Source organism: Solanum dulcamara, chromosome 3 (genome assembly GCF_947179165.1).
Source record: "Solanum dulcamara chromosome 3, daSolDulc1.2, whole genome shotgun sequence".
Lineage (NCBI taxonomy): Eukaryota > Viridiplantae > Streptophyta > Magnoliopsida > Solanales > Solanaceae > Solanum > Solanum dulcamara.
In genome coordinates, this window is record NC_077239.1 from 3,447,420 (window position 1) to 3,519,508 (window position 72,089).

The window sequence follows — 72,089 nt, forward strand, 5'->3', positions numbered from 1 at the left end:
AATTTCAAACGTTAAAGTTTAGTATTTGTAAATAGTCACAATTAAACTACTACTTGCAATTATTGAAAAGACCCCAAGAAAAATGGCTTCACCAAATTTCATGCATTGGACCAATTTTTTCTTTTTTTTCCTTCCTTTTTGGTGTATGCACTCTGCATAGTTTCCATATTATATATATATATATATATATATATATATATATATATATATATATATATATATATATATTGCCTAGCAGGATGTCACGGGTTCAAGTCTTGAAAACAGCCTCTGACAGAAATGCAAGATAAGGCTGCGTACAATAGACCATTGTGATCGGGCCCTTCCCCGAACCCTGTGCATAACAGGAGCTTTAGTGCATCAGGCTGCCCTTTGCCCTTTTATATTGCCTAGCAATTTTAAATTCGTTTATCTTAGAGGCCTTTAAATTTCTTTAGCATATATATTTCAGATTTTATGCATCAAATTTAAGTAGTGAGATGCTTTTTAACCTTTGGTCATTGAGAGTGAAAAGCAAAAAAAATAATTATTACACTCTGCGTTTCATATTAGTTGTCACGGTTACTAAAAATATTTGTTTTAATTTAATTTTCATTTTATAAAATCAAGATGAAATTAATTATTTTTATCTCATTTTATCCTTAGTATTAAATGTTCTTGAAATAAGATTAGCTTAGTCTTGATCTTAAATAAAATACAGTTTATTGGAAAGAGTGTCGAATAAGCCTTGAGTCTAACTCAATACAGCCCAAAATCTAGTTCAAAGGGAATAGAATTGTCAACCATTATAAGAATTTCAGGATTCTCGTTCTGATCCGATGTAGGATCATTCTCATCAACACTCCCCTCATGCCCGAATCCAGACATTCTTTATATGGGATATCACTATTCGGTCCGAAGCATGACATTGAAGGACTGAGAATATATTCACATGCTGGATCCCCACGTCAAACCTGGCTGTGATTTCATGTCAAATTAGGCCTTGACCGTAACTCAAACCCCAAATGTTAGTTCAAAGGAAGGAGAATTGTGCAAACCTTATAATGAGTTAGGATTCTTATCCTGGTCCGATGTGGGATCATTCTCATTATCATGGTGCTCGTTATAAGGAGCCTAATGTTCTAATCCCGATCAAATGTGAGATCATTCTCATCAACACTCCCTCACATCCGGATTCAGACATTCTTTATTCGGAGTTCTACTGTTCGGATCGCTACATTCAAGGACCGAGAGTATATTCATAACCTCTCACACGGCCTGAGGCCTCACATCATATCAAATGGGTCTGAGTTTGAAATCATGTCAAATTAAAATGACTTAACTCTCACCCAAAAACTAGTTCAAAAAGAAGAGGATTGTCCAAGGCCTATAAGGACCCTAGGATTCTTGTCTCGGTTTGATGTGAGATTACTCACATCAACACCGATCTCACATTCAATCGAGACAATCCTCATCTCTTTGAGCTAATTTTTGAGGTGTGAGTTACGCCTAAAATCTAATTTGACAGAGAGATAAGAATAAAGTAGAAAAAATACTTCATCCGTCCCAATTTATGTGACACTTTTTGAATTTTGAGATTCAAACAAGTTTATTTTGGTCGTGATTTTTTCTTATATTTTTTAAATATTTTGAATTATCAATTATTGTGACTTATAATACTTTTTACGTAGTTTCTAAATATGTAAATCTTATTTCAAAAAAAAATTAATGATTTCATGCCCAAATTAACAATCCAAATTTAATCCTCAAAATTCAAATTATGCCACATAAATTATCCGAACAGAAAAAGTTTATTCTTTTTAATTAATTTATGATTTCAAGAAATGTGTAAAAAGAAAATGTGAGTACTTTGTCACTTGTGAATAAGTAGATATTTGACCATAGAGCAAATGAAGTGAACCAGCAGTGAATGCTCAATAGTATGGAACATAGATAGAATAAAAAACCAAATATAATATAAATAAAGTCAAGTCAAATAAACTTTTCCTTTTTTTTTTGGTGAAAGGGAGTGGGACATTGTTGTACTTGGATGTATATCAGATTCAGAGGCATTCAAAAGTTCTCTCTTTTTCCCTCTAATTTTAAAGAAGAGAAAATTTATGTCATCTTTATTTAAGAGCTTATAAACAATCTTAGCTAGTCAAGTTATTTGATAAGTAGTTGTATTAGTGAGAGATAACAAATCCCTAATAAAATAATTGATATGCTCAAAAAAATGATCCAGAAACTACAAGTTATTAAAAGATATAATACAAAAAATCAACAACTAAACATGTTTTCATATGGCAAATAACTACTCCAATTTTGAATATGCGCATCTAATTAAACATCTTAACTTGTCTTTATCGTGGTAATCAAATACTTCGACTTACAAAATGATCATTTAAATATTTTTATATTTATGTGTCACGTCAACATTGTTGTTTATGAGATATAATAAAAATGAGTTGGAGTGTTTAGTAGCTAGTTAGAATATGTGTATTAGGTAGTCTCAAGTTTGAATGTATGTTAATTGTATTGTTACTTACTAAAAAGATAGAAAAAAGTTTCCTGACATTTGCTACAAATTTTTATATGCTTTTCTGTCTTGGCATCATCCCTCACTTTAAAGTACCTCTGCTCTTCCCTCTCACATTTGCTCAGCTCCCCATAAGCATCTTCACACTCCCACACACACACACACACACAAACTCAGAAAACAGTGCAAAGACTCCTGTCTTTTGCTCACATTAAATGGACACAAAAACTCCTCCACCTTCATCTAAAATCAAGAATTCAAATGAAGAAGAAGAAGAAGAAGACTACATAGATATGGAAGTTACCTCTTCTTCTTCTTGTTCCTCACCACAAATAAGCAGAGAATTTGAGTTCCAAATGGCTTCTGTTTCCATTAATGACAAAGACACAATAACAACAACAACAACTTCACCAGCTGATGAACTTTTCTATAGAGGCAAACTCCTACCTCTTCATCTCCCTCCAAGGTTAGAAATGGTCCAAAAACTTCTTACAACCTCAAAGATTGAATCTTTTCAACTAGGACAAAAACAACAAGATGATGAAAGATTCAGCATTAGTACCAACAACTTCACTAATACTAGAACCCCTTTTAATTCTTGCAACATTTCCTCATCACAAATGGTCCAAAAAGTTCTTCAAACTTCAAAGATTCAATCTTTTCAAGAAGAAAAAGAAGAAAGATTTAGCATTAGTACCAAGAACTTGATGAATACTAGAACCCCTTTTGATTCTTGCAACATTTCCTCATCACAAATGGTCCAAAAACTTCTACAAACCTCAAAGATTGAATCTTTTCAAGAACAACAAGAAGAAAGATTTAGCATTAGTACCAAAAACTTGATTAGTACTAATACTAGCACCCCATTTGAGTCTTGCAATATTTCCCCATCAGAGTCTTGTAGAGTGAGTTGTGAACTCAATCCAGATGAGTATTTCTTTGAATGGTCCACTGAATTCAGCACTTTTTTCAAAGATAATCATCCAAAGATGAAATCTTGGTCCAAGAAGCTTAAGTTAGTGAAACAATCTTTAATCAGCCAAAAGTTAAAGGCTTCAACTTCAAAGGCATATCTAAATCTCAGGTCTTTATTCAACAAGTCTGCTTGTTCAGATCATCAACAAGAAGTTTCTAATGGTACTAAAGAATGTTCAAATAAGTACATTAAGGTATCTAAAAGAACCCCTTTTGGTCATATTGGAAAATGTACACATTCACCAACATTAGCAAGTGTGATAAGAGACAATGAGGGAGATCAAGGGGTTCATCATGAGGACAATGTCAATAGTCATAGAAGATCATTTTCAGCAGCAATCAAGAAACATTCACCAACAAAATGTTTGTCATCATCTTCTTCATCTAATGGTTCATCATCTTCTTCTTCATCTTCATCATCTTTTTCATTGAATTCTAATGGATTTTATGAGTTGAATATTCTTAAGAGGAGTAGTAGTGCAACTACAGAGATTGAGGGGTCAATTGAAGCAGCAATTGCTCATTGTAAGAAGTCACAAGTGCTTTGTAATCCAAAAAGGAAATTCATTGAAGCTGAAGGGATTAATTCATTGTCTATTTCCAAGATTGCAGCTACTGAGATTCAAGAAAGATCAGATCTTTGCAGATTTTGAATAAAGTTTTTTTAAAAAAAATTCCCTAAAAAAAAACAGATTTAGTTTCTTGCTTGAATTTGCAGATTATATGTAATTAAGTCATTGTTTTAGTGTGTATAATTCCATGAGTTAATGTAATTTTTTTACTTTCCTTACTCTCCCTAATTCTAAATTATGTTGAATTGTGTTACTCCCCCGTCCCATTTTAATTGTTATGGTTTCATTGTTGAGAGTCAAACTATATGAACTTTGACTAACATTTTAAAGAATATTTTTTTATCATATTGATATGAAAAAATTATAAGAAAATAATTGTTATGGTTTCATTGTTGAGAGTCAAACTATATGAACTTTGACTAACATTTTAAAGAATATTTTTTTATCATATTGATATGAAAAAATTATAACTTATAATACTTTTCATATAATTTTTGAATATCTAATTTTTTACTTTATAATATTGAGTTAAAATAATATAATTTAATTTTAAAAATTTATCAAATTGACTTTCGAGAAACACAACATGACAACTAAAATGAAACGGGACAGGGAGTATAAAACACAAACCTTTTTAATTATGTCTTATAAAGAATGGGTAGTTTCATTAAATTTTGTTGTTAGTTATTCATTAACATCCATGCTTTATGGCTTAATGAGAATTTTGCCTGTTTGGACATGCAAAAATTTGCTTTTTTCTAATTTTTTCTTTTCAAATAATTGTACTCCAACTTGAAACATGAGCGGAGCTAGGTATCGCAAGGGGTTTATTGGAATTTTTTCATTAAAAACTTACGTTATATAATAGATATTGAATTTCCTATATTTGCATCTTTATATTATGAATTTCTTTAATAAAAATCTTTGCGCTATCACTGGTTTGAAACTGAGTTTTTCAAAATACAAAAACTGATTCTAACCACTTTTTAAAGTAAACAAATTTTATCCCTCATAAAACGTCTAACATTTTTTCAAGTAAAATGCATATACAAACACAACTTCAATTTTCAACTGAAGTTCAAATATCACTTCTTTTTTTTAAATATCACCAAATTCATATCCAAACACCTACTTAGACATGAAAAAAGAGAGGGGTAAATGGACCTTTTTTGCACTCACTTAGATGATGGAAACCTTTATAAGAAGTGATAAACTTTGTACTAAGAAAAAAAGGGTACTATAGAAACAACTTTTTTTAAGACATTGGCTTTTTAACAACAGCCTTTTTCATCAACTAGATTCTGCTTTCACTTTTTCTCACTTGTTCATTAATCATTCAAGTGCTATGGACTCTGCCAATAGTAAATATGTACTATTGTTCAAATTTTATTTTATTTTTAGTAGTATAGAAGTGAGGAATCTCTCAACTTTTACTAAAGAAAAAGTGAAAGCTGTTATATTTCTTTTTACAATATAAAAAAGTTTTGGTCAGAGTATTTTCAAAAAGTATTCAGGTTCTTTACAGAAAATTTTGAAAATGACTTGAGTCGAAAAATAATAATGTAAAAGGTTACAAAACTAAGAGACCATTGGAAGTGGTGTGTTACTAACTTACTATGAATCTAATAACTTATACAAAAATAAATAATTTTTATATTGTCCTTGTTTGGATGATTGTTACCTTCTTTTAATATTAACTCTACCCAAAATTGTATCTTTTTAATAATATAATAAGTTTTTTCTTCGATTGCTAATGTATGATATTATATTATGAAAAGAAACAATTTAATCAATCTAAAAATATTGTATTCATTAAGACAATATAATATACTATATTATGAAACGATATGTAACAATCATAACGAAGTCAAGATATAAAGAATTATAGCTTTTCCCTTGATGTAATGTATTTTAGCATGTTGTAACACACTATATGTCTTATTTTTTTAGTTACTAGTCTCATTTATTATGAATACTTGCGTGTAGTTATCTTTTAGCTGACTTGATATTTTAAAATTTTATTTACATTATTGACTTATAAAACTCTATAAAAATAATGTAGTAAATAAACCAAAAGAAGAGGGGTGGATGGTGACCACTTGATAATTACATACATAATACAAAGATCTTTCATTATATCATGCAATACTCTTAATAGGTAAGATTGGTTGTCTTGCAAGCCTATTGACATATGCACATTTTAAGATAATCATCATTACTAAGTGCCCCCACCCCCACCCCCACACACAAAACCCTCTTTAACAATCTTATGTTAAATGACCTAGACTAGACAATCACCTTTGGACATCATCATTTCCTATGAGAGCATGACTAAATTAAACATTAACTAAAGAAAGTTTATTTTAACATTTGAATGGTTACATGACCTAATAACAATAATTACTATGCCTCAATTTCAAGTAAATTTAAGTAAGTTATATAAATTTATATTGTTCGTGTAGCTTCATTTAAACTCATCTTAATTCATGAACATGTCCCAAAGTACTCTATGATGTTTTTGAAGGCATTTTCCATTATTGTTTATTGAATCACCTCTGGGTATCATCATTTCCTATGGGAGCATCCCCAACAAATACTATCTTAAGCAAGTTTTTTAAATTTGAATTTGAATGGTTACAGAACCAACTGCATCAATAATAATTATTACGCCTCAATCTCAAGCAATTTAGATAAATTATATAAATTATTATCATTGTTGTAACTTCATATTTAAACTCATTTCAAATGGAGACAAAATCTTTATTAAATAACTTCAAATATAAAGAAGTAAAACATAACGAGATTCAATATTCACTAAAATTAATTCTGACATTACATAGACAATGTAATTTTCTGACAAATGATTGGATGAACTCCTTGACAACCCTAGTTCTGCTCCTATTTTTTTTTATAAATTGACTAGACCTTGATACTTATCCGAATTTAGAGCCGATAATGTAATCAAACTCACACAGACAGAATTATTAGAAAATCCAAACTAAAAAATAAAAAGAAAAAGTATGAGAAACAAAAGATTGAAAGGTATTGATCAAATGTCCATTGAGATGTCTTCATTAACTTATTGAAAGAACTTCATATGAACTTTCATGCACAAACAAATTAAATTCACATTACATGTGACATGTTCCATTTTTTGATATTGACAAATCAATACTTTAGTAAAGCTTGGATTCCATGAATTTCTAAAAGGTCTTAGAATAACAAGTATATCAGAGAGAAGCAACCAATAAGTATTTCAGATAATAATAATTGTCAACAATAATAACTATGCTTTATTTTCAAACACATTGAGATTGGCTATTAAATGATCATGATCCATATCGCTTTATTTAAACTCGTCTCAATTTTAATAATACAAAAAAATGAGATTTTTTTTAATGATTAGCCTCAAATGAAATATTTACTCGCCTGTACCTATTTTACAAAATTATCCTCTTAAAAATCACACTGCAAAAATTATGTACATTGTATACTTTGGAGTATACAATTCACATTTTGCATATCTTAATGGTATGTGATAGTAAGAAAGTTGAATCATACTTAAAATATACAACATGTGAATTTTATATAAATCCAAGATATACAACATACATATATGTTGGGTATTTTGAAAATATTCTTCCTAAATAGATTATTTTTCTAAATGAGCATTTTCGTGTAATATATTCGACGTTTACTCCTTCATATTCTAAAATCCTCTTGATGTAAATTATGACTCTGCCACTATCTATGTGAAGTACATGACCACCATTCCTAAAAGTCTGATTTACAACAACATACCTTGTAGTTACACAATGGAGTATGGAAAGGGTAGAGACTAGAGTGGACACGATCTTACCCCTACCTTGGGAGGTAAAAGGGTTGTTTCCGATAGACCCTTAGCTCAAGAAAAAAATATTTCAAGTAGGTCGGAAAAAAAATAACGGGAGTTAAAAGTCATGACAAAATACTATAAAAAAACATGTCAAAGCATCTTTTAAAAAGAAGAAGAAAAGGAAACATAAAGAAACTAATACGATAATTAAAGTGCAAGAAACCGCAGATAGTACCAAACATCTGAGAACAAGAAACTACAGGATCAATACTAAAAAAATGTGATTTAAAGAACATAATAAGCCAAATAGGAACAATCAAATCAACTGGTAAGACAATGTCTACATTCATATTATCATTCTCAAGATAGAAAAAGTAAACATTAAGAACCATTTTGTGGTTTATTATTAATGTTCATTCTCTTTCAAAACAATAGATATGCATGTACTTCTGAACTGGGAAAAAAAAGGATATCTGCAGCAACAATAGGACCATTTCAGTAGTGGAGTATGTGGTGTAATGTCTAGATTTTGGGAGATATAAAGCAAGAAATATTTTCTTGAAGATAATATATCTGCACCAACATTATCCAAACACACTAAATATTCATGATTTTGTAGTATTTCATTATAACATGGGACAAATAGTGTTATACAATTTAATGTTTTAGTACATACTATACAGTTGAATAAGATTTACTTTTCCAACAGAAAACCTTTAAAACTTATACAAGAATATCTTACTTGTGACTCTCCATCTCAGATTTTGTTAGGAGTACTTCTTTTGGTATTTTTAAAAAATTATTTTTTACTGGAGCGACCAAGGACTGAATCTTAGAGGATCGCAGCAATAAGTTCTCTTATCAATACTACATCACATATTTAAACTAGTTGAAATGACCAAGGCTGAATTTCAATGGATCGTGGTAGCAAAACCACTCTGTCACAATACCTTGCGGTGTATTTAAATATTTTTGCCTCCCACCCAGTGTTCAATACCCACATTGGGATTCCAACTAATCTGGATTCGCACATCATAAACATTTACGGGGGAATGGCTCCTTAACAGGATTTTATTTCATACCCCAGGGTTCAAACTTGGGAATTTTGATTAAGGATGGATGGATCTTATGCATCCCACCACCAACCTTGTTATATACATATACTAATCCATATTCAATTCTAAAGGATGATATAACTAGATTGTTCTCAAAGTAAAAAAAGCTATCAATCTTGAAAGTAGAAGTTTGGTGTAGAAAAATGTCAATCACAAATTTTATGTCATATCAATGTTTCATCTCATGCTCCTAAGCCCCAAGCAATGCAAACCAAAACTGGAGACAAAGGGAAAAGAAGTTAGTATATGAGACAACATATAAAGATTGGTTGTGATTGTAGACCATGTGGCAATAGCTTTTGGATTTGTCTTGGAGCTTTTGGCTCTTTTAGTTGACCTCATTTCAATTTCATCTATCCACCAAAATTCAAATTTTCATAAAAATAAAGGTTTTTTGGATGACCGAGAAATTCGTCTGGGCTAACTTTTAGGACCAACTGCAACTCTCAAAACTCGGGGATACTGGGCATGCCCCTCTACCATTCTCCACTTAAATACTAGACCTAGTTCTTATGGAGCTGGACTTGAACCCGTGACCTAAGTCACAACTCCATCAACCTTAGTCTCTTGAACTAAGTCGGCGGCTTGAATCTAAGCATCAACAAATTCATGTGGCTAACAACTTAAATTGAATTACAATATAGCAGGGGTAACAGAACATTTGTTTATCCTTTTTCGAACAAATGGTAATAATATTAACCATCAAAATGCATAGCAATCAGTTTTTCCTATAAGAAGCTCATCATTGTATGCAAAGTTAGAAGCTATAACAGTTTTAGTATGTCATTAAGGAGTCGTTTGGTTGGGAACAAGTTATCCCGATATAAGTTATTCCACCATGCATATGGGATAACTTATCCCATTACTAAGGTATAAATGGTGGAATAAATAATCCCAAAATTGCCTAATACCTCCAACCAAACGCATGATAAATAGTCCTGCATTTTATCCTTTGGATTATTATAACTTATACCTCACACCAAATGACCCCTAATAGATAGGTATCAGCAAATGTGCCATATGTATTATGATTCTTTTGAAGTTATACGGACTTTCTACAAAAAAATGTCACGCGATGTCACAAGATATGTAGCTCCCAAGGGTTTGATCGTTCAACAATTCAAGTGGTACATGAGTTGAGTTTAGGAAAGTTCGGTCCCTACCTATCTCTCTGTCATGCTCTCCTTCCTTTTAGGACTATGAAGGGAAGTAGAAGCTTCCTTTTTCCTTTATCTACACTTTGACCGAAGACGGATCACAAGGAACTGTCCGTTTGATCTATGTCCTGATCTTCTTCTGAATTACCTTTGCTATTCAAAACTATGCTTAAATATAAAAGCTGCAAATACACAAAGTCCGAGGGGTAGGGACGTGGGTGTACAAAGGGTGTATCACTTTAGACCTACACCTAAAAAGATGAACCATTGCACACAGGAGCAGAGAGAATGTTTCAATGAACACTAAAGGTTAAGCCAGTTGCTGTCAAAACTCTGATTCTCATGCCAGATATGGCAAATGATTATTGATGCAAAAAATTCTAAGACATTTCACTTTAAACACTATTGAGTCTAACTTTCAAGAGACTCAAACCAATGATAACAACATGACTAGGACTTAAACTTTTACACTCCCTCCATTCCAGTTTATGTAACAAACTTTCCTTTTAGTCAGTTTCAAAAAGAACAACACACTTCTAAATTGTGGAAACAATTAGCTTTATAACCACGCAAATGTTATGGCATGTTTAAAGCCACAACTTCAAAAGTTTTATAACCACGCAAATGCTATGCCATGTTTTAGACCACAAGTTTCAAAAGTCTTCATTTCTTCAATAAACTCTATACCGATTCAAACCATGTCATATAAAATTTTGCACACATTCATTGATGTATCCTGTAACATGATCTTAAGAAAACATCAACACGACAATGCTTCTAGTGCTATTTTCGTGAAAAAGATTGCTGGTATGGTTGTTGCCAGAAAAAGCAAGTAGACCGTGTACAGTCAACAACAACAACAACAACAAAAATAGTGTAACCCTACTTGTGGGGTCTGGGGAGAGTATGATGTACGCAAACCTTGGCCGAACCTTTGTGCAGAGTCATGAAAGAAAATAACAAAAAGTTAACATTCTGGGCAACACACATATCAAATGAAAAATGGAGGGGCCAATAATGAGGTTCAAAGTAATGATAAAAGCAGCACAATATTAAAGAAACATGGACAAGAAACCCGGAAGTGATTTATTCTTTTTTTCCTTCATCAATGACCTCTATATTGAGTGTACACAAATAATTACAAGCATCCAATGTCGTAAAAATAATTACTGTCATTTATTCACTAAATATCCCAAAATTTCTCAACTGAAACCCCATTCCTTGGGGTTAGTACAAGACATAAAATCTACGACAACAAAATTCATTGTATAACCTCAGTAAACCAACTATATATCCCTTCATTTTCTAAATTCGTTTAATAGTATAATCGTAACTGAAATTCAACAAAACTCCATCATTTCGGGGAAAAAATCAATTAGAATTTTTACCATACTCTATAAAATGGCTGAGCCTTATGCCCTTGCTGTTGCTGGAGGTGCTGCATCATCACCCTCTTCCTCATTCCCTTCCATCTGACTAAGCAACTGTTTATTCTTCTCAAGTGCAGCTGCAACTTCAGGAGGCATATACTTCTCGTCGTGTTTAGCCAACACTTCAATAGCTGCAAAATAACAATCCCCACTTCTTGCCTTCTCAGTTACCTGTAACTTTTTCTCACTCAATATTTCATTCTCTTTCTTCTTCATCTCCTCAGTAAATGGCTTTATAAACCCTTCTGCTACAACGGAATGCCCTTCCCGAAAAAGATCCGGTAACGACCCGTCATACTTGACCAAAATATCAGTAATCAAATCAGTTATCACAAATTCCATTTCTGGGGAATTGGGTATTGGTGTTACACTATTTTCTAGTACTAATCCACCAAGTCGAAATTTGGATCTTGTAGGGTTTTCAGCATGCTTTGCTAGAGCATCTGTAGGGGTTAAATAGAAGACAAGTTGGTCTTGGAATTGGTTAAGGACTATTACTATGAATCCTGCTATGCAACTGAATGTAATGGCATAGGTCCACAGACGGCGGGTTTGGAGTTGCCGAGCTCTGGCTCCGATATCAGGCCGGGCTGAACGGTGGGATCGGGCCGGCTGGGAGAGTGTGGAGAAGGATCTGAGTGTGAAAACAGTTTGGTTGGTATTGAAATGGGGAAATACTGAGGGCTGCAACTGGTGGTGGAAAACTGAAATCAAAGGGTGAGATTTGGGGAGAGGGGCAGTTGTAGTGGCAGCCAGACCGTTGACGGTAGAACGAAGGAAATGGGAAGCTAGACGAGAAGCTAAACGAGAAGAGAGTTTCGAAGCCATTGAGAGTTTGTGGGATTAATCAGCTCGTGGATGGAGATATTAAGGAGGGAATCAGGGTTAGGGGTGGGCGTTTGGTATTTCCAAAGTTAGGTTTTGGTAGTTCTGGAATTGGTAAATGAAAGTAGATACCAAATACCGAACTTCCAATAATTAAAGTGCAAGCGTAAACTTTATTTATTATTGGCGTATATAAGTTGAATAGGCTAAGAAATAATATGGAGAGTTGCTAATACCATTCCTGGAAACTTCAATAAGTACAAGTCAACCCAAGCCACTATAATTCACAACTGCAAGACATGAAATATAATAATTAGATAGGTAATTTCCCTAGTAATAACCACATATATTCTTGAAATTTTAGCGAATAAAAATTATTTGCAACCTTAATTATTATCAACTTCACAATTTTGTTCCCTTTTAATCTATTTGCTAGGATAAGGTTTTAATAATCTCTCTAAAAGTATCTTTCTACTCTCTTTTCTTTTCTAATTCTTAGCTAATCTACTTCTCATTCTCTACTAGAATTATCTTCGATTAACTCGAGCTGATTGGTGCAAATCGATAGAATCTAATTATTCTTAGCTGTTGTAAATCCAATTGAGGATATTAGCTCCATTTTACTGTTCAATTCTAGAATTCTGTTAAGTAATTGATGAATTCATTACAAGATCTTTTTCAACCAAAAAAAAAATGGAAAAGTATAGATCTTCAAATACTTGCATACATTTCTTCGAGAGATAATTCAAGTAATTGGTGAAATTTGGTACAAAAACAATTGAAAAAATTCCAAATCATCAAAACAAGTAGAATTAGAGAGCTAAAACAGATTAACTAATAGATTACAAACCTTAATGATGCGATTAGGATTTGAGATAATCGGACTCAGATTAGAATCGATATTCAATTTTCTTCTAGGGAAAAATGGTGAGCTCTTTTGCCCTAAATTCTCTATTTGCTTCTTCTTCTTTTTCCTTTTTAGTCTACAGTTTTGAAATATTCTACTGATGGGCCTAGGTCACATTATGGGTGATGGCCTTTATAATAATAGTATTTTTTTCATTGAACACTTATAATACAATTTTAATATATATTTGTGAAAATAATTTATAAAACTCATATAATACAAGTTTTATTCATTGATAATATATTTATCACATACTTTAGTAGACTTATAATACATTGCGTCAATTTCTTATCAAACAAGTATAATATATTTTAAAACACTTATAATACATTTATATTGCATGCATAATTCATTTTTAATACATGACAGATATATCATAATATTGCTATAAATGATAATAAATAAAAAGAATCGTTAAAATCAATAATTATTTATTAAAAAGTATTTTCCCTAGTAATTTTTCCCTAAAATAATGTAGTAAGGAATACCAAACAGTACTAATGTCTCGTATAGATTATCGGATTTATGATATTTTACTCTCTAATAATGTATCAAAATTCCATGTTCTGCTTCGTAATGTCTCGTATCAATTATCGGATTTATGAACTTTTACTCTCCAATAATGAATCAAAATTTCATGTTCTGCTTCGCAATGTCTGGTATCGATTATCAAATTTATGAAATTTTACTCTCCAATAATGTATCAAAATTGCATGTTCGGCTTTGTAATTTAGTTTTCGATAATATTTATTCATCCATGATTTCAGTTCGGTAGTATTAAATATTGAACAGTACTAATGTCTCGTATCGATTATCGAATTTATGAAATCTTACTCTTCAATACTGTGTAGAAATTCCATGTTAGGCTTGGTAATTTGGTTTTCGATGATATATATTTATCCCTAATTTCAATTTGGTAGTATTAAATATTGAAAGGTACTAATGTCTCGTACCGACTACTGCAATTGTTTATCGTATTTATGAAATTTTACTTCCGAATACAGAATTACCAAAATTTGCGGTTTGGCTTGGTAATTCGAGTTTCAGTGATTTATGCCCGGCCCTAATTTCACATACTTTACTATTTTAATCCCCGTTGTTCGAATTTATGTGACATACTTTCTTTTTTAGTTTGTTTTAAAAAGAATGGCAAGCTTCTAAATTTGGAAAGGATTAACTTTTACAACTCCATATATGTTTATACGTTAAGGCCACAAGTTTCAAAAGTTTTATAGTCACACAAATGTCATAACATGTTTTTACCAGAAGTTTCAAGAATATTCATTTCTTTCTTAAACTCCATGCCGACTCAAACTATGTCACATGAATTGGAACGGCGTAAAGTGAATGAATGAATGAACATGAGGAAACAGAAGCATATAACAGAGTTACAAATTTTGTGCGGGCTGCCATATTACTTATCTTGCTCACTACACTTCAATTATCTTGCTCATATACAACACAAAACTAGAGCTATTGCATTGAATCTTGGAAGTGCAAAGATCATTTTTTTATAACACAAGTATGTACATTGTCTAACAACTAGAACTATATAGCATATAGTTTCTTATACTGATCTTCAGGGATCTCTGATTCTGACATGACTGACATGGATCGTGACAATGACTTACTACTCCGAGCTGATTTCCGTTGACTTCTCAAATTCGAAGACTCAATCCGATGCATAACTATCCAGTAACACAGTGTCCCTAGTGTTGCGACCATGATGAAAGTTCCCATAAAAGTTACTGCACTTGCCATCCATCTTTCCTCTTTACCTATAATGATATATGACAGTGCAAGAAACGCTACAGAGACGAATACACAAGCCAACCACATTAGCTTGTTGATAATTGCCATCATTTGCTTTTTGGCTCGTCTTTCAACAACCACGATTGATGTTTGAACGACTACGACAGCTAATGATATGAAGAGTGCAAGAGAGTCAAATATGAAGAAAATTGCAAAAGGGGGTTGAGGAGCAATCTTTCCTTCTCCTATTGAGTATCCCGGTGGAACATCCTTAGGGTTATCGGTATATTGGCCTGGTAGATTAAATATGGCAGCAAAAGTAACAGTGGCAATAAGAACAGCAACGACCGTGGTGGAATTTATTGCATTGTTGAGACCTTCTGAGTGCATTTTGTTCAGACGTTTGGCTATGTTCTTCACTCTTTTTTGTGTTTGGAAAGTGTGCTCTAACTGGTTGTGAACATCGTGTTTTATGTCACTAACAGTCTGTTTCAGTTCTTTGGCTGAACGCGTTGGTAACGCTAACTTCATGTTCTTTGCAGTCAGGACGCCATGTTCCTTTAGAATCGCTGCTATCACTGAATTTCGTGCTTTCTCAGCAACGTCAAGAGCAGTTTCACCAGATTTATTGATGGCATCCCACTTCATTCGTTTGTCCTTTACGAGTGCTTGAACGATCTGCACAAAATTATTCAGATAGTTAGTCAAAGACTTGGAACTATCTTTGAGCATTTTTCGTTTAGAATGGAAAAACTACATGCTCAACCAAATGTGTGCACAATCAAGCATTTCTATATATATCCAATCAAAAGTTTCATTCAGAATCCGTAGAAGCTTCGTGTTTTAAATTTGAGGCACATCGACATATTTTATTGAGTTTCAAGTGTTGAATCACTACATGAAGTCATCTCTTTCTCATAAATCTAAATGCCCTTTAATTCATTAGTATTCGAGGTTCTAAAAGAAGACAAGACGCCAAACTGAGACATTCTTTCGAGTCATCAAATGCTGTTAACTGATAACGGTAGGGGGTAAAACAATACAAAACTTAGGTTTTGCAGATTGCAGAGTTCTAACATTCATTTATGGACATGAAAGAAAGATGATAACATTATACAAGCACAAGGAATTTCTTCTTTTTCTGTAAGAGAGACTATGACGGACGTGCAGATTAAATCATCTATATTTAGCTTTTGACAAGAAGATTGTTCTGTGTTTTCATTTGAACATCAAAAATCGCGCAAATATTTGACTCTCTGTAAGGTACAACAGAAGATTAGCCTATAGAGAAACATATGGAACTATAAAACATAGATGTGACAAAAAAGTTGTGAGAACTAAACAAAGCCAGGCCAGACATGTTTAGTTTATGCGTCAAAAGTCTTTTTTTCTTTCTTAAATTCGGTGTCAATCAAACACCATATATAAAAAGGAAGCGTGAGTATAACATACATATGAGAAATTACCTCTACACGACCTTTCCGCGTTGCAATATGCAAGGCAGTATTACCCTTTCCATCAATGATTGTAGCCAAAGAAGGATCCGATTGAATAAGCTCGTTAACCACATCAACACTTTGGCCTTTGACTGCCATATGAAGAGCTGTTTGTCCCTTTTTATCTATCCAATTTAGAATCCCTTCTTCTTTGCTTAAAAGTGCTTTCACAACTGCAACATGACCATTTCTTGCTGAAGAATGAAGCGCCGTCTTCCCATTGTTCTTCGGTATGGTGGCTAAACTGCTATTAGTCTCCAAGAGGAAATTGACAACCTCAATGTGACCTTGTGCAGATGCAGTGTGCAATGCTGTGGAATTTGACTGATCAAATGTAACTGATAGCTGAGGAAAAGCCTCCAATAGTACTTTCACCATTTCTGCAACAAAAAATCCAACTTTTTAGTAAAAAGACATTTTGATGCACAAAACATCCCGTGTTAGCAGTCCGGTGCAAATCCAACCTTTTAGTATCTTGATCAAATTGTCATTACTAGTTGAAGTAGAACTACATCTAAAGTATAGAAGGAAAATCAAATTTATAAGATTTAACACTGAGGGGACTTCCATAAGGGAGGTGCCCAGCCAACTTGCGTGCACCTTTACTGTTTTGTTGATACCTGCTACCTCCCACCAACCAGGGGTGGAGCTAGCTTGGGGTTAGAGGTTCGGAACTCCTTTTGGCGAAAAATTACACTATCTATATATGATTAAAATTATCTTTTATGTATATATATTAGATGTCGAAACCCCTTCGATTAATTCATGTGTTTTACTTCTTTATATTTTGAATTCTTTAGTGAAAATTTTGGCACCGACACTAGCACCAGCTCAGCACCGGATAACTCTACTCACAAAGAATTAAGCAGATAGAAAGAAATCACCTAGTGTTTTTTTTCACTCCATTGGAATTTGAACCCTCGTTTCTAACTATTTTCGATTACTTCATTGATTGTTCGGCCACACTGTTACTCATAACTAGTCTTACCGACAGAATAATGAGAAAACCACAACAACTACTACTAAGCCTCAATCCCAAACAAGTTAGGATCCAAGAAGGATGATGAAAAGTACTATGGTTTCCTCTCTTTTTTTCATTTCGCTTATTTTATTGACTGTTAGACCACACAGTTGGATGCTTATGAGAAATTCCACAAGTTCATAGATGTCAACATAATGGAAAACCATCACAACAACCACTACTACATACAAAGCCTCAATTCCAAACAAGTTGAAATCTGCAAAATATAATGGAAAAACAACTAAGATAAACAAATACTTACCAAAATCACCTTGTTTAGCAGCAACATGAAATCCATCATATCCATTTCTAGCCTTAATACTAGCTGAACCAATATCATAAAACTTGATCAACTCTTTCACTAAAACTAAATCACCAGATTCAGCAGCAACATAAAGAGCATTTTCACCAGACTGGTTCTGTTTTGACAATAATTCAACCAATTCTCCTTCAACACAAGAAGTAATAATCTCTAAAGCCAATTCAAGACTCCCACTTCTTACAACTGAATGGATTTGTGTGTCTCCCCTTTTTCCTGTTAACTGTTTAGTCATCTTTTTCATAGAAACATTTTGCTGCACAACAGAGGAATCCATATTACTCTTTCAGCTGAAATTTCAAACAGTTCTTTAAAAGCTTCCCCTTTTATTTATGGTTATTATCAAAGTCTTTGAAGTCAACATGTGAGATAAATGTATCTAACCAACCAAGGTTGTGGTGGTGGGGCCGTGGGGTAGTAAAAACTCATTTGTTTATGTAATTGCCTTTTTTAGAGGTCGGTTTATCTTAATGTGGGAATTTCACGCATAATTATAAATTAGTATTGCTCCAATATGGTATTAAACATCGAGTGAGAAACTAAAAAAGTAAATGCTCTAATATTTGTTTTGGATCAAAAATTTGAAAGACATTTTTTTGTCGTACTTCGTATAATTAAACAATATCAAATAAATTGAAACGAAGAAAGTACTTATCTATGACATGACGCTTAAAAATCAAAGCTTTCGAGCTTGAGTTTTGAGTATGGAATCTCTTTTTTCAGAGAACTATCTACCTCTATTATAAAATATTTCGACATCAAAATGAATTTAGTTGACCTCCAATGTGATTTAAGGCGGAAAACTGAAAAGTATCAGCTCCCGATAACAGGATTAACATTTCAAAGGCATTTATGATCCAAAACATAGACAACGGAATAATTTTAATACCAAAAATAAATAAAAAGTAAAAATAAATTATTTCAAATAGTTTAAAAATAATTTTTACTTCTTTCAATTTTTCTTTTTCCACTAATATAGTGGATTTTAGATGATGATTAATACAAGGACTTTTCAACTAGGAAAGATAAAGAAAGTCAACTCAATTCTAGAAACCAATCAGTGGTTTGATTTTATTAAATGAAAAACATAATGGTAGGGTCTCTTCTTGAAAATGAAGAAAATAATAACCAGGATGTGCTTCTTTTTCTTTATATTATTGACAAATTCTGTCAGATCTTAGGTGGTTTGAATGGGGGATAAATAATTATAATGTTTGTGATAAAATTATGAGATTTTTTAATTATATATTTGGTATAACTTTTCATGTAAATTTATCACTTTTAGGATTATTTACGGACCGATTAATAGTGGAGATAATACATAAATATGATTTATAATTTAGCTTCAGTCGATAATTATGAATTCTAATTTTATTAATGCGTAAATAAATATTTTAATTATCCAAAATTTGAAGAATTACCTTCTCTAGATCTCAGTAGTAGAATGACACTGAATCTGTTGTTGATCAAAAAAAATATATCATATATATGGTACATGACAATGAGCTAACAAACTTCTGAAAATGAGGTGCATATGACATTTTAGATGAATTTCACGTTAAAATAAAAAAGATATTAAATTTTATTAAACATAACTCAAATTCACATGGTACCCGCATAACTTGAGTTGCAATAGATGTGGTCGGAGGGAATAAATCTTTTGTTTATCAAAATAAACCAAATTAACCAATCCTTAGGAAAAGATGGGGCAAGTTTACTTTAAAAGTCTTTTAATTTCCAAGTGTGAACAAGTTTTTGACTAATTTATGTTGGAAAGGGACTTCCAAATATAGAAAAGGTTTATGTGGCATTTTGGATGGTGAAAATGGTTTGTATGATTGGCTAATTGAAAAGGACAGCAAACACTATTGGTCATAACATTTTTTTTTTTTTGGTTTCTCACTCGGTGTCCAAAGCCTACATTGAAGTTTCAACTAAATCTGAATCGCGCACTACAAGGCTCATTTGATGGTAATGCTCCCAACAAGATTTTATCTATATTAAAAGCTCAAACCCAATATCTTTAATTAAAAATGAATCAATTTCATCAATGCGCCACAATCCATGATTATTGGTCATAACATTTATTAATGCATGTAACAGCGAGTCAAGCCCGCCATTGTTTAAGGCCACTCATGGGTTCTTTTCTATATTTTACTCAAACTATACCACAAATTAAGTATAATTACAGCGGATGCAGGTAGAATCAATGGGTTTTTATCTGAATTTTTTTTGTTGAAATTTATATTATATACACTGTTAAAGTTATTTTAATATGTATATTAGTAGATGTTGAATTTTTTTTGACCTTTTTATTTGTTTATTTTTTTATATTTTAAATTTTTTTAATAAAAATTCTGACTTAGTTACTGATTAAATGAAGGGTTGAATACCTCTCAAAGAAAAAAGACGTAATAGTGCACAAGTAGGTGCTTTAACTATCTCAAGCTTAAACAAAAAAACACTCGACACCTGCAGCCTAAATGCGTATAAGGCAAACGCTGTGACGTAGATTTATTAGCCATTCAATGGCTGTCAACTAATTTACATGTAGATTTTAAAATTTCAAAATAAAATAGCCAACTAATTCACCTTTTCACTCACTATTTTCTCAAAATCGTAAACCCTAGTTATAATTTCTTCGCAAATCAAAGGAAAATTTGTTCAAGATTTGTGCTTTCAATTGATATTCTTGGATGTTTGCCTTTTCTTCTTTATCAATTTAGTCCAAGTTTAATTAATTTTTTCCTTTTGAAAGTTTATTATTGATAGATTGCAGAATCTTTATGTGACCATGATTATAAATTTGTTACTTTTTACAACTTTGGTCATATGGGTTGTCTTCATTATAGCTCTTTTTCTACAATGACAAAAAAAAAAATTGAAGCCATTTCCATTAAAAAAGAACAGAAATAGTTTTAAAAAAAAACGAGCAAAAAAGGCTTGAGTATAGAATTGAAAAGAAGAGGAAAAAATGGGATTTTGATTTGAATAAATAAAGGATATATATATAAATGATTCATTAAGGGCATAAGTGTCATTTTCATTATTATTTTTTTACTGTTGTTGGCCTCAAATGTTACTCTGAATGCGCCTGAATTGCGTCCCGATCACGCGTTATGCCAGATCGGATTCACGTGTTTTTTTTATTAAGAGTGGATAGTTAAAGTGCCTACTTATGCAATATGAAAGTTGAAGGTCCAACTTAAAATTTGAAGCCAAATTTAAAATTTTATTTATGTATTATGCCAAAAAAAAAAGTAACATCGAAAGGAAGGCGTATTAGGATTCAGGGGGTAGCTAGTGCTTCTTTTACATATTCGATCAATCTAATAATTTTAGTTAAATATTCTATTTGTATTAAAAAAAATTATAGAATATATATAAATTATTAATTTAAAATAATAACTTGAAGAATTAGAATCTCGAACTATAAGTTTCGAATTGTGACTTTGTTAACCAGGAATTTTTCACTAATTTGAAGGGACATGTTTTTTTTTGTTGCTTGAGAAGACATATTTTATATAGTCATAATATATAAATAGGATACTAAACTTGACTTCAAATTTTAAGTCTATCCTTTAACTTTCATAGTTCACGTAGAAGTGTGCACTCGAGTGTTTTTTTTAAGTATTGGCTAATTAAAGTGTCTACTTGTGTATAATGAAAATTAAAAATCAAACTTAAAATTTAAAGCCAAGTTTAGAATCATTTTTATATATTATGCCTTTTATATATTAATGAGTTGTTATAAAATGTGGTTCTTCTTCTCAATGTCTCATTTGAAGGGTCATTAATACAATATATAGTCATATATATAAATAAAGATGATGAACTAAAAGTATGTCGGTGTAATATATTATAAATATAATAAATTATAGTTAAAAATAAAATGAACAAATATGAGTGAAAAAGTATTCAGGCTGAGGCGCTGATATTTCGCTCTCTTTAAGGAGATTCAAGCTCACTGCGGCATAATCTACATTGATCTAACAATATATCTCTTGACTTGTCCCCTCCAGGATACAACAACACAACAATGTCGTATAACTCAAACAAATCTGGATTCGTTGAAGAGTTCAAAACTCCATAAACGAACACCTTCCTTCAACATATAAATACTCTCTTTTGTATAGTGAATATAGTTGAAGACTTAGAATATTTTCTTTGTCTCAATTCTCTCTTTCACTATTACATACTACAATATTTTATCACACTTCACATATTTTATCTCATCTTTTTCATCCTCCTCACAAAGGAAGAAACACCAATATTTATAGGTGAAGAAGTCTTTCATATAATTTATAGGTGAAGAAGTCTTCCATGTAATCAATGGATAAAATAAGGGATAATAACGTGAGTAGATGAATGTGATAAATGTTACATAGGTTACAAGAACCAATAGTCATCTTCTACTACAATTTATAGTCACTAATATATACACTTAATATTTTATTTTAATAATAAAATACATATACACCAAAAAATACTTGGTTAGTAGGATTAGTTGCAATCACAATAATGACAATGTTGGCTTCTCTGAAAATGTATGTGAGTATTTATGTCATATTTAAGCATTAATTTATATATATTTATCTTGTATATCTGCTATATAAAATATACGAAAAATGTAGCAATGTCATATAACTTTTTGAAGCTACGTCACTACACAATATCATTGTTTTAAGACTTGTTAAAAAGAAAATAGTGTGGTGAAAATGGACAGTATCAAAATTATGGTTTAATCAATTCCAAAATTATTTTTATCAAAATAAAAAATTCATCCAACCACAAAATTAAATTCTCTAACATTCTACAAGGAATAATTCGATTATCCGCATTATTGGTGTTCACGGTTTGGATAAAAATCGATCCAAATTGAAAAATCAAATCAAACAAATCAACTAAATCGATTTTTATTTGGTTTGGTTTGATTTTGTTTTACATTCTTAAAATACGATAATATTTGATTTGGCTTTGATTTGTTTAAAAAATCAAAGAAATAACCGAATCGAACAGATAAACTATATACATATTTTTTTATAATTATATATACTTAGTATTTTTTTTATGGACATTTTTTTATGCAAACAATACAACACACTAATTTTAAAAAGTAAGGTATGATACGTCTTTAATTTGTGCAAAAATATCATTAGCTTATGCATTATTCAGTAAGATTATATTATTTAGTACATTGAATTAGCTAACAATATTAGTTGGAACATAATTGATGTTCAAGTATAAAAATTATAAAATTCAAAAATGACACGAAGATAATTTATTTCTTTTATTTGTGAGTATGGTTAATAACCAAATAATCAAACTAAATTAAATTAAAATCGATAACAATTAAATCGATGAATATATATATATTATTTGATTTGATTTTAATAATTTAAAAATTAATTAAATTGATTTGATTTTTTGATGAATAACAGACGTAAACCCACATGTGAACACCCCTAGTTTTTCCATACTATTTGCAAAATTTGATTAACCAAAGCAGTAAGTTTGGAATATCCACTACTAATTTGTGCTAAAATAGTGTCGGCAGGTTTCAGTTTCAAGAATCATAAAGAGACAAGAAAGAAATTGACAATTTAATGCATAAAAGTTTCAGTTTTTTTAGCGTTAAACATCATAAAAACCCAATATCAGTTACTACTAATAGTGCAATTAATCAAGAAAGTGTCTTTCTTGATTAAATGGGGAACCACCATGGCCGTTTCTTTCACAGGAAACATCATCATCATCATCAACAAGGTCCTACAGAACAAACCCAGAATACCCAGATGGGTTTGGCTTTGCCTTATGCTCATATTGATTCCACCTTGCGTGGTCTTGCTGGTAAAGCTGAGGGCTTTGGGGGTTCCTCCATTGGAGGCCTTGATGGTCCTATTTATCAAGTTGTTAATCTCAATGGTAATTTTGCTTGTCTTTGTGTATGGCTTGATAAGTTATTTTTGTGTTGAAATTCTTTGTGGTTAGCTTATTTGTTGTAAATGATACCTGTTGCTAGTGGGAGGTTTCAAGTATTCCCGTGGAATCGTGGAATTAGTCAAGGTGCTCAAAAGCTGGCCCGGACGACACGGTCATTGCTTGACCTTAAATGGAATAGTTACAAGTTGGAATTGCCTTATGCTTCTTGTCTTACGTTGATATTACTTTGTTTCTATGTAATATCAAATTGGAGGGCTGAGGCATAGTTAGCTTATTTGTTGTAATGATACCAGTTAAATGGAATGTTGGACCCAATTTGTTTGGGATTGGGGCATATTTGTTGTTATTGTAAGTTACTTTATGTGTGAACTTAAATGGAATAACAAGGATTCATATAGCAGACTCCACTTGTTTGAGACATACGTGTAGTTGTTGTTGTGGCAAGTTACACTATGCTTTGAGCTTAAATGGAATAGTGAAATATTTATATAGTTGATCCCAATTTGTTTGAGACTGAGGCATAATTGTTGGTGTTGTAATAAGTTACGCTATGCTTTGAACTTAATGGAATAGTGAGGATTCATATAGTTGATCCCGACTTGTTTGATACTGAGGCATAATTTTTGTTGTTGTTGTTGTAAGTTACACCATGCTTTGAACTTAAATGGAATAGTGAGGATTCATATAATTGATCTCAACTTGTTTGGGACTGAAGTGTAGTTGTTGTTGTTGATATAGTTTACATTCATATAGCTGACTCCAACTTGTTTGGAATTGAGGCTTAATTGTTGTTGTTGTTGTAAATTACTTATGATATCTTAAGTTGGGAGGGACAGTTTTTTTTTTTTTGCTTAATCAAAAAATGCACCAGAAAGTGTTTGGTTTTGGATTTTGATGTTGTTCTTAAGTAGTTTGGTTGGTTGACAGAAATCTTTTGAATTGGTTTGACACAGCATGGACTAGCTTTCCATTTCTTTTAAGTTATTCTACCTTAATAAAAACGTCAATTGATCGATCAATTATATATGTCTCAATCCTAAATTAGTTGTGATTAGCTATTAGAATGCTCTCTATCACCATTTGTCTCTATTCATGTCCGCTTCAATAATGCTAAATAATTTTCCTTTTAAGGAAAATCAGTCTACTCTGTATCTCACACTTTTCTCGGAAAGTTGTTTAATCCGAACTTGTTCGTATGGTCGCCATTGTCTTTTATTGGGTTCTTTTCTTAGCTAAATATGCATTTATTTTTGAAGAAGTAGCTAAGCTTGCATTGAACCAATAAATTCATTTGAGGCAACTTCCCATTTTAGATTTTTCTTATCCCTTTTTTCACCGTCAATCATCATATATTATCACGCTTCCTGACTGGTGAATATGCACAAATTCATATAAAGTCTTCTGAGACAACTTTAATTACTTATGCCTCATTATTGGACAAAATTTATATACTTCGTTTTCGTTTGCTAACTTGGGACTGTGACTTTTGAGCCGATGGTCTTTCGGAAACATCCTCTCTATCTCCATGAGGTAGTGGTAAGGTCTGCGTACATCGTACCCTCCCCAGACCCCACTTGTGGGATTTCACTGGGTATGTTGTTGTTGTTGTTTGTTGTTGTTTTCGTTTGCTACATAAGTTTTCCAATCTGTGGTACTGTCTGAATAAGTTGTACTCTAGGTTGGATGTTTGCAGAGCTGAACTCACTATCATCGTCAAGCATTAGTGAAAAAACAATTAGAAGATCATTGCAAGTTGGAATCACTCCATAAAGAAAGTTTTTTGGGCAAGACTAAAAAAGGGAACTCGCCCTTTGACACCAAGGGATAAGACTTAAGAGCTAATTGCTGGCTATGACTTGGTGAGGGGAATCTATACAAAGCTGACCAGCTTTCTTAAATGGGTACATTAGGATCAATTGAGTTAGCAGATCTAATGTACGTACACGCATCTTAGTACTTTCATTTCTGAACTTTCGAGAAAAAGATTCATTCTTTTCATAAAGAATAGGAGGTAGAACCAATAAAGATTAATTTTTCGATTCATCCCTAGCCTCATTCGAAGTATCACTATCCTTGCACATGTGCAGTCAAAGTCATTTAAATTACTTACTTGTCATTCTATACCAGTTTTAGAAAAAATAGATAATGGATATGTATGAAAGCATTTGGCTTTCCCTTTGTTAGTATGGTGTGTATTGGGATGGTAGTTCTTTTCTGCAAATCCAGCTAACAGCATTATTGCCTGCTTATGAACATGAACAACTTCCTCTGCTTTTGCTCTTGGCTTTCTTATCTTTCATGTTTTCCATTCCACATCTTCCCTTGAGCCAAGGGTCTACCGGAAACAAACAACCTCTCTACCTCCCAAGGTAGGGGTAAGGTATGTGTACACTCTCCCTCCCTGGACCCCATTTGTGTGTTTATCTTGGGTTGTTCAGTGTCCCTCATAATACTATTGGACTTAACTTTCTCATATTACTGTAGATGATGGGCCAGGATCACTTCGAGATGGATGTCGTAAACAAGAACCTCTGTGGATCGTCTTTGAAGTTTCAGGGACCATTGAGCTCCGTTCTTATTTGAGTGTGTCGTCTTACAAAACTATCGATGGCCGAGGCCAAAAAGTCAAGCTCACAGGGAAAGGTTTGAGGTTGAAAGAATGTGAACATGTTATCATCTGCAATCTAGAGTTTGAGGGAGGTAGAGGACCTGATGTTGATGGCATTCAGATTAAACCAAAGTCAAGACATATTTGGATAGATCGTTGTAGCCTTAGCGACTACGACGATGGTTTAATTGACATCACAAGAGAAAGCACAGATATTACTATTTCTAGGTCAGTTGAATCAATTTTATCTGATATTTTTGTAATGACATCCATTTTTCAACTTGAACGTTGTTTTTGCAACCAGGTGTCACTTTTCAAAGCATGATAAAACAATACTTATTGGAGGAGATTCTTCTAATTGTGGTGACAGATGTATGAGGGTCACCATTCACCATTGTTTTTTTGATGGAACTAGACAGCGGCATCCTCGTGTTAGGTTTGCCAAAGTACATTTGTACAATAACTACACCAGGAACTGGGGAATTTATGCTGTTTGCGCAAGTGTAGAATCACAGGTAGTACTGCTTTTAGCAACATTTTCCTCTCTCTCTCTCCCTGCTCGTCTTTTTGAAGGGTGGGGAAATAGGGTTGTGTCAATTCAGTAATATTTGTCCATGCTGCTGCTGTTGATGACTTAACTCTCTCTCGTGTCAGATATATTCACAATGCAACGTATATGAAGCTGGACAAAAAAAGGTGGCCTTCAAATATCTCACAGAGAAGGTAAATCTACTAACTAATACTTAGGAGTAGTTTATTTTGCTACCAAAAACCAAGTGATAATCATCTATTCTTTTCTTTAATGCAAAAAATACCAATTTTCGTTCTCTTAAGCAGCAACTTGAATTGCACAGTAGATTTATCAGTCTTTAACCTTTAAACTTGACGTGCCCCAAAAGGTTAGAAGAAGAATTTAAGACAATCCTTCTTTCCTGAAGTCCTAACTGTCGTACTGCAGTAGTACCATCTTAGGCGTGCTACATTTTTGCCTAAATACGAGAGCTTGGGTCCGGAAAAAGGGAAATGAGGATGAAAATCAGAAGGGGAAAGTCATCGTTCATTGCTGTCATGGGGAAACTCCAGGACAAAGCATAACCTTTAAGTCTTTTTTCCTGTTATTTAGTCATTTCTTGTAAGACTGTCTGTTCTTGCTTCCCCTAACTTATTTGGGAGATTGCAATGCCCTTGATAGGGAGAAGTGATGTATAAACCCTCTGATTGGGTGCAATGCCTCTTAGAGTGAAAAGGAGAGGGGCTTTGTATAGACACTGTTGAGCCATATTCGTGCCCTAAGACTTACCATTATATCATTTATATAGGTTGGATTCATAGAGATAATTAGGTACCCTTTGGAATTAGTCGAGGTGCGCACAAGCTGGCTCAGACACCACAGTTATCAAATAAAAAATAAATAGAATAATCATATATGCAAAGCATACAATAATGTATTATATCAGGAAAAAAACATTATTAAATCATCAGATTTGGTAGTATTTCTTCTTATATCTTCTTCTTCTACTTATATTTTATATTAGTTTTTGGAAGAGCTCAGAACAAACTTGTCCCCCTTTCTTCTTCTTCATCTCTGCTTCTTTTCCAGTGGAATTCTATGCGTATGGTTGCTCATCAAATTTGAAAAAAAAAAGAACTTGATGTAAGTTGAGCAAATTCAACGTCGAGCTCATTCCACACACACTTTCTTGTCAGCCCTAACAAGTGAACCAACAGCCTAATTGAAGGGTGAATTACATGTCCTTGTGAAACAAAATTTCTGCTGGTTTTTCCATTTGAGAGGATTAGTGATCAAGCTCCTACAAAGTTATCTTTGTTTGAGCTAAAAGCTTCATGTTCCATATCAATCTCCCTTTGAATTTGTCTTTCGTAATTCCATATATGCATTTGGTTATACGTGCGTTTCCCTTCGTTTCAATGCCTCCCTCCAAAATGTCAAAGTGGGACTGTCAGGACTCAGGACCAACCATCCTCCTTCCCCTACCCGCCTCACCAAAAAAAAAATGAATTAGAGAAAGAGGCATTTCATTCTCTCATACATGGCTTTTTGGTGGTTATTCAGTCTCTATCAGCCAGTTGTATAGAACACCCATTAGGTCCTAGATGCTTCATATTTGTCTCAACATTATTAATGGAAGTGGAAGTCATGTGACAAAACTCACGGAACTTTTAAGGCGTTCTTTTTTTTGGATAACCGTGGTGTCCGGACCAACTTGCACGCACCGCGACTAATTCCACAGATACCTGTCACCTCCCACCAGCAATAGGTACTAGATAACTTTATCCATCAAAGCTAGGACAAATGGGAAGAAATCACCTAGTATTTAATTGTTTTTGGTCTCTGCTCAGATTTAAACCTAAGATCTCATGGTTCTCATCTACTTGATTGGCAACTAGGCCACACCCTTGGGTTCACTTTTAAGGCGTCTTTGTTGCATATTCTATACGACAACTTATTGATATTTGAAATTTTCTTTTGGTTATGTACTACCAATTCTTAAATTGCTATCTTTAAATATCTCTGGAGCTGAAATAGTCTCTTTCACTACCTAACTGGCTCTTTATGTCATCTTACAGGCAGCTGACAAGGAGGAACCATGTACTGGTAGCATTAAATCTGAAGATGACTTGTTTGTTTGTGGAACTCAGGCTGGTTTATTGTCTACTTGCAGCGAAAATAACGTCTTCAATCCATCCGAGTTCTACCAAACCTGGACTGTTGAGCGTCCCAGCGATGCTCTCAAACACTACCTTCAACATTGTACAGGATGGCAGTGTATCTCGCGTCCAAATTGATCAGCCTTTCTCCAGCTGTTTAGAATTTCGTAAATGAACGAGACGATTACTGAAATATGTGTTCATATACTACTACAACATCATTTATCGTCGATTTGTTGTTGCTATTTGTAGTCTATTGTCGTTGCCATTATATCTATGTATTATGTTAACATAAACTACAATTGAATAAAGTAAGAAATTCCTAGAATTTATCATGCTTCCAGCCTCTTTTGGTATGAATTATTGCATATAAACCAATTTGTTTACTCAATGAATGTGGTGATAAGACCAAAGTTCAACTCCCACAACTCCCACGGGATGATTTCTTTTCATCAGTTTAAGCCTTGATGTTACTCGTTACCCTTGCCGGTAAGAGGCAATAGTTGGAAAGAATATACTAATTTTGTCTTGAATTCCTAAAATGATACTTATTTTGGGACATTTTTTTTTATGCTAAGGTGATACTTATTTCGGGGCAGAGGGAGTAATAGGTTTTGGACCCAGTACATCAAACGAGATGTGGCATAATCTGTGTGCGGTGATGGGAGGTACATGTATCATAGTATCTTACATAATAATCAAGATGTGAGTAAGATGGTTCAGACATCGCCATTTTTGCCAGATTGACACTCTACATATTCAAGTTTATTGATACTTGCATGACTAAAAGAGAAAAGTTAATTACCTAGAGTTTTGATTTTTTTTTTTTTTTTGTTTCCCACCCAGTGTTCGGAGCCCGTGGATCCCCAACTAAATTCTGATTGCGCATTGCAAGGCCCATTTGAGAGTGGCGCTCCCAACGAAATCTTTTTCATGCTCAGGGCTCGAATTCGAGACCTCTGGTTAAGGATGAAGCAGTCTCACTACTGCACCACAACCTATGTTGGGAGAGTTTTGATTGTTGGTCAATGGTTACATAATATTTTGAGCATTTCATGCTTTGTATGTTGCACCATGCATTGCAATGCTTGTATATTACATTATTCATGATTCTCATGATTAAATGGTTGACAACTTCACATTGCGTGTGCACAACTTACCTTGGTAAGGTCTTTTGAAGGAAGAGTTCAAATAATTGAACAAATCTTATCAAATGACTTTTATCAAAAAAACATGAAGCAGGGACTTTGAAGTTTACTGAACTTTTCAATATAATCTCCAAGTGGTGTAGGAATTAATTGAGTTATAGAAATAATGCATTAAATGGTTTACTGACTTGTTCTTGAATTCTTCCATAGGTAGGGTACTCTTTAAAATGAGTTATGACACTTTATGTGAAGTGTTATTGATGAATAAATAAAGTAGAGCAACCTATAAAATGATCATAATTAAATGCTAGGGAAAGTTATTTTTTAATTTTAGAAACTGTCGTAAAATTAGCTCATAAAAATATGATCGCGCGTGTTAGCTCATTCATTTGTTAGCTTTAAACTCATTGTGAGACTACCTAATGGGGCAAGTGCTTGAATACTCGATTTTGGGATTATCATATGGTTGTAGCATAGTGCGTAAAAATATATATGCACATTTAGCATTTGCTAGTGCAAGCAAACTTTGGACGGCGATTTTTGTCTAAAGTTTGGCTTGAGAGTCTCAAACGTCAAATTAAATTAAATTCGACTTGAAATATAGTTGCAATTATTGAGAAAGTGTGTTTAAATTTCGAAGTCGATTTTTGTTATAAATTTGAAGTGAGTTTAATAGCCTAAGAAGATTGTTTACAAAAGTTGAAGTGAGTACATTATTTCACTTACTTGTTTGACCGGCACTACTAACAAAAAAAAAAAAGTCTCCAATAATTGCCAATACTCATAAATTGACATGTCATGTGCCAAATTCATAAATTTAATGACCAAAATTATGGTTATTTTTTTGACAGGTTTAATCTTTTATCATATCAAATATTTTATAACGGATTAGTAGAATTCGTTCGATAAATATTTTGGCACAAATCTATCACAAGTATTTATAACGAAATTATTATTTCGTTACAAAATTTTTTAAGACAAGCAAATATGTGACGGGCTCAAGAATTTATCACAAATTCGTCACAAAACTAATTTTGTGAAGGAATTGTGACAGATTCTTCCATCACAATTTTTTTTTCCTTGTAATTAATAAAGCGAACAAATTTTAATTTTATCGCTTATCTATCTTTTTAAGAAATAAATAAGCAACAAAATTTTCAATGCTTCCTTCTCAATTACTAATCCATATAACTATCCTAAAATTTCGAACACTTAAAGTTTAAATCTTTACTCCCCTCTTATAAGAATCATGTTTTTATAAATAAGATCAACAGTATAATTGGTTCTTGTACTATATCAGTGTAATTTAACTTGATAGTAAGTTAATTGTCATTTTTCCACTTACTTTTAATCCTTAGCATACAAAGTTACCTATAATTATCTTATAATCAGAGTTGAATCCACAATTTGAAGTGTATGAATTTCTACAACGATTTTAAATTAATATATAAGTGATCTTATTTGACCAAAAGCTATTGATTCACGTGAATTCACAATGAAATCTTAAAATTCATCCCGACTTATAATAATGATCTGATAATGTGAATAGTGTTTATAATAATAAATATTTTACAAGTAAATTTTAAAACAGACCTTACCGCTACTTTGTCTAGATAATATTCCCTCTGTTCATATTTTTACTTGTCAAATATTTTCTAATTTGATTTTATATTTTACTTGTCAATTTTGACAAATCAAGAAATGATAATTTTTTTCTTTCTATTATACACTAAATTTATTGACATTGAGTTAATGTCTTTAAAAAATATAATAAGTAAATATGTTTAAAAATCTATCAATTAATAGGAATAAATTGATAAACTTACTATATTAATCATTATTTTTTTTAATAAGTATGTCAAGTCAAAATTTAATAGATAAAAAGCAACGTAGGGAGTAACTATTTACACATTGCTTAGAAATTAGTCAATGTCCATGACTTGTTTATAAAGAAAAAAGAAAAATAATTTTGTATTGACTTAAATATCGGCTTACGTTGGGAACGGTCAGTTATATTGACTTTTCCTTTTTCAGATTAAAAAAGACAAAATAAGATTAAGAAATCTATCTGTTCCATCAAGAGTAATTAATCATATGTTTAACAAGATCCACAAATTAGGCTTATTTTATTATTACTACGGTCTTTCTTAATATAAAATTATTGTAGGGATTAATACACAAAATAACTTATTCGATAAGTAATTGCATAAAAATTTGACACACGCAGTTTTGTGTGATAGCTTATCCTTTTTGATAAAAATTTATTTGATATTCAATATTTGCATTAAGAATGCTTGCAGAGGTTATTTTAATTAAATACATCTAAGGGTAAAATCTTCATTACTTTATTGATACTACAACAACGTCAATAACAATATACTTAGTAAATTTTTATAAGTAAAGTCCGGACATGATAATTAGATATATGCATACTTTACTTTTGTTCTTATGAGATAAAGATAGATTGTATTCGATTTATTTTTAGCTGAAAAAAATCTTTTTTTTTCTTCGCAAAAATTGATTTTTTTTTAAAAAGCAAGACTATAAAACTAAGATGAAAATATTGAATAAAAAAATATTGACCGTAAAAATTCAAAAAGATAACCAAAGTGAAAGAAGAAACAGTAGTAATAAAATCAACAACAACAACAACAATCTAGTGAAATCCCACAACGTGGGGTCTGGGGAGGGTAAAGTGTAAGCAGACCTTACTCCTATCAAGGTAGGACGACTGTTTCCGAGAGACCCTCGGCTCAAAAGAAGTATAAAAAGAGGTCAGATAAGAGTAGTAATAAAATCAAAGCATAAGATAATATAAGCACAATAACAACAACAACTTGTCCAGTGGAATCCCACAAATGAGGCTTCGGAAAGGTACAATATACGCAGACCTTACCATTACGTCGTAGAAGTAAAGAGACTGTTTCTAAAAGACCCTCGAAAACATGCAAATGCTCCCGACTAGAACCCCTCTCTACCATTTTATGTATAAATAAACCACTCTACTATCTACTAATTGTGTACTCTAATCCTTACTTATTCCATTACTTCATTGATAAATAGGTAAATCATCTCTAAAAGATACTCCAATTTGAAAGGAAAAGAACAATTTGAATTTTGAACATCAATTACATGAGTTAAATGTTTGAATGGCATCATGATCACAACCATTCAATTGAATATTATTCTTTATTTGAATGGCATCATGATCACAACCATTCAATTGGATATTATTCTTTATTTCTCTCTGACAATATGTGAAAATAAAAATCATTTAGCTTGTAATTAAATATTGTCCTATATATATTACTTAGAAGTTGCAGGAAATTAATTATTTAATCAACATTTTGACCATGTGATAAAATTGGATCAATTAAATGTACGTCTATCATCCAATTTTGTCAAATATGAAAAAAGTCAAGTGGAGTAAGGGATGATAGCCTTATACTTTTTCAATGAAAAAATATTTTACTTTCATTTTTCTTTTTTCTTTTTTTTTTTCTCTTCAAAATGTAAGATAATAACTCCACTTCTAAACGACGTTTCTAATCATAATATTCTCTCGTTCCCATTTACACAACTTGACTTTACCCTATTAAAATTTTAAAAATAAGATAACTCATTTGAAATATCATAATTATGTTGTGTATATAAGTTAAATATTATTTTGATATATATAGAATATAGTTAATAATACTCTAGTAATATGTATTTCTCTTTACCATTATCTATAATCTTAAATATTTTTAGCGAATTTTCGATTTTATAGCTAGTTATGGCTACGTATTGATTGGTTTGGTTTTAAAATTTGGGCTTATCGATTTATAGACATGCTGAACTGGTATAGAATCATTAAGATATCGGCTTATCGATTATAAGTTTATCGATTATTGATCATTATCGGTTTAACTATTAAGATTTGACACAAAACGAAAAAATCATTAAAAATCACTTAGAAATAAGGTGACTAAATCAAAAGAACTATGTACATGAGTTGAAAGATTACATCTTTCTCAAAAACAAATACTGACACTTTGTACGAGAACAGAAAGCATGAGACAATCAGAATTAAAAGAATGAAATTAAACCTAATGCAAGGACTTTATATGATTGGTATAAATATAATTTTATTAATTTACTATCAGGTTATGAATTAACTCGTTAAAAATTGATAATCAAATATTAAAAAAATTAAAATCCTTAACAAAATAACTAAATTAGTAATCTATTACCAACAAGTCAATAAATTTTTCAATTTGAATTATTGATTACTATACGATAAGTAGGATATGAATATTACAAATACGTGTTAAACAAGACACGTGATCATTTAGTGTGGGAATATGACCTTTTCAATTATATTCCAAGAAAGCAGCGTACGTACAAATTATCAAAATTATAGTACTTAATTGTGCACTTATTTTAAATTCATTAGAAAATAATTAGTAAATTAAGAGCGTTATTTCACAGTAATTCTACATGCCCGCCACGTGTCAGCCATGCGGTTCATTGCTGACTCCCAAAGTCGTACGGCCCCTACAATTTTTTTCTTTTATTCAAATCAATCCCAATTTATGTCAAACTATTAGATCTCCATATAGATTTTTTTTTTAAAAATAAATTTTAAAATATTAAATTAATTTAATTCAATTTAGTTTCAAAGATTAGTCATTAGGTAATAACACTTTCGGTCCTTAATTTATTGGTGAATTCTAATTTATTTATCATTCAACGAATTAAAATGTGTTTTTAATCTCTCTATAGGGGAAATATGTTATATTTAGATTATTTTTTAGAAGTATATTACTCTAAAACTTGAAATAATAATATAAGCTTATCATAATACCGGTGTAATTAAACAGTGAAACAACCAGCAATGATTATAGTGAAGTAGTAAATACTCTTTCATACGAAGTCGCTATTCTTTACTTTTAATATGATGAATTCAAATTTAGTCGAATTTTAATATTGGTACATGTACGGAATCCACAATTATTATATGAGAAACTTTTTTACCCGTATTATTGAAATGTACGGCTTGCTATTTTCTCTCTTTCTGTATATATCCTTTCTCAATATCTCCATAAAATATTTCACAAAGCTTTCAATTGATACAATTGAACTCTTCTTCATTCAAAATTCAAAAAAATCATACCTTAATATAATCAACAATTTGAAATATATACTTGAGCTGAAGACGATCGAATCGATGGCGCGGCGAATAGGGATGAGAGAAATTTGTTGTTCTCCAAAAGGTTCATCAAAGTCTGATACTCCTAATTCTCCATCAACTTCATTATTTTCTTCCCCATCACGTTTCTCGTTTTCGCCATCTCGTCCGAGTTTTTCCGCTTCAGTTATGAATCGGTCACTCGAGATGGCGGAACCGATGATCATGAAATGGGATCCTAACACCACTACCTTCGCCAAAGTCACTTCTCTTTTCTACGAAAACAGAAGAGAAGCCAAGGATTTCATCAAGTGTGTGTATAATTTACAGAAAGCGATGCACTTTCATTCCATGGAAAATTCAAAATCCGATAAACTTGTTCGTGCTCAATCACTGATGCAAGTTGCAGTTAAGAGACTCCAGAAGGAGTTTTACCAGATTCTATCAATGAATAGAGCTTATTTAGATCCGGAATCGATAACTACAGTCTCTTCTCGAACTTCAACTCGTTCGAGTTTGTCTGAGTTTGAAGATGAAGAAGATGATGATCGTATTGTTGCAGTTGCTGGTGAGTCGATTTCAGAAGTAGAGGATGTATCGAATGTTGCCATGGCGGATTTAAAATTGATTGCAGAGTGCATGATTTCATCTGGTTACGCGAAAGAGTGTGTGAAGATTTACAACGTTATACGTAAATCGATCATCGATGAAGCTATTTATAAACTCGGTGTTGAGAAATTGAGTTCTTCGCAAGTTCATAAAATGGATTGGGAAGTTTTGGAACTGAAAATTAAGGATTGGCTTCGAGCAGTAGATGTAGCCGTGAAAATATTGTTCAACGGAGAGAGAATTCTCTGCGATCACGTTTTTTTGTCCAATGATTCAATAAGAGAATCGTGTTTTACTGAAATTTCAAAAGATGGATCCATGATTCTGTTTACCTTCCCGGAAATTGTGGCGAAAAACTGTAAAAAATCGCCGGAAAAAGTTTTCCGTCTGCTCGATATGTACACCGCCATCGTTGAACACTGGCCGGAAATTGAAGCTATATTTTCTTCCGATTCAGAATCCATTACCCGATCTCAAGTTTTAACATCACACGATAAGCTCGGCGAGTCTATAAGGACGGGTTTAACTGAATTTGAGACAGTTCTACAGAAGGAATCGTCAAAAACACCGATCGCCGGCGGTGGAATCCACTATCTCACCATCGATGTAATGGATTACATCACTCTACTTGCCGATTACAGTAGCGTACTCTCTGATATCCTCGCCGAATCTCCTCCTCCGGCCAAAGGTTCGTTGCCGGAATCATACTTTGGTATAGCTGATTCCCATGAGTCTCCGGCACCAGCTATCTCACTCCGATTCGCTTGGCTGATTCTCATTCTCCTCTGCAAACTTGACGGAAAAGCAAAGCACTACAAGGACAGTTCCTTCGCGTATCTCTTCTTAGCCAACAATCTCCGGTACATCTCCATAAAAGTACGTTCATCGAATCTCAAATACTTGTTAGGCGAAAATTGGTTATCAAAACACGAGGTAAAGGTCAAGAAATTCGCATCGAATTACGAACGGTTAGGATGGAGCCACGTCATTGAATCCCTCCCCTCTCAAGAGCCGCCATCAATGGCTTCACAACAAGTGAAGGAGATTTTCAAGAGATTCAATTCATCATTCGAACAAGCTTACCAGAAGCATTCCATGTGCGTTGTCACTGATAGTAATCTCCGCGATGATTTAAAAATATCCATCGCGGAGAAAATACTACCAGCTTACAGAGAGTTTTACGATAAACATAAGAATACGATAGTAAGAGAAAGACATTCAGCTCATGTGGTTAAATTTTCTCCAGAGAATGTAGAAAATCAGTTGTCCGATTTATTTTTTGGACCGATTAATTTAGAAAGTTGTTTATCATTTGAGTTTTCTCCATTGCGATTGCGATAATTAAGGAAAACATTTTTTTTTGTTTTTTCATGCTATGATCTTGTATATTATGTTGTAGAATTAATACATGAAGATCATGTTAATACAGATGAATAGATTGAACAACATTTGTTGATGTGTTCAGAATAGAATAAAGTGTTGTTTAAATTACAAGATTACAAATTATAATTGAAAAATAAAATAAAGAAAATAAATTCACTTGCGCGGATATCTCGCTCTCTATCTCTTTAAGGAGATTCAAGTCCACTCTTATCACAAAATGTAACTCAACAAACTCTGGATAAGAGTTGAGTTTAAAGCTCTACAAATAACAAACTTGCCATCATTATGATTTAGTACACCATTATGATTTAGTACACCACTTATTAGTGATAATTAGGTTAAAAATACATAATAGAATGAATAATCTTACATAACTAAAGATGATAATGAAAGACATTTTTATGCACTAAAGAGAGAATTATAACATATGTCACTTATGCAAATTAATATCACTCAATATTAATATTAAAATGCTAAAACTAACATAAAGCAATGATATAAGTAATTAATTTCATGAATGAAGAGCGGATCTAGCATGAAAAGTACAGTTCGATAAAATCAGAAACCGAGTCAATTAAATTTTTTAAAATACAAATATAGAATTCGATTCAAATAATTTATTAGGTTTTGTGATTTTGTCAAACCCCTAGCTATATATTACCGTGGCTCCGCCCTGGTTGAAACTCAATATATAATAAACATCAAAATTCATAAACTTTATTCTATTCAAAATTCATAAACTTTATTCTATCTAGAAGTGATGATGCTGTTTTGAATTAATATCTTATGTTTGTTATGGTCATATATAAAGAAAAGGAGCTACAGAAGATACAGTTTTTTGTTGATCATATTATTGGAGAGGCAAATCTTACTAATATTTTTATATATTTAGAAACAATGTATTTAACTTATACTAGGTGTAGTATTTAAGTGAAGAATACTAGTTTTGTAACACCAGTTGGTGAGAATTAATTTTCTTTATCCACAACCTAGTAATTATTTCTAGAAGATGCAAGGATTTTTTTTTTCTATGTAAACTCTACTCGTCTTTTAAGGTGAAAAAATCTTGTATTTTTAAATACTCATAATGATGTATTTTTACGCTAAGGGTTAGGGTTTAGAAGAAACACAAACTAACGGACTAACATGCTTATTAGTATAACTTATGCGTGGATCCAACCCAATAGTTATTTTCACACTGGGGATAATTACTTTGCGCGCAATGGATAATCGATTCATTTTGCTTACTAGAAGGATATATATAATTCTCTTTACAAAGAGAATTTTTTTTTTATTATGGAATGATACTTTCTGATAAAATAACTATTAGTAATTTCTTTAATATTACATAATATAATTTTTTTAACAAAGAAATTTCAATAAAATCCCATTTCTCTAAGCTAGCTCCGCCCCATGCATCCATCTGTCAATGCCCACAAGGTGCACAAATGTCTAACTTTTTTTTTTCTTTCTATTTTCCTTCTTGGAAAATTTCTACAAGTTATAGAAAAATTCGTGGAAAATTTATGACAAACAATGACATATGTTTAAATTCATGAATTAAGATTACGTGATGATATGAAAGTAGAGTACTGTTTGCATGAATTCACATTAACTACATAGTTCTTCATCATTTGAATTTTAATTTCTTCGTCACGAATGAAAATAATAAAATTCCAAAGGAAAAGTGAAAATTATCCATAATCAGACGACCCCTTCATGAATTTTTGAGATTACGTGATATGAAAGAAGAGTGTTTGTATGAATTCACATTAAATATAAGTTGATATTATTTATATATACAAAGAGAAGTTATCATATTATTATAAGTTTGGGTTGACCTAAAAGGCATTAGCGGTCACATAATTTTATTTGTGGGATCTTTAATTTGAGACAAAAAAGTCTTTAAGAAGGATCTTTTTTTTTTCTATCTTTAACAAATGTCTTAGCATCCAATCACCATCAACCACAAGATTCAAAGCTCAAATTTTCCTAATCTGGTTAGTTAAAAGTTAAAACAGATCTTACCTGACCAAAAAAAAAAAAAAAACAGAACATCTTACCTTGTTGGTTAGTTTTCCTTTCTCACTGTTTCGACCTCTATGATATTCATTTTAATTTGTATAATTATAAATTCAAATATAATACTAGTTAAGAATTAATTTGATAGTTTTTCACATATATATTATGCTTGTGTTATAAAAATATTGTGTTCAAACAAACCCAAATGCCATATCCACCTACTTGGATCAGGACGGAGCTAGGGAAATAGGGAAACACAAGGGGATCAAAATTATAAATTTTATATATATATATATATATATATATATATATATATATATATATATATATATATATATATATATATATATATATAATGATGAATTTTATTTTTATTCTTTTCACGAGTTCACTTTTTTATATTTTGAATTTACCTAATGAAAATTATGAATCCGCCACAATCATGATTTCTTTAGTTTATTTTGTATAACAATAACACTATTACTAGTTGAATAATTAAGCAAGAATGTCCATATTGATACTTAAAACTAAACTTAATTCTTGCCCACATCAAGAAGGTCAATATAAATTTGAAATTAGTCATATTAATGATAGCAACTATACATTAACAAAGTAAACAAAATAATTCAATATAGATATGACAAAATCCTAGCCACAATTTTGATAATTTAAACCGGCAAGTAAAACAAAGAGATCGATATTTATTTTTTCATGAATATATTATATTTGAGTCTAAAAAAAAAGGGACCAACCTAATTATGGTAATTAGAGGACATATTTGATCGTTCACTTCTAATGTGACACGTTTCCTCCCAATTTATAATTTTTACAATAAGTATATGCATTGCTCGTATAATTAATTAAAAAAAGGGTTCTTTTCAGCTCGTTCAATATTTCATTTTGATCAACCAGTTACTGATAGAAACTTGAAAGTGTTACACCTCACTTAGAGTCAATTTCAGCAATCACAAGCAATGTTAGATGTTCTTTTTTTCTCTGATTAAATTTTAGTTGGTAGAGAACTTTATGTTCTTTTTTTCTCTGATTAAATTTTAGTTGGTAGAGAACTTAGGTACCCAAATACTGGTACGAAATAACAAATATTTGATAAAGTAGTAATGCACACAAACTAGTTAAGAGTTAGGCGCCTCATTTGTTTTCATTAAGATTTAGATGCTTGAATCTGAATGCACATCTAAATGATTAAGATGTTGTCTCAAGAATTGAACACTGAACGATTAAGACTCTTTATTTTCAACAACTGAATATACAAAATTTATTTATATGTACATAATAAAAATATAATTCAAATAAAAATTAATTAAATATTACAAAATAATAAAATAAAAATTATTATTTGATTAAAAAAAATAAAACACGTATGTTTGCTAGTAATTGGATGGAAATAGTTTGTAATGGTGGTGGTGGTGATGGTAATAGTTGTTGTTAGTTGCTAGTAATGATGATGATAGTGTGAGGGTGGAGGTGGTTGGTGTTGTGGTGACTGTCATAATGGTGGTGATTGGTAGTAGTATTGGTGGTTGTAATGGTAAAGTTGATTGATGTTAGTAGTTGGTGGTAGTGACTGAAAAATGTGTGATGATTGATGATGTGCATGTTTGTGGTAGTTGACGGTTGTGCTAGTTATTATGATAAGGGTGGTTGACAGTAAAGATTACCATAATGGTGGAAATGGTAGTAGTGGTGGAGGTGGCGGCGGCGGCGACGATGATGCTGATTGAAGAATGTATAGTGGTAGTTGGCGGTGGTGCTAGTTATGATGGCAGAGTATATATGTTGATAGTAAGAATTGACTGTAGTGTGGAGGTGGCGACAACTACAAAGACGATGGTGATGGCGACAATGTATATAATTATAATGATGAATGAGATAAATGTGGTAGCAAGTAGCAACTGACAGTAGTGATTAGAAATGGTGGTGGTTGTGATGACATAGGTAGTTGGTGGTAGACGGTAATGGTGGTTGACAATAGTGATGATAGAGGTGGTTAGTGATGGTGATGACAGAGGTGAATAGTGGTGGTGGCTGATGATTCTAAATAGAGTGATGATCAATATTATCAATACAAGAATACCTCTTAATGATATTAAGATTTTATTCTTGATCGTAATGATTAAAACCTATTCAGACCAATTAAGTGCTTCAAATCTTAATGAAAATAAATGCACTTAATGGTCTGATATCTAAATAAAACCTTAGAGATGAAGATAAAATTTTAAATTGATGAGTTATGAATATAATTATACAAAAAGACACCTTATTGGATTTTAAATATAAATATAAAATTAGACCTAAAATTATTTGATTCCCTTGAACCCGCCTGTTAGTATCGTTATATTAAAAGAAAGAGAGAGAGTACTCCTTCTTGATAGGAATTGACATATTACAAGTCAGTCAACCAATAAATGTACTCAATTAATTTCAATTAGTAATACCTAAACGACTTGGACATTTTATTAACTAATATATGTACTCAATTAGTTTCAATTAGTAATACCTAAACAACTTGGACATTTTATTAACTAATAAATGTACTCAATTAATTTCAATTTATACCTAAACGACTTGGAGATTTTATTGAGAAAATTTGGTAATTTGGTAACTTCTAGATCTCTGGTTTGAATTATGTATTCCAAAAAGTTGTTGGTTAAGATTCACTCTCCACAATTCACACACAATTCTGTAATAGATCACTTTTTCGAACTTCGAAAAATGGAAAAAATAATATGTTGAAAACACTGCTTAGCTCCAAAAATAACTTCTTCAAAGCATGAATTCAAATTTAATTGAATTATAATACGAATGTCAAACATGAACGGAAAACTAAAAGAGAAAAATCACTTTTTTTCTAAGTTAAAAATGTGAAATAAATTATTACGTACTAGATATTTAAACTTAATCATACAAATAATTATTCAATCGTACATAATATCTATTGGGCAAAACTCAGCTAAAAATGTGACATTTTAAGGAAGGGATACGTGACATGTAGGGGTGTTCATGATTCGGTTTGGATCGGTTATTGATTAAAATCATAACCAAACCAATTTAATCGGTTTTTAAATGTCTAAAATCATAACCAAATCAAGTAAAATAATAACCACCGGTTTGGTTATTGTCGGTTTGGTTCGGTTATTCGATTTATGACTAACCGGGACAATTCAAATATTCTCTCTCTACATTCTTCAAATTTCTTATGAAGCTCTTTTTTCCTCACGACCCACAAGGGCGAACTTTGCTGCATATTGAGGGAAAGACATGCTGATGGCAAATCAGGTGGACCAAACTTGCAACGCAGTTTAGATTTAAAAGAACAAGTCAAACAGAGGTTCCAAAATACAAACAACTTTGTCCACTAAAATGAAAAAATTACATATTTAAACTAAACTAATTAGAGAATTCATAATATAATTAAAAATTGGGCTTGGATTGTTGGACTTGGACATATGCTGCTTAGTGCTTACGACTTATTAGAATTTAGAGTTGGGCTTGAATTGTTGGACTTAGATATATTCTTTTAAGACACGGGCCTTAAAAATAAGTAGATCAAAATTAAATTAATAATTAAAAGGTATAAAATATCTTTAATTATTTATGAAAAGCTAATATTATACATATAAATAATTATAAATTTTATGTATATAATTATCGATTTGGTTCGATTATTTATTCGGTTATTTTTTACTATAACCATAACCAACCCAAATATTATCGGTTTTTCAAATTTAAAAATCAAACCAAACCAAACCAAATCAAATATCGAATATTTTATTCGATTTGATTAAATTTTTGGTTTGATTTTGATTTTAACTAAAACTGTGAGCAGCCCTAGTGACATGTACAAAGAGACAAATTAAAGAGAAGAAAAGCATAAACAATGTTGTACGGATCACACTAAGTCCATGCCTCCTAAAAGCAAGATAATTACAGATAAATATCTCTTTACAATTCATACCCCCCAAAGCATGAGATTCGCGACCAAGATACCATCACAGTATCAATATACTGACATGGTATCATTGGGGTTGTTTCAGTCTTTAATGATACTATCACAGAATATCTATATACTGTCATGGTATCATTGATATCTACTTCAATCCTTCAACTACATCTCCATGAAACCATCATATATGTAACGATCCATTAGGTCGTTTTAAATACTAGGCTCTTTTATTTCATAAAAGACTCACTCTGTAAATTTTTAATGGGTATTTGGACTATTCGATAACTATGGTTGATTAGTTGAGAGGTGCTTTTAGATAATTAATTTTATTGGTGGGCTAAATTGATAATTTGGTTAATATGTTATACCACTTGTTCTATATTATTAATAAGTTAGTGTGATTTCACTTTTATTTATGTATTGGTACATAATTAATTGCCCTAATTTTTAAAAGAAAATAAATGGCGAAACCCATCGGTGGCCCCTCAAAGTTGGCACCAACTTTCACGTAGACACTTCAACTAAGATTTGTTCATTTTAGACACCTCAAGTAAGGTTTTGATGTGTCATTTTGATACTTTTTTTTACAATCACCCAAATATCTAAAGTGTGTGTAATACACTTGCCGCTGATGTGTCAAAGTGACCAATTAAATGAAGTTAATGACCACTTTTTTCTAATCAAAAGTCATTATTTTAAAATTATTTTTGATATATCTGTCACGTTTCTTCATTTAATTGGTCACTTTGACACATCAGCGTCAAGTGTATTACACACACTTTAGATATTTGGGTGATTGTAAAAAAGGTGTCAAAATGACACATCAGAACCTTACTTGAGGTGTCTAAAATGAATAAAGCTTAGTTGAGGTGTCTAAGTAAAAGTTGGTGCCAACTTTGATGGGCCATCGATGGGTTAGGCCAAAATAAATTGAGAGATAGGACGTACCTGTGCGGCAGTGGCGACGAGCAGTGACTGAGAATCTTCAGAAAGCACTAATGTTGGTAGGTTATTGTAATAGAATATCAATTAGAAAATCTTATGTTTGACATTCTTAAGTAAATATCTTTTGAACAACAATGGTTACTAATGGGGGGGGGGGATTTATTATTTATTAAACCATTCTCATCCACTATTTACATTGTGCACTTCTAAGTAATCTTTTTAGTAATATTTTATTTCTTAGTCTTATCCAAATTTATTTATTTAATGGTTTAGATTCTTACGGAAAGAAAGGGGATTGGAGTATTTTTGGAATTTTCTATAGAATTGAGGTCAATTGGTAATGATTGAAAGATGATTATTGGCTAATCATTCGGTGGTCATGAGGAACGATTAGGTGTAGATGATATATTTTTTTAGTATTAGGTTTAAGGTTCTGCAAAGTTAGGTTGGGTACTGTTTTGTGTAATTTGGAATTTACATTCCTTGTTATTATATCATAAATTAATTTTTGATGTATTAAGATGGGTAATTAAATATTAGGTGTATTGTATATCCATTAGGTAGATGATATTTGAGAAAATTGAGACTTAACTCTAGGCTTGAGATTTGAAAAATTGATTATAGTAATATATGTTTCTACACTCTCGTGTACTTATGAATATTATATATTTGATAGATTGGAAACGTTTTTAGGCATCAAATAAAGGAAAGACATTGGTGGATTAGCTTGCTCGACTTTCGTTCTTCGGTTGAGGTAGGTTATGATTTATTCTATATCATAGATAGTCTCTTAATAGTGATTGATAGTCATTGAGTAATGCGTGAAGTTTACTATGCATTTAATTATTGTGGTTTGGATGGTTGGTATGTTCTTGTGATTTGTCTGAAATACCAAGACCGTGAAATCCATAATGTTGAACTTTGCCTTATCAAAAATGGTGCTTTGAATAAAGAAGGCTTGATGAAATATTGTTAATGCAATAGAATGTAACCATAAAGAATGATAAATTAAGCTATATTTGGATCGGGTGTCACATTTCGATACGGTATATTTGGATCGGGTGTCACGTTCCAACATGGTATATTTAGATCGGGTGTCACATTCCGACATGGTATCTTTGAATCAGGTGTCACATTCCGAATGATAGACAAAGGAACTCCATGTAGTATAACAATCTCTCTAAGATATAGTTTGGCATAATCCTCTACAGTGTTCGTAGTCTTAATAGATAAGAAATGGGCCAATTTGGTCATCCTATCCATAATCACCCAAATAGAGTCATGCTATTTGCGGGTTTGTGGTAAACCGGTGATGAAGTTCATATTGATCTTTTCCCACTTTCATTCCGGGATCTCTATATTCTGAGCCACTCCACAAGTTCTTTGGTGCTCAACTTTAACTTGTTGGCAATTCAGGCACTTGGACACAAACTCTACTATATCTCTCTTCATTCCACTCCACCAGTATACTTCTCTCAAGTCATGATACATCTTTATTGAACCTGGATGGATGGAATACCTAGAATTATGAGCTTCTTTCATGATTCTCTCCCGAATGCCATCAACATTTGGAACACATAATCTTCCTTGATATCTCAACACTCCATCTCCCCCTTTGGTAAAATCCATTACCTTCTGCTTGTGAACTTCATCCTTCAGTTGAAGAAGAATGGGATCCTAATCTTGCTTTTCTTTCACCTCTGCAACTAAATATGATTCAGCTCTATTTCGGACTATTGTACCACCCTCACTAGAGTCAATAAGTTGAACTCCCAAACGTGTAAGTCTATGCACTTCCATTGCCAACTCTTTCTTTTCCTCTTCCACATGGGTCGTACTCCCCATGGATAACCTGCTAAGAGCATCGGCAACTATGTTTGCTTTACTTGGGTGGTAGAGAATGCTCATGTCATAATCCTTGAGCAACTCTAGCCATCTCCTCTGCCTCAATTTTAGCTCCTTTTGGTTGAATACATACTGCAAGCTCTTATGGTCTGTGAACACATCCACATGTACACCATAAAGATAGTGACGCCAGATCTTAAGAGCAAATACCACAGCTGTCAACTCAAGGTCATGAGTGGGGTAGTGTAATGACCCATCAGGTCGTTTTGAGTATTAAGAATTTTTATTTCATAAAAGACTCACTCCGTAAATTTTTAATTGGATATTTTGGACTATTCAGTAACTACGGTTAATTAGTTGAGGGGTAAGTTTAAATAATTAATTTAGTTAATGGGCTAAAATGATAATTTATTTTATACCCTATACCATTTATCTCATATTATTAAATTAGGTTAAGGATATTTGACACTTTTAATACATAAGAATTTTAGAAAAGAAAAGAAAAAGGAGAAGAAAACTGTTTGGGGTGAACGAAAGGGTGGCGGCGAAAAACCTCATCGGGTAAGTTGCTTTCTTCTCTGTTGTAGTACTTTGAGTTGTATTAAAATTGTTGTCAACAATTAGTATAATATTAGTAAAATGCTAAGGTTGAGGTTGGATAGCAGTAGAGGTCATAACACCTATATTTTGCATTGGAGAAAGTTAAAAATAAAATTAATAAAAAAAAAATTGATGGCCTAATGGTTAGGGCAATGATGATGTAGGAATTTAATAATAGTGCCCCTGTCTTCAATTGCCAGCAAGTAAGATACTGTTTTCGTGCTTTACATTCTACATTTCGCATCCGTATTGATACATTCTGCATTTCGCATCCGTATTGAGCACTAGTTCGTAATAGTAGTTTTTCTTTTTAATTTTGTTCTTTTAACTATCACACTATAATTCACGTTTTGATATATTGAGATAGGTAATTAAATAATAGGTATATTGTAGTATATGATTATAATTAGATTTATGTTATTGGAAGAAATTGAGGGTTAATCCTAAGCTTGGGATTGAGGAAATTAATTATAAATTCAAGTGAGTTGTTGGGTCTAGGTTAAACATATAAATAATATTGGTGTATACAGACTAGTTTACTTATAAATATTATATATTTGATAGATTGGAAATGGTCTAAGGCATTGAAGAAAGGAAGGACATTGGTGGATTAACTTACTTTACTTCGGTTCTTCGGTTGAGGTAGGTTATGATTTTTATTTTATATCATAAATAGACTCTTAATAGTGATTGATATTCATTGGGTAATATGTGTGAAGTTTACTACGCATTTAATTATTGTGGTTTGGATGGTTGATATGTTGTTGTGATTGGTCTAAAATCCCGAGGCCATGAAATCCATAATCTTGAACTGGCCCTATAAAAAATGGTGTCTTGAATAAAGAAGGCTTGATGAAATATTGTTAATGAAATGGAATGTAATCATAAGGAATGATAAATTAATTATATTTGGATCGGGTGTCACGTTCCGACATGATATATTTGGATCGGGTGTCACGTTCCGACACGATATATTTGGATCGGGTGTCACGTTCCGACACAGTATATTTGGATCGGGTGTCACGTTCCGGCACGGTAATATTAAAGGGAAATAAATTAAAATTACTTAATACTACCCAATCTCTAAAAACTCATATTTCAAAAGAGTGTGACGTGGAGGCTTGAGTCCTTATGTGTGATCTTGATATTATTGTCTGGTTATGTAATTGTTCATTAGTTGCCACCTGTTAAGTGTTGTTGTTGATTTTTCACTATTATTTTATGTATATTAATTTCTATTTTGAGTTGGCCGATGATACCTACTCAGTACATGTTGTCCTGTACTGACCCCTACTTGTATTTTGTTTTTCTCTTGTTAAATTTTGTGGAGTGCAGCGAGTGTTCCACAGACTTCGACTCGACCTCAGCTCTAGTCAGTCTCAAGATCATCGGATTTTAGGGTGAGCTATCCTTCTAGCTCGTGATGGATTCTCTCGGTTATGGCATAGTGTCTTTAGTTTCTGTAATATCCCCTAAAAACGTTGTATACGATGTTTTAATTTTTGCCTAAACATGATACAACCTCTGTATTTTGGTCATAACTTTTCATAGAAATATCCAAATTGAGTGATTCAAATTTCTGAGTAACCAAAAGATCATTACCTACAACTTTTATGAAGACCATATTTTAAGATTCGGAGGTTAAGTAGGTCAAATAAATTAATCTTTGTAAGGTAGGATGCTGTTACGGAAATGAGTGTTTATAGAAGAAACATCATATCTCACTGTAGGTTTATCCGAATTGGTTGATTCTTGAACGATATGAAACTAGACTTCCATATCTACAATTCTTATGAAGACACCAAATCCTAATAAGGAATTTATCTTATTCAAACGCAGCTCCCAAAAAGAGTATTCTGTCAAAGATAACTCATTTCACCTACCATAGAAAGATCTAGATACATTTGACATCACTCATGACATAAATTGTCCTCCATTTAACATCATCCATGACATCAATATATTCCACTAAATTTTCAGATTTTTATTTATAATTATTTTATTTATTGTTAGGTCATCTTTCCCACCTATAAATACCCACCTTATTTCCTCATTTTATTCATCAAGCTTTCTCAAGCAAATCTTCTCTCTATACACATTCTCAAATATAGTTTTAGTTCTTAGTAGTGAAGAAATACTATTCCGGTGATTCATATATTCTGGGTAGTACACAAAACGTTCCGACAAGGAGAGAAGCTAGGACTCAAGAGTGTTCATTAAGTCTTCCGGTACCAACTAAAGCTTCAGTTTCCAGGTATGTAAGGTTTCAATGAGAGTATTCCTTCCACTCTCATGCCTAAATTATTTTGATTATATGATAAATTATATTTATTTTGTTTAAGCTCTACTCTAAGTTATGTGGGTATTTATCCATGGGTTCTTCCACCCATGTAGTCCAAAAACTCTTTCAATTAAGTCTCTTGATTTCAAGTAATATTTTCTTATGGTAATTCTTAATTTTACTTAATAATATGAATCATGGTTAAACTAATGATTATTGCTCTATTTTGATGCAACATAATTTCATATGTATGAATTGATGGTTTACAAGTAATTCTTTTATTTGTCTATTTAAAGGTTCTTGAAATTCATGGTGGGTTGTTTAAAGCATGATTTTTAATTAATGGATTTCAAAGTATTTATGTATATTTATTTACATACATATTTGCAAGTTGAAGTGATTTGAACCCACCTAGTTTTACTATGTTTTTAATAAAGTTTGACTTGAAAGCTTTGACTCTAAATAAATATTTATGAAAGTAATATCTATGATCAAAAAGGGAGTCTTATGAAATGAAAGAATGATGAAATGATATGAATGATGGATTCTTTATGCAATAAGGACAATTCTTGCATATTTGAATTATCAAATGTTTTAATGAGCTATTCTATCGAATATGATGTTTGAATTCTCAAGTTATATGCTATGAATATTTTGAAGTATTAAACTATTCCGTGGGATTGACTTAGCACCGAATGAGGCATTGAGGTGAGATTCGGTAAGGGAATCCTAGTAGCAACCCCTTGTCTCATTAACTATGTGCCAACATAGGAGCCCTTGTAGGCTTAGGCTAATGGATCCATAAATAGCCCTTAAAGTTAAAGTTAAAGAAATGAATGAAGTTGACGGAGTTCTACCTGGCAAGTAGTCTCCCCGGCCAACGTAGGGGGTTATGTTGGATTCCATGTAATAGCTCGCATGGTCTTAAATGTCGGTTATGGTTAGCTTCCCACAAAATGAATGTTTTAAAGGATATCCATATGATTTATTATGCATGTATTACATTATGTTCCATATTACATAAATATTATAATATTTTCTCAATGTTCATGCATCCTTACATACTTAGTACATTCAAAGTACTAACGCATACTCTTTTGCCTACATGATATCACCATGTAGGGATCGGTGCTCCTCCTCGTTCTCCTCCACGTGGCTAGTTGATATTCCATCAAAGACTACTTTTGGTGAGTTCCCATATTCCGGGAACAATACTCCTTTGTCTTTCTAGCTTATGATATGTTAAGATATTTTATTATGGCATTTCTTCTATTATGATTGAGGGTGAGCTAGGAACTTGTCTTAGCCCCATTAAATCTAATAGTTAGAGGTATTGTTGGACATATGTAAGTTGAAGATTTATTATTATGATTTCCGCTTGTCTATTTATCATCATTACCTATGAAAGGCTAAAAGAATGCTAAGAGGCTTGTTTGAGATACTTTCGGGTTCCTCATTCGCCATGTCACGTCTAGGCCCTAGGCTTGGGTCGTGACAGTTTCGGACACATTTTGTTATTTGTTCATTTTGGTGCTTGATGTTTCCAGACTTAGTTTTAGATTTTAGATGTCCTTGATGTGATGACTTTCAGATTTTGGGGAACGTTATGTAGTAAACTCTTGTGGATTGTTAATTCTTACTTTATAAGTTTGAGCTACCGCGTTGTTGTTATACATTATAAGTTGGGGTTTACATCGTTGGTTCTCCCACCTAGGAGGTTAAGGGTGGGTGCCACTTATGGCCCATTTTGGGTCGTGACAGGTAGTTCCTCTTATGAGTCTTAAGTTGTTTGGAGGCATAGGCAATGACCTTACCTTTCTGCATCAATACACATCCCAACCCAACTCTGGAAGCATCACAATAGATTACAAAACCATCCATTCCTTCGGGTAGGGATAGTACTAGAGCAGTAGTCAATCTAGCTTTCAACTCTTGAAAACTGTTCTCACAAGCATCAGACCATTGAAACTTAGCCTTCTTCTAAGTCAGCTTAGTCAATGGTGAGGCTATGGATGAAAATACCTCAACAAACCTCCTGTAGTAACCGGCCAAACCTAAGAAACTCCTTATGTCGGTTGGAGAGGTGGGTCTGGGCCAGTTCTTAACTGGCTCAATCTTTTGAGTATCAACTCAAATTCTATCACCAGATATTATATGGCCTAGGAATGCTACAGACTCAAGCCAGAACTCACACTTAGAAAACTTAACATACAACTCCCTCTCCTTAAGAGTTTGAAGGACAATCCTAAGGTGATTAGCATGCTCACTCTTGCTTCTAGAGTAGACCAAAATATCATCGATGAAGACAATCACAAATATATCTAGGTATGGCTTGAATACCCGATTCATGAGGTTCATAAAAGCTGCAGGAGCATTTGTCAATCCAAAGGACATAACAAGAAACTCAAAATGACCATAGCGGGTTCAGAAAGTCATTTTCGGGATGTCACATTTTCTCACTTTCAACTGATGATAGCCTGATCTAAGGTCTATCTTAGAGAAGCATGTGGCACCCTGAAGTTGGTCAAATAAATCATCTATTCTGGGGAGAGGATACATGTTCTTTATGGTGACCTTGTTTAGTTGTCGGCAATTAATGCACATTCTAAGAGATCCATCTTTCTTTCGCACGAATAGGACAAGAGCGCCCCAAGGTGAGACACTTGGCCTAATAAATCCCTTATCTAAGAGGTCTTTCAGTTATTTTTTCAACTCTTTCAACTCAGTGGGAGCCATCCTATAAAGAGGAATGAAGATAGGTTGTGTATCAGGAAGGACATCAATACCAAAGTCTATCTCTCTATCAGGAGGGATTCCAGGTAGATCCTCAGGAAAGACTTCAGGAAACTCATTCACAATGGGAACTGACTCAAGAGATGGAGCCTGATCATTAATATTTTTGACTCGGACTATATGATATATACATCCCTTAGAGATTAATTTTCTTGCCTTAAGGTAGGAAATAAATTTACCCCTAGGTACTACTGAACTCCCCTTCCACTGTAAGATAGGCTCATTTAGAAATTAAAACTTGACAATTCGAGTCTTACAATCAATTGAAGCATAACAAGAATAAAGTTAGTCCATGCCAAGAATCACATCAAAATCAACCATGTCCAACTCAACTAAGTCAGCCATGGTATCCTTGTGATAGATTGACACAATACAATCTCTATAAACCCTCTCAGCTAAGATAGACACACCAATAGGAGTAGACATGTTGAAAGACTCAAGAAGACACTCAGGAAGGATATCAAATTTACTAGCCAAGTAAGGAGTCACAAAAGATAACATAGCACCCGGATCAAGTAATGCATACACATCAAAAGAAAGGACTTGGACCATACCAGTAACAATATCGGGTGCATTCTCTTGGTCTTGACGACTACCCATAGCATACAGAAGGTTGGTTCCCCCACCTACACTTGAAGCTGCACCTCTATGATTACCTCTATTCTGTGGAGCTGCAGAAGAAAACTGAGCTCTACTACTTCCATCTCCCTATCTCTTTGAAGAACACTCATTGTGGAAGTGACCTGTCTTTCCACATCTGTAGCAAGCATTGGTGCCCATACGACACTCTCCCAAATAGAGCCTCTCATATCTAGCACGTGGTGGTTTCCCTCTAGAACCTTGAGCCACACTTAATTGGGAATGAGAACCCTGAGCTCGGAAGTTTTGGTGACTCAGCGACCTTTGATCATACCTGGTATTAGGTGTAAAAGCATTTGTTGAGGAAGGTACATAATTAGAAGACCTCTTCTGAAAGAAGGACTTGTTACCCTTCCCTTGCTTTTGCTCGTTCTCATGCCCAACAGACTTAGCCTTCTTTCTTAGGTGTTCCTCTCGGTCCCTTTTCTTTTCCTCCTCAATCTGCTGAGCATACACCATCAATCTAGAAAAATCCATGTCAGAAATCATTAGCAATTCCTTACATTCTTTCTTTACATGTTTGCCCAGTCCAGAGACCAATTTCCTCATCTTGGCCCTCATATAAGGAATCATTTCTGGGGCATATTTGGACAACTGAATAAACTTCAAACTATACTTTTTTACAGTCATACTCTCCTGCTTGAGGTTTACAAACTCCTCAATTTTTGCTTCACGTAGCTCTTGGGGAAAGAAGTTATCAAGGAATGCTCTTTCAAACTCATCCCAAAGAGTAGACTCTGCATCCTCACCTCTACTTTCTTCCCACTGGTTATACCAGACATTTGCCATATCAGTGAGCTGATAAGACATCAACTCAACCCTCTCGATCTCTGTAGCATGCATTGCTTTTAGTATCTTCCATATCTCATCAATGAAATTTTAGGGGTCTTTATTAACCTTAGAACCCATAAAGACCGATGGATTCATTCTCAGATAATCTCTAATCCTCGTGGCAGCAGACGACTCTTGATAACTAGAGCTAGGAGTTGGTGAACTCTGGCTACTATTTCGAGCAGCCACCAACTGGGTGAGCATAGCAATCACTCTTCGAAAATCTTCTTTTGAAGTAGAAGTGGTCTGAACAGTAGGTATTTGGGGAACCTCAGTAGACCTTGCAGGTCGGCCCCTAGTTCTCCATGGAGGCAACTCTGACTGTGGAACCTCAGTGCTGGTAGCATTCCTCTGACTGGTTGAACATTTAGGAGGAATGTCTGGAACGTGTAAACGCACGAATTAGAAAGGAAGTTTTTTATAGAGTTAAACTCTATCGCACGAACTCAGATTATGAAACAAGTGAAATAATTCCTAATGTCCTATAGCCTCCTGATTATAAGTGTGGTGCACAACACACCCATAAGCAAGGCTCTACTAGACACAACTTTATAAACACCTTAGAACTCTTGAACTTTATGCTTTGATACCAAGTTTGTCACGCCCCAAGAGGGTACCCTAGGCGTGACCGGCACTCAGAAACCATCTCTGGCTTCCAAGAGAATCACTTTGTCTCATTACTTATTTGTTCATCAGGGGAAGACATAAGAATATTAATGTGTGCTTGTCATCATCAACATCAAAGGAAAAATAGATAATTCTTAGAAGAAGTAGTTTCTAAGGAGAACTACTCCGATTACATCATCAAACTCTGTCTGTGAAGCCTCTAATACTCTTAGATGGTGCCAATGACATGTCCATGGCTACCTTAAAAGAAACATAATACTCAAAAATAATAAAAGGATAGAGAGTTCCTCCGAATACAAGAAGGACTCACCAAATAGCTAAAAAATAATGATCTTCAACGATGCGCCTGTTGAGGATCTCTAACACCTGTATTTGCATCATAAAACGATACAGGTCGAATGACGTCAGTACGTGGAATATTCGAGTATGTAAAATAGCAAGAAGGTAAGGACATATATCAAGAAATTCCTCTCAGGAAAACTTATCTCAGAACTCAACATCATCTCAACATTAATATGTAATGCAAATTTAAAATAATAATAAGAAATGCTTACTCAGTTGGGAGTTTCTCTAACCGACAACCATCACTTATGAGACAGCGATGATACAACGAAGCGATGTCGTTGCCACATCCATCCACTACCTTGCTAGGGTAAAGGACATCACTATCTTGGATCCACTCATCAAAGTCCTCTTTTTGGGATTTAAGAGGCATAGCCTCCATCCTACGCTGGCTACGTAGTTCTGGGGTTTGAGTCAATTAAACTCTTACCCAACTCGGTGCTCAATACTACTCCCAAAATATGTGTTCATATTAATCTTATCATCTACTCTCATTGAACTTTAATTTAAATCATCAAACTTATCTCATTACCTTTTCATCAATCATTATACTTCAAAAACATCATTTACATCTCATCAGAACATATTGCTCAAAACATCATTTACTCAAGTTCATTTGAACTCAACTCTTTTGCTCTTTCAAAATTCAATAAAATACATATATAGTATTAATTCATATCACTCTTTTTATCAATGAAAATTTTAAAAAGCCAACATCCTTACTCAAAACATGTGTAAAAATATTCATGAACATCAAATCAATTAGGATTCATGGGAAAGTAGCCATGAACAATAATTCCAATAATATAAGAGATAACAATAATAATAATATTAATGCATAAATATATCTAACTCAATAGAAGAAGAATTAATTCATTTAGAATTCAAGATTTGGATAAAACTCAACTATAACTCAATTATAATGAATTTAACTATTGGGCGCATAGACGAACTCAATCCAATGCTATGAAAGCCTTACATACCTTAAATTCGAAGCTTTACTCCGAATTGGAACACTCTTGGACCCCTAGCCTTTTCTTCTTGTCGGAGCGTTTTGTGTACTATTCGGGGTATAAGAATCATCAGAGTAGTATTTTTATACTACTAAAACTGAAACTATATTTGAGAATGAGTAAAGAAGTATATAGAAAGAAGAGTTGCTTAAGAAAGCTTGATGAATAAAATGAGGAAATAAGGTGGGTATTTATAGGTGGGAAAGAGGGACTTAACAATAAATAAATTAATTATAAAGAAAAATCTAAACATTTAATAGAATATATTGATGTCATGGATGATGTCAAAATGGTTCTAGATCTTTCTATGGTAGGTGAGATGAGATCTCTTTTAACGGAATATCCATTTTCGAAGCTGCATTTGAACAAGATAAATTCCTTATTAGTATTTGGCGTTTCATAAGAATTGTAGATATAGAAGTCTAGTTTCAGTTAGTTCAAGAATCATCCAATTTGGAGCTTGCTACATCGATATATGAATTTTATTCTACAAACACTCCATTCCGTCACAACACTATGTCTTGCAAAGATTAATTTATTTGATCTACTTAAATTCCAAATCTTAAGATATGTTCTCATGAAAGTTGTAGGTAATGATATTGTGGTTACTCAAAAATTTGAATTACCTAAGTTGGACTATTCTATGAAAAGTTAAGCCCAAAATACAGAAACATTATCATTTTCGTCGAGAATTAAAATACCGGCATACAACGTTTTAGGGGATGTTACACATTATGTGACTTGAGAGACTTAGTGGTCGATCTTCACCAAACACATCTTCCAGACCAATTCAGTTCATCGAACCAATTTCCTTCAGCATATAGCGAAAAAACAATAAAATCTCAAACTTTGGATTTTATATTAAAATAATTTATTTAATATATATAAATAATTTATCCGGAATTCAATAAATCAAAAAATAATAATTCGAAATTCTAATTCAATGCGTTAGTTTGCTAAAACTGTCCAATGCAAGAAAGGGAAGCATGAGAAGATTCATTAAAAGACTACTTTTTCTAGAATGAGATTTTTCAAAGGCTTTATTCTTTTTTATTCATATTAATAATAATAAAGACCACAGAAATAAGTGGACAGCTTTTGCTTAAGTATGATGGCAGCCCTGACCTAGACATCTATACAAATCAATACAACTAATCGTTATTTCCTTAGTCTTAATTTATATAATGTAATTTAATGACAGGACACTAAATTTATAAATATGGAAAGACTTGCAATATTTTTAAATTTTAAAAAAAACTAAATAAAAAAATATATCTTTGTGAATTTTTTTTGCCAAATAAATGATATTGATAAATAATTAATAATATTATTAAATATTTATCAAATAAAAAAAATCATTATTCTTTTGAACTAACTAAAAAAAACCATATTATATATATGGGATAGAGGAAATAATAGTTTAAAACGTGCCTTTTTATTTTATTTTATCATATCACGCCATCTAAAAAAATTTACATATTCAAGAATATGATGTATGCTAACTGAAAGCTGTTTTCATTATTTCATACGTGTATATTTCTAGAATAAGTAAGAAAAAGCAGGAGAGTTTTTTTTTTTTTTTTTTAGAAAAAAAAAAGCAGGAAAGTTACTTTGTTCACTTTTAATTAATTTGTGGATAGTCGATAAATATAAATAGATATAACCATAGGCTTACGTATTATGTGAATTTTGCATAATTATATAATGTTAAAAAAAATACATTACATATTTTAGCATTATAAAATAATATATCACAATTTTAGCTCAAAAGAATCCCTTACGTAGCATATTCCACCCCAAACCGAAACCCTCGTCATTAAACATCGCTCCTCGGTAAGCGGAGAAGGAAAGCATGGGGTTGCGATAACTATTTTTGATGGATAAAAAATATTTAGAATCATGTACTTGACGAGCTGAAATAGTATCCAGTCCTAGGATTATCTAGGGCTCGAGCCCCTTGTTGCTCTCAATTGCCCTTCGGATCAAGAGGCACCATCCACCTTATTAAGTCAATTTTGACCTCAACCAAGCCACTAGGAAACTGATAGTCATACTAACAGCTTGAAGTCGTGTCTTGAAGGCTTGCCCCTGACCTCCAACCTAGGAACAACACTAAAAGACGTTTTATTTCCTCTTTTTTTTGGTTAAAAGCATCGCGTTGTGTCATGTCATGCCCTAATGATTCTCATTAGAGCATATGTGCCTTTCTTCTTTACCTGTTCAAATCAGCTTCTCTCATCTTGTACATCATCGGGATCACTCTCATCTTGCCTCATAAATTTTCTTTTATATTCTTTTCTCTCCTATAATATAATTACGCATCCATCTAAACATCTCGTCTCTACTACATTCACATAGTTAAAGAACCTAAGGATTAACTAAAGAAAAGGGAAAGAAACATTACAAGCCAAACAACAATATATATAAGAATATAAATTCAGCAATTAAGTTATAGAAAAAAACATGAATAAATGCATTCAATTTAAATTAACTTAACTACATCACCTATCTAATAGAAAAAAAATTGCATCCATCTCAATTTGGGTCATCATTGCCAATTCTTGTCTATCGACTTCTACATGCTCATGTTCCGAGATAAATTTGTAGGCTTTTACTTCTTTTAATTGACTATGACAAAGCGCGCTTCCATCATAAGTAGAATGACTCGAGTTCTTCATGTACATTAAACGATCCATGAAGCATGTAATCGTTTCAATCGTTGAGAATAAGTTAAGTCTCCTAGGATGACAACTCCATAGTAAAGCATCCACAAAATTTGGGCACGACTTTACATCATTGATAAATCTCATATCTACGTTTAAAACAAACACTTGAGGGATAGCAATGCTATGGTGCAATTGCAAATCTTTCATGTTGATCTCATTGCAGTCATCGAAATGAAGGGAAACTTGAGACCAAGTGGTCAAGTTTGATAGGAATATCCTCAGCTTACAAAACCATTCTGCGTTAATTAAATTATTGTAACATCTAAGATCTATTTGCGAGTTTTTCAATTGATTTGACACTTTTGCAATGTTAAGCTCAGGAATTTCACTTCCCACAATTTCTAGTGATACCAAATTCGAAGCATCAATCTCCCCTATGTCCTCACAATCTTGAATCGCCAAAACCTTTAGGGATTGACTCCTGCAAATGTTAAATCTTTCATGCAACTCTCCAGAAACGAAATATAATATCAATCTCTCAAGGTTTTGGGATGTAGAAATAAGGCACTCGAGAAATCCTTCAGATATTGCCATATCTGATAGTTCTAAAGATTTTAGATTCTGACATTCAATAATATCAAATGCAATACAACTCCCAAAATATGATAAGTGCTCTAGAGTTGGTGCTTGAATTTCAACACTCGATATATGATCAATATAACTTGTTGTAATATAAACTGACTTGATATTTTCAAGATTCCTCAACTCAATCTTTGTCAATAAAGAACAATTCTGAATCTTCAAATCGACAAGCAAGGGACAACAATTAACCAGAGTTTGAAGGATGTTGTCGTCTAAACGAACATCACACAAAGAAAGCCTTCTCAAAGAATGACATTTCACAAGTTGATCACTAGTACTAGTAGATAACGAAAGACTCATTATATCACAACCCGTCAGAACCAATTCTCTTAAAGATTTCGATGCCAAGAATGTGGAAATAGGGAAAGGGTATGAGGGGACAGAAACCTTGCACACCACGTCTTTTACACCATTCTGAAGAGCAATGTCAAGCCACTTATCAATTCGAGGAAAAGCAAGAACATGATGATAAGTAGATGATGATATATAAAGTGCAAACTTGTCTATAGGAGATTTTCTTTCCCTATATCTCTCCATAATTTTGTCCATTCTTTTTCTATTATTATTATTGCCTTTGCCATACTCAACTTTGAACTTCAAATTGGGTTGAGTGGACCATGCTTCTAGCCATGTTTTAGACAAAAGGCTTGAATTGGCTGCTTCTTCATAACTAAGGCAGGAAAATATTTTGTGAATGAGACATTCAGGCAATTTGTCACCTATCCACGTGGTGTGGGAATTTTTATTTTTTTGGTTTCTCATCTGATGTTCAGTAGCTATATTGGAGCTCAACTAAATCCGAATTCACATCGACTATTACACAAATATTATGTAGAGGGATGAATTTATAGATTGAGAGTTTTGTAATCACATTCCAATAAGGAGAAAATTAGAACAAAACCTTTTCCTAGTCAGATTCGGTTTACCACTAATAAAAAAAGTATACCCTATTTTTGTACGTTTTAATTGTTTTTGAGGGTTTCTATTTGGTGTCTGTTATTCGATTTGGGGGTCAATTAAGTAAACCCCTCTAACATGCATCCCTTGTTGATTAACTCTCGTGTGCTGATCGAAGGAAGACGCTAGCGTTTGGTCACAAATTTTCAAATATTTTTGGCAAGTTATTTTATAGGTGAAGTTTCACCATGCATTTGACTATAGATTTTGAGAGAAATATTTGACTTTTTAAAAAACTAAAATTTATATCCATATGTTCTAAAAATTATTAAAAATACTCATAAGTTTGTATTATGATTTTATTATGAACATGATCCGTGAAAATTCATGACAACAAATACAATTAATATGAATCTAAAAAAAAGGAAGAAAACAAAAGGAAAATTACCATTGATTTGTAGACTTAGGATATTTGCCAAATAATAACAAGTTATCTAGTCAAAAACTAGTTTCCAAAATTTTTCTCACATATATTTGGAAATATTTGTGGCTAAACACATAGGATTAGTCTTATTATTCACACGTGCGTTCAATAACATGGAGTTGAATTATTCAATATATAGTAGTAGTCTTGTTTTAGTTTTTCTGTTACTCTAATAATGTCCTAATTCATTTTATTTAAGTTTAAGGTATTGAAATGATCTAGAAATTACCTCAACTTGGAATATATTTATAAACGAAAAAATATCAGGAAAAAAAATCAATAAGAATTTCACGAAGATGAAATTGATGAAGGTGTTTTTAAAGGAATAAATAGCATTAAAAAAAAAACCTTACTAACTTACGTTATTGATATTTAAAATACTTGGTGTGTTTTGACTTTTGACATTTATTTTCTATTTATTTATGTGAGATATATGTACATATAAGTCATTTTGTTGACTATAAAATATGTGATGCAGCAGATAAATCTAATTTTTCTTTTAATTAAATGTGTCTATTTTGAGTCTCGGGTAAATAAAATTTTGATAGGGAGTATTTTTCTTGAGTAGGTTTTATGTAGCGTGAATTTGAATTGTCGTGCATTAATACGGATAAGAGAGAAATATTAAAAAATATTTTTAAATTCGGCGTAAATTATTAATTTCATTTTTGAACTATTGACATTCTTAAAAAAATTTCTTTACCCGGCTAACTGAACTTAAATACACTTCTGATCTTCCAACATGAGTGAAATACACTCCTAATTTTTTTTCCCAAGTTTAAGGATGTTTTTAACACTTCTCTCAATTTTTTATTAAGAGCATCATGTTCCTTCAAGAGTTTGAGACCACTTGCTATGTCATGTGGTAGATCGGAGTGTATATAAGTTTAGTTAATCAATTAAAAAAATATTTTTAATTAAGTCTATCAATCATTCAGGAATAAAATTAATAATTTATGTCAAGTTATAAAATATTTTTAATATTATGGATAAATACAACTCTGTGAAACCACAAAAAGTCAAAATTTGATTTAATCACTGTAGAAGTCAAAGGTGTAAGCACAAAATCCATATGTTATTGCTTGCCTTATCTTTTTTAGCAGCTTGCTTATCAGTCACCATTTTTGTTATTGTCTCTCTTTTGTTTCCTTTTGTTAACGATGATGACACATGTGAAATCAGTTCATCACTAGATATTCATGTAGCCCCATAATTTCACGGAGTAAAATGCTTCATAACAAAGATAACTTTGTATCCAAAAGAATTTATATCGAGATTTCTGATTAAAGATAAAAAAATATTTATCATTTTGGCTTTAGATGCGGAGCCATCTAATTGTTAGGAATTCATCAGAACTCTGTTTTATGAAAAAATATATTATTTATAAATGATTAAAATATTTTTTTATGTATATATAATAGATATTGAACATCATTTGATAAGTTCATATATCTACTTTTTCAAATTTTGAATCTCTTTGTCAAAATTCTTACTCCGTGTCACTGTCTGCCATTACTCCTTCCACATATAAATCTACCCCCAATAAAGATTATTGATCATTAGTATATTTTGTTTTTTCTTACGAGTATTATTGAAGAAATAGGACCCAAAACATAATATATATTTGTCATGTGGATCCCAAAAGTTTGATGTCATGGAAAGTGTAAGCACAATATTCATATGAAATCTCTTACCTCATCTACCTAGCTAATTATCAACACTCTATTCCTAGTTTTTTCCTGAATTTTTTTAAGTTCTTTGGCTTTATTACATAATTACTTTATATATATATATGTGTGTGTGCGTGTGAGAGAATTCAATTTTCTTATAGAATTTGAGACAGAGTGAGTAAGTGTGATTTTGAATTCCAAAATCTTTGTTTTTTCATGCATAGAATTACAAAATAATTAATCCAAAATTTATGAAATATTTCTTATATATCATTCATTTTAAACAAACCAAAAATCTTTGTGCAAATGTATGCACCTCTTAATATGAATCATATTTCATGTGCATATCATAGGTATAAATTACAAATAAAATAACAAAAAAGAATAAACAACTACTCTTCTTTTTTTTTTCTTCACTGCAATTGTGATGGTATTGTACGTGATGGGGATGACTCAACTGACGATGAACTTCCCGATTCAATCGGTCCGAAAAATAAATCGGACAAAAAATGTGCTAAATCTTCAGCAGAATATTTGATCACATGACTCGAATGTCTTTCTTTAACTATCGTATCCTTGTGTTTATTGTAAAACTCTCTATATACGGGAAGTATTTTCCTTGCGATTGACACTTTCAAATCATCTCGAAGCTTACTATTTGGTACGACGTAATGGGATTGCTTCCGGTGAGCTTGCTCGAACGATGAATTGAATCTCTTGAATATCTCTTTCACTTGTTGTGGAGCCATTGACGCGTTTGGTTCTCGCGGGAGAGATTCCATGACGTGGTTCCATCCTAGACGTTCATAATTTGTGGCAAATTGTTTGATTTTTCCCTCTTGTTTTGATATCCAATTTTCACCTAGCAAGTACTTGAGATTTGATGAACGGACTTTTATAACGACGTACCGGAGATTGTTGGCTAAGAAGAGGTACGCGACAGAAACGTCCTTGTAGTGTTTTGCTTTAACGTCGAGTTTGCAGAGAAGAATGAGAATCAGCCAAGCAAATCGGAGTGAGATCGCCGGTGCCGGAGAAAAATCTGAATCAGCGATACCGAAGTATGATTCCGGCAACGAACCTTTGGCCGGAGGTGGAGAATCGGCGAGGATATCGGAGAGTACGTTGCTGTAATCGGCAAGTAGAATGATGTAATTCATTGCGTCAATGGTGAGAGGATGGATTCCACCGCCGGCAATCGTCATCTTTGAGGATTCCTTTTGAAGAGCAGTTTCAAACTCAGCCAAAGACATCCTTATAGACTCGCCGAGCTTGACGAGTGATGTCAATGCTTGAGATCGGATATCGGATTCTGAATCAAACGAAAATGTAGTTTCAATCTCCGTCCCGTGCTCGACGATGGAAGTGTACATATCTAGCAGACGGAACACTTTTTCCGGCGACTTCTTACTATTTTTCGCCACAATTTCCGGTAAGCTAAACAGAATCATAGCTCCATCTTTTGAAATTTCAGTAAAACACGATTCTCTAATTGCATTACTAGAAGCAAAAACGTGATCACAGAGAATCCTCTCTCCATCGAACAATGTTTTCATAGCTACATCCATCGCGTTAAGCCAATCCTTAATCTTCAGATCCACAACTTCCCAATGCATTTTATGAACTTGCGAAATACTCAATTTCTCAACACCAAGTCTATAAATGCCTTCATCGATAATTGATTTACGTATAACTTTGTAAATCTGCAAGCACTCTTTCGTATATCCAGAAGAGATCATACACTCTGCTATCAATCTCAAATCCGCCATTACACCACTAGAAATATCCTCAACTTCAGAAATAGATTCACCAGAAATCGCAGCAACACGATCATCATCATCCTCAACTTCGAATTCAGAGGTGCTCGATCGAGTACTTATCGAAGTACGTGAAGAAATAGTGGATATAGATTCCGGATCCAAATGTGCTCTGTTTATTGATAGAATCTGGTAAAACTCCTTTTGTAGTCGTTTCATCGCAATTTGCATCAACGATTGAGCACGAATAAGCTTATCAGATCTGGAATTCTCACTTGCATGAAAATGCATCGCCTTATGTAAATTATTCACACACTTGATGAAATCCTTTGCTTCTTTTCTATTCTCATAGAACAGAGAAGTCACTTTAGCGAAGGTAGTAGTGTCAGGATCCCATTTCGTGATCATCGTTTCCGCCATCTCAATCGTCCGATCGATCACAACTTCAGAAAAGCTCGAACGAGATGGCGAAAACGCGAAACGAGAAGGAGAAGAGAATTGTGAAGTAGATGGAGAATTAGTATCAATTGTTGAATTATGTTTTGGAGAAAACCAATTCAGAGTTTTCATTCCTTTTCTCGGCATGATCTTCGAAACAATTTTTCTATTTTTCGTTATTCTGTATCGAACTTATCTGTTCTAACTCGATAGCGAAATAATCAAAATAAGAGTAAAGAGTAATATGATTGAAGTTTTTTTTCTTTTTGATGGATTTTTATGGATCTTAGATGGAATATATATAGAGCGCGCAAATTGTATTAGGAGTCGCCAATAGACGCACAATCGATGAGCATTTGACTCTCACGCGTGACACGTAGGATTAGTTAGGAGTTTAATTTGAATGGAATATGACTAATATTATTAACACGTTCCTTCAATAACAAGGAGTTTTGAATTATTCCAGTTTTATTGTATACTTTTTCTGTTGCTTAGGAAACCAAAATTGTGTAACAATGTTCGATTTGGCACTTGGTAATATAAGTCTACCCTAACATCTCAATTTATATAATACTATTTGACTTGACATTAGGGCTGTTTAAAATCGAACCAAAATTGATAATATGAACCCAAAAAAAATGTTTGGTTTATCGATAATAGATTTATTGGTTTAACGATTTTAGTAACGGTTTTGATTTTTTTTTAATTATTGGGTTATTGATTCTTAATAATTTTAGATTTTTTCTTAACAGGTTAACCGATAACATGATAGTAAATTAAATAATTGTATTTATATCATTTGGTATATAAGGTCCTTGACTTAGAGTTTAATTTTATACTTTTATTTCTGACTTTCTCAAACTCTTGGTTATTTTACAATATGATGGTGTTGCTTTTGAGCAAGATGCAAGACACAATAGTTATACCTGATTGCTCCATAGTTCAAAACATGTCATTTTCAAGAATTCATTAGACCAAAGAAAGTATTTAACAATTAAGCCAATTACTACTTCCTCCATTTCAAAATAATTATCACATTTCGCTTTTTGAGAATTAATTTAACTAATTTTAAAAATTGAAATTTGATTAGACTAATTTACTATTTTAAAAATTAAAATTTAGATATTCAATTATGAGATGGAGTCGTAATCATTTAGCTGTGGATTACTTGTACATCATTCTACTAAAATTATTATAGTCCTCTCCCTAGCCAATTGTTCTTTGTACATACATTTTTTTTTCTTTTTAATTTCTTAAGAGGAAATTAATCATCCTCCCTTTGTACATTTAGAAATAGTAATCTCAATTTTCAGTTATACTGCTCCGACTTTCGAAAATGTTATGGCATTTTTATCGAATTCTTGAAATATGTACTACTTTTAGAGGATTGATCTGATTCGAACATATAGATTCTCAATCATACATGCCGCAAGATATTAAATCATTAATTTATACTAAGAGAATATGTATTTTATACCGTTAATTTTACCTTACCCTCCGTTATATTTTAGGTTCAAGAATGTCTCCGATTAAAAATTTAATAGCTTAAAAATACCTTTTTTCCTAACGGTTGCTCAAAAGAACTTGCTTTACTTTAGGTCTTCTTTTTTAGTTTATTGCTTTATTAGGCCTTTTCTTTCTTTTAATTTGTCTTTGAAACCGTGTTCTTCTGGATCGAATTTTTTATTTTATTATATGTTCTAAAGTCGTTTAAAGCATAATAAGAAAAAAGAGATGTATTATATAATCTCCAGAAATTAATGGATAAATTATCTTGATATGAAACGATGAATTTTTATGTTACTTTAGTTCTACTTGTAATTAACTAATTAAAAAAGAGCAAGTTGAGCATATCTTTGAACATTCTGAATAATAAGCAAATCATAATATATATATATATATTCCCCACAAATAAGGATAATTGATGTGAACATGCATGATGCATTTGAGGAATCACACTTTCATGCATTTATAGACTTTAGAAAATTTGGTTCTAGTGTTGTATACTTAAAAAACGTACAATAACAAACTCAATATAATTTTAAAGGTAAAATTGAGCTGAAAGGTCAGAATATCTGAGAACAATAAAAAATTAAACACCCTCGACCGAACAAATAAAGAAAACACGTACATTTCATAAACAATGAAAAATGAAAGAATAATTCAGTTACTCTCAAACCAAAATAAGTCCATCTTAAATTAATTCCTATTTTTAAAAAGAAAATAAATAAATAACTATATATAAAACAGCTATACATATATTTTGAGCACCCAAAAATGGACCATGGATTTGAAAAAAGTTGCAAATGAGTAAAGATGTATGTAGACTGCTCTATTTTACTCTGATTCCCTAAAAGTGGATTATATGCACATTTTTTCAACGTAAAACTATAACATTTGTTCACATTGAAATCTTTATTCGTTTAGGTCGGAGACTTATCCCGAATTTTATATTTATGAATTATTATAATAATTTTAAATTAAAATAAAATATATAAAGCAAATTTATATATAAACTATTGACTTCACATGAACTCGTAAGTTAATCAGATTCGAATGATACACACAAGATTTTATGCAAAATAATCACCAGAGCTTTTTGTCATAATATTGGCTCATAACATATAAGTATATATAATATGAATTTAGGACCACGATTATTTTTAAAGTTTTACTTTCTGTTCCTAATTGACTTTTAGTTTATATTACTTTCAAATAGTATTTGTCTAATGTGTGTGTATATATACACGTATTACGTATTATTTTCTTTAAAAATATATATTTAACATATGAGAAAAATATATAACAGAACAACATTTTATTTATTAGAATATTGATTTTGTCACATGGTCAAAACTTAAATAATATACTTTTAAATTGAAAGTCAAAGAAATTTATAGAATGGTTTAGTTGGTGGATTATTAATATAGGTTGATATTTAATAATGTTTTCAAACTAAATAAACATTTGACTAACATTTTTAAATGTATCATTCTTTTCCCCTTTTGTTCGTAGTTTCTGAATTTTAACTTATTTCACTAAGAACTGATCAAGTTGATCTTCAATAAGCATTAATGTGTCAAATAAATTGATACAATTAAATACGTATATATTGGATGAATAGCATTTGAGCACCTGCCAGAATAAGGGATGAACATGCGGTGCCAATAAGAGATGCTCAAGTTTATTAGTTCTGCAAAACGATCTGTTTTTGAAGATGTGTTCGATCAGTGGTAGATCCAGGATTTTGAATAAGAGGGTTTGAAATTTGAATTAGTAGACATACGAGCTAGTCGAAGGGGATTCGATATCTACTTTATATATATAAAAAATTATTTTAACCATGTATAAATGATATAATTTTCTGCCGAAGGGAGTTCAGATGAACCCTCTCGACACAAGGTGGCTCCGTCACTGTGTTCGATGAAGTTCGATCTTGACTTATTACCGAGATCACATAGTGATCATCAGTTGGAAAAAGGGTGGGAACTGACTCGTGACCCGAAGACAGAGAGAACTCGTTTCCCGATGACATGGCAAAAGGAACGAAAGGACAAGATATGTCAGATATGATCGTACAATATTCTATCCATAACAGAAGAATATTAGCTGGCACAACTAATATTATTTTCACGTGAACGACAATCATTGAACGTAGCACTTTAGGGCTCGAATAAAACCTTTCCATTAGACATTGATTGATGTATTACCTTTATAACCTATAAATACCAGTCTTAATACAATTTACTTCCATGATTCTTTTTTTTTCCTGATCTTACAGCTTAATCCTTTCTTTTTCTTTTGATCAAGTAAATTATTTTTATATTTTAGTTATATCACTTTGCTAGGAATAAAAACAAAAATAAGAAAAAAGCTGATACTACAACCAATGCTAATTATTTGGAGTACAACAATATTTCTTCAGTCTTAGATTTTACTTTTTTTTATAAAATATATGAAAAAGTCAATAGCAGTTTATTTTTTCGACGTAAGCCGATATCTAAGAGAGAGAGAAAAAACAGAAGTTGCAAATAGGGGCCGAGAATACGCATCATAGAAACTTCGATAATTTTATCATTAATTTTGATTTTTCAAGGCTAATCAACCTGAACAGCAGAAATAGATTCGTGTTTTTCTGCTGAAGTCAGCCATCTAGAGAAAGGGAAAATTAAATGAGAAAAATATTATAAAATAGGAAATCGAACCTTTATTAGTCAGCTAAGAATTTAAATAGTTAATTAATTGAACTATTAAGATTACAAAAATATATTGTCATGCATCTTCTTTTGACTACCAACTTGCTCTTTACGAGTATAATTTCATTTATTATTATTATTATTATTATTATTATTATTATTATTATTATTATTATTAAATAGGACCCAAATATTTTGTCTCATGCAAAGTGTAAGAACAAAATTCATATGAAATGGCTTACCTCATCTATTTTACTATCTTGCTTATCAGCCACCATTCTAGTTATTTTTCGATATTTTTCTTACTTGTTTTCTTTTGTTTTATTACATAGTTTATTTAATTAATTAATTTTTTAATATAAATTTAGGGTGTTTGTATTAAGAAACATATTTCCTCAAAAAATATGTAAAGTTATTTTATATAATCTAGGCAAATATTATAAGAGTGGGGTGGAGGGTAGGAGTGTCGGCATGGTGGGATTGGGGGTTATGGTGGTGGAGATGGAAATTAGGTGCGTTGGAGAGGCTGAGAGGGGCAGACAATTATATGAAATGTTATTTATCGAACTTATTTTAAGAGATTTATTTTTTTATAAAAATATATTTTGTAAATTAGTTTGACCAACCAAACATGAAAAATTAAAAAAATTCCTCCTTGCCAAACATACCCTTAGTCTTCATATTTTACAAGTGGGAGAAAAGAAAACATAACAACTAAACCAAATAAATATAGACGACAAAATATACATTTTTTAAAAATAATCTTTTAGCTTAAGAGGGAATTAGTCATGTTCAACTTTCACTTCTAAAATTTGTGAAATCAATTCTAAAACATGATAGCAAGATATTGAATATTGAAAAAAAGGGTCTAAGAGAATACATATACGATATAATTAAAATATTACGAAAAAAAGGGATAATACATATTACATATTAAATGTGTTTTTTTAATTTGTTTTTAGTTGACATTTATGTCCTCCAATTTTGGTGTGTACAAGTAGATATTTAAATTTATATTTAAATAGTTAAACAAATATGGAAACACACATACTACGTGACATAATACAAATTAGTTCAAGTGTATCTCACGTGAATTGCCACGTAAGATGTCACGCTGGACACGTGTGTTTACTTGTACATATTCAAAGTTAAAGTGCATAAATATCAATTAACATCAAGTTAAAAAAGACACATTTATATATTATGTCTAAAAATAATTTTTAGTAGTTGAAACTATCAATTCTCGAGGTCTCGTTGCTTACCAACCTAATCCTTCATTCTATTTTTTTTGTTTCCTTCTTCTTTGTTCATTAGGAGTATATTATTTAAGGAAACTTATAGAAATTCCCCTACACACTAGTCTGTAATATTACGAATTTTATCAGATTTTGGTGCATTCAGATACATGCATCTTGGGATACATGAAGTCAAAATTAGGTGTAATTTTGTTTTAGATATACTATACCCCAATAGATTCGAATATATCTAAGATACATAGACAAATCTCGCTCGCTTTCCTCACCTCCCTTATCTCGCTCTCCACTCTCTTATGTATCTGGTATTCTAGATAAATGCATGTATTTGTGATACATGATTATCTCGCTTGCATCCCTCCCCCATCTCACTCGACCCTCTTCCTATTTTAGTGTATTCGGTAGAAAAAATACATGTATCTAGATGTATCTTTTTCAATATATGATAAGAAACTCTTAATTAGTGGTAAGATACGTAATTATTTAAAAGTATAGATAGAATTAGTATATGTGGTATCGATTTATGTCTAATAAAATAGTTTTTCCTATTATTTATTTCTTTATTCTCCCCTTTAATTTTTCGATTTGTCTTTGAAACCGTGTTGTTTGGATTTCCATTCTAGAAAAGTTGGTTGATATATATATATATATATATATATATATATCTTTGAACATTCTTATAAAGCAGAACAATTCATTATATTGTAATATATATTATATTTCTCTTGTCTATGATAAGGATGATGTGAACATATATGTTACAATTTGAGGACTAATCATATATATTATAACTTCATGCATTTATAGACTAAGAAAATTAATTTAGCTCATCAAGTGCTACTTGTTATAACACTAAGTCCTATATCTCATTGGACTTCTAAGTTTTATACACAGTCAACTCATCCAAATGACATATATCAATTCTCAATAAAAGAAATTATAGTGCAATATCCTTTTAAAAAATCTTTTTTTATGTTAAAGAGAAATAATTATTATGTGACTTTTCTTCTTAAATCAATATCTTCAGAAGGATCATGAGAAATTTTCTTTTTCTCTTTTCGTAAAGAAATAACATTCCATCATAAGAAGAAGAGGAGACAAAGTTAAGGGTTCAGCGAAATTTTTGTTCATTCTAAAATCTCTTCTCCTCATCCCTAAATTTGCTCTCAAAGAACTTCATTGTTTCTGTTTTTCTTTTTCCGTTGCTTGTTATCTTTCTCTCCTTCATGATTTGGTGCGTTGTTAAAAAAAATTAAAAGAATGACATATATCAATAGGCAAACCTATTTAAAATGTGAATTTTATCAATATAATGTAAAACCACAACACTTGTTCACATGATTTATTTATTTTTGGTTTAGACTATTGAAGTACTAGGATTAATCTTTATATTTTCGTTTGAGACATAAAATAGCATATCTTGGCTAAAGTGATCTATGACTGAACTCACTTGCGATACGGTACGAAAGCAATTTAATTATTTTTACTTTAGTCGAGCTAAGTCTTTTTTTTAAAAAAAAAATCCTAATTTCTACCAGAACAACAATCGGCTTAATTGACATTTTTATTATTTGATAAATTCAAATCTATGACTTATTTCAGATTCACACTCAAAGCTTCGACAACAAACATAGGAAGCGTGATAAAAATCTACACAATAATACCAATTAATTAACTAATTAATTAATTAATTAATGTGAACATGATGCAATATTTTTGGAATCAAGTAAGTGCATGCATTTATAGACTTCAGTTATATTTGAGCACCCAAAATAGGCCATGGACTTGATTTATTAAGACTCAAAGTAGAATATTGTCGAAATGACTAAAAATGTAAAATCATAAAATTCAGTTCACATGAAACCTTTTTATGGTGGGATAGTTGGGATTCTTCTATTCTTGATTAAAGCTTTCGAATCGTGCATTGTAGGGTCATTCAGAGATGACGCTCCCAACAAAATTTTCTCCATATACAGAGTTCGAACCCAAAACTTCTGATTAAGGGTGGAATTATTGTGTTTGATTTCCTTTTTCATACATATAGGAGTCCATGAATGGGAAAGGAAATGCCTCTATTGAATTACTTCTTTGGAAAATTATTCCTAGATTTTCAAAATTCTTGAAAATAATAAGCAAGGAGAAATCAAGTGATACACGAAATATAAGCCACTACGATATAAAACATGATTGGTTAAAACTTAAAAGGCATTGGACAATTTGTTGAATTAATTACTGGTTTAAAACATTATCAAAAATAATGATCAAAAGTATATTTGAATTATCACCAACTATTTATCAAAACACACCTCGAAATTGACTAGATCAAGTGTTTGAATACGATTGTCAAAAGGCGCGTGACAACTTAATTTAGGTATTGCACATAAAATTTCATTCACATGATAGTTGACTCATTAATTTTGAGACGTGTTTTAATAAATAGTTGATGATTGTATAGTTAGGAGATGCATATACTTGATAGTTCATATAAGAAACTCGCAAAAATATGAGTTGTATTTTTTATCATTATTTTTTATTTTTTTAAAAAAATTCCTATTGCTTTCTTTAATTATCCACATAGCGGAGCCAGATTTTTTTTAACAAAAATAAAAGAGTGTACACCAATGGCAGAGTGTTTTAGTAAGGGGGTTCAAAATTTGAAAAAGTAGACTAATGAACTAGCCGAAAGGGAGTTCGACATGTACTATATACATAAAAAATATTTTAATCATGT

The 72,089-nt window shown here is 32.1% G+C and overlaps 7 protein-coding genes across 7 annotated transcripts; 3 read left to right on the forward strand and 4 right to left on the reverse strand.

Moving 5' to 3' along the window:
* Window positions 1–2,507: 2,507 nt before the first annotated feature.
* On the forward strand, window positions 2,508–4,232 carry LOC129881452 (probable membrane-associated kinase regulator 4). The gene has a single exon (XM_055955658.1). The coding sequence runs from the start codon at window positions 2,734–2,736 to the stop codon at window positions 4,144–4,146; it is 1,413 nt and encodes a 470-aa protein (XP_055811633.1). The 5' UTR covers window positions 2,508–2,733; the 3' UTR covers window positions 4,147–4,232.
* A 7,013-nt stretch (window positions 4,233–11,245) lies between these two features.
* Window positions 11,246–13,418, reverse strand: LOC129882191 (cytochrome c-type biogenesis protein CcmE homolog, mitochondrial). The gene is made up of 2 exons (XM_055956381.1): window positions 13,278–13,418; window positions 11,246–12,717 (listed from the first exon to the last, which is right to left on the reverse strand). Exon 2 carries the CDS (start codon window positions 12,428–12,430, stop codon window positions 11,585–11,587), a length of 846 nt encoding a protein of 281 aa, XP_055812356.1. The 5' UTR covers window positions 12,431–12,717; window positions 13,278–13,418; the 3' UTR covers window positions 11,246–11,584.
* Window positions 13,419–14,802: 1,384 nt separating this feature from the next.
* LOC129882192 (ankyrin repeat-containing protein At5g02620-like) lies at window positions 14,803–18,253 on the reverse strand. The gene is made up of 3 exons (XM_055956382.1): window positions 17,866–18,253; window positions 16,553–16,962; window positions 14,803–15,764 (listed from the first exon to the last, which is right to left on the reverse strand). The coding sequence occupies exons 1-3, from the start codon at window positions 18,197–18,199 to the stop codon at window positions 14,883–14,885; spliced, it is 1,626 nt and encodes a 541-aa protein (XP_055812357.1). The 5' UTR covers window positions 18,200–18,253; the 3' UTR covers window positions 14,803–14,882.
* A 5,202-nt stretch (window positions 18,254–23,455) lies between these two features.
* Window positions 23,456–29,471, forward strand: LOC129882193 (probable pectate lyase 4). The gene is made up of 5 exons (XM_055956383.1): window positions 23,456–23,847; window positions 26,350–26,701; window positions 26,778–26,988; window positions 27,128–27,196; window positions 29,063–29,471. The coding sequence occupies exons 1-5, from the start codon at window positions 23,631–23,633 to the stop codon at window positions 29,279–29,281; spliced, it is 1,068 nt and encodes a 355-aa protein (XP_055812358.1). The 5' UTR covers window positions 23,456–23,630; the 3' UTR covers window positions 29,282–29,471.
* Window positions 29,472–35,359: 5,888 nt separating this feature from the next.
* LOC129881975 (exocyst complex component EXO70H1-like) lies at window positions 35,360–37,411 on the forward strand. Its single transcript, XM_055956084.1, has one exon. The coding sequence runs from the start codon at window positions 35,501–35,503 to the stop codon at window positions 37,409–37,411; it is 1,911 nt and encodes a 636-aa protein (XP_055812059.1). The 5' UTR covers window positions 35,360–35,500.
* Window positions 37,412–57,856: 20,445 nt separating this feature from the next.
* Window positions 57,857–59,466, reverse strand: LOC129881976 (F-box/FBD/LRR-repeat protein At1g13570-like). Its single transcript, XM_055956085.1, has one exon. The coding sequence runs from the start codon at window positions 59,423–59,425 to the stop codon at window positions 57,857–57,859; it is 1,569 nt and encodes a 522-aa protein (XP_055812060.1). The 5' UTR covers window positions 59,426–59,466.
* Window positions 59,467–61,962: 2,496 nt separating this feature from the next.
* On the reverse strand, window positions 61,963–64,161 carry LOC129882194 (exocyst complex component EXO70H1-like). Its single transcript, XM_055956385.1, has one exon. The coding sequence runs from the start codon at window positions 64,054–64,056 to the stop codon at window positions 62,128–62,130; it is 1,929 nt and encodes a 642-aa protein (XP_055812360.1). The 5' UTR covers window positions 64,057–64,161; the 3' UTR covers window positions 61,963–62,127.
* Window positions 64,162–72,089: the final 7,928 nt, after the last annotated feature.

Coding starts and splice junctions, on each gene's coding strand:
- LOC129881452 (XM_055955658.1), top strand. CDS start 2,734: ATGGACACAAAAACTCCTCCACCTTCATCTAAAATCAAGAATTCAAAT.
- LOC129882191 (XM_055956381.1), bottom strand. CDS start 12,430: ATGGCTTCGAAACTCTCTTCTCGTTTAGCTTCTCGTCTAGCTTCCCAT.
- LOC129882192 (XM_055956382.1), bottom strand. CDS start 18,199: ATGGATTCCTCTGTTGTGCAGCAAAATGTTTCTATGAAAAAGATGACT. Junction 16,963..17,865: donor TGCTAAACAAGGTGATTTTG/GTAAGTATTTGT, acceptor TTTTTGTTGCAG/AAATGGTGAAAGTACTATTG. Junction 15,765..16,552: donor CGCGGAAAGGTCGTGTAGAG/GTAATTTCTCAT, acceptor AATTTTGTGCAG/ATCGTTCAAGCACTCGTAAA.
- LOC129882193 (XM_055956383.1), top strand. CDS start 23,631: ATGGGGAACCACCATGGCCGTTTCTTTCACAGGAAACATCATCATCAT. Junction 26,702..26,777: donor ACAGATATTACTATTTCTAG/GTCAGTTGAATC, acceptor TTTTGCAACCAG/GTGTCACTTTTCAAAGCATG. Junction 26,989..27,127: donor GCGCAAGTGTAGAATCACAG/GTAGTACTGCTT, acceptor CTCTCGTGTCAG/ATATATTCACAATGCAACGT.
- LOC129881975 (XM_055956084.1), top strand. CDS start 35,501: ATGGCGCGGCGAATAGGGATGAGAGAAATTTGTTGTTCTCCAAAAGGT.
- LOC129881976 (XM_055956085.1), bottom strand. CDS start 59,425: ATGAGAAACCAAAAAAATAAAAATTCCCACACCACGTGGATAGGTGAC.
- LOC129882194 (XM_055956385.1), bottom strand. CDS start 64,056: ATGCCGAGAAAAGGAATGAAAACTCTGAATTGGTTTTCTCCAAAACAT.